Source organism: Melanostigma gelatinosum (genome assembly GCF_949748355.1).
Source record: "Melanostigma gelatinosum genome assembly, chromosome: 3".
NCBI lineage: Eukaryota > Metazoa > Chordata > Actinopteri > Perciformes > Zoarcidae > Melanostigma > Melanostigma gelatinosum.
Window position 1 is genome coordinate 5791418 of NC_136636.1, and position 70567 is coordinate 5861984.

At 46.7% G+C, this 70567-nt stretch overlaps 4 protein-coding genes across 6 annotated transcripts in view; 2 read left to right on the forward strand and 2 right to left on the reverse strand.

Annotated features, from left to right (window-relative positions):
* Positions 1 to 1773: 1773 nt before the first annotated feature.
* On the reverse strand, positions 1774 to 8134 carry ppp4r2b (protein phosphatase 4, regulatory subunit 2b). The gene is made up of 9 exons (XM_079297277.1): positions 8017 to 8134; positions 7244 to 7325; positions 6803 to 6973; positions 5299 to 5392; positions 5150 to 5187; positions 4955 to 5029; positions 4696 to 4836; positions 4312 to 4607; positions 1774 to 3366 (listed from the first exon to the last, which is right to left on the reverse strand). The coding sequence occupies exons 1-9, from the start codon at positions 8048 to 8050 to the stop codon at positions 2984 to 2986; spliced, it is 1314 nt and encodes a 437-aa protein (XP_079153403.1). The 5' UTR covers positions 8051 to 8134; the 3' UTR covers positions 1774 to 2983.
* Positions 8135 to 10737: 2603 nt separating this feature from the next.
* On the reverse strand, positions 10738 to 22661 carry gxylt2 (glucoside xylosyltransferase 2). 2 transcript variants are annotated; one of them, XR_013773141.1, is made up of 8 exons: positions 22176 to 22661; positions 16527 to 16725; positions 15376 to 15507; positions 13528 to 13779; positions 13085 to 13208; positions 12347 to 12519; positions 10919 to 11884; positions 10738 to 10797 (listed from the first exon to the last, which is right to left on the reverse strand). XR_013773141.1 is itself a non-coding variant. In XM_079297087.1 (7 exons), exons 1-7 carry the CDS (start codon positions 22466 to 22468, stop codon positions 11708 to 11710), a joined length of 1350 nt encoding a protein of 449 aa, XP_079153213.1. In that variant the 5' UTR covers positions 22469 to 22661; the 3' UTR covers positions 10767 to 11707. The 2 variants fall into 2 exon arrangements, 1 of the variants encoding a protein (XP_079153213.1); XM_079297087.1 differs by having other exon boundaries at positions 10767 to 11884.
* Positions 22662 to 24454: 1793 nt separating this feature from the next.
* On the forward strand, positions 24455 to 49643 carry shq1 (SHQ1, H/ACA ribonucleoprotein assembly factor). Its single transcript, XM_079266346.1, has 12 exons — positions 24455 to 24574; positions 25305 to 25472; positions 25586 to 25650; positions 27463 to 27591; positions 27675 to 27826; positions 27934 to 28046; positions 28128 to 28228; positions 31874 to 32031; positions 32536 to 32589; positions 35421 to 35544; positions 39541 to 39661; positions 48737 to 49643. Exons 2-12 carry the CDS (start codon positions 25330 to 25332, stop codon positions 49356 to 49358), a joined length of 1782 nt encoding a protein of 593 aa, XP_079122472.1. The 5' UTR covers positions 24455 to 24574; positions 25305 to 25329; the 3' UTR covers positions 49359 to 49643.
* Positions 49644 to 69058: 19415 nt separating this feature from the next.
* Positions 69059 to 70567, forward strand: part of rybpb (RING1 and YY1 binding protein b) — a 17610-nt gene continuing 16101 nt past the window's right edge. For both annotated transcript variants that reach the window (XR_013773142.1, XM_079297088.1), the window contains exons 1-2: positions 69059 to 69187; positions 69902 to 70027. Coding sequence is in view for 1 of the 2 variants with exons in the window: in XM_079297088.1 (XP_079153214.1) it covers positions 69162 to 69187; positions 69902 to 70027 (152 nt within the window). In the remaining variant the exon portion in view is untranslated. The remainder of the gene's footprint in view (positions 69188 to 69901; positions 70028 to 70567) is intronic.

The following is a 70567-nucleotide window of genomic DNA, read 5'->3' on the forward strand; positions in this document are numbered from 1 at the left end:
CTTTAGTAGTTTGATCAAAGGCTTCACTCTACTCACTGCAGCTATCACTGTATGAGTTAGATAAGCATAGATACTGACACACTATTTACTTGGGAAATAAACACGAATATCCATTTAAAAATATATATATATAATTCTGAATAACAATTGGAATGCAAAGAAAAGAAAATGCCCTGCAGGGTGTTTTCCTTCACTTTCAATTTAATTAGATTTATTTATTTTTTGCTCCTCGGGGAGGCCAGAGGCAGCTTGCTGATCTGACAACGGGCAGGCTGGAGGATTTGCCTTTCTAACATGTTACACCCTGCTGATAGGAGTCAAAGCAAAAAATCTGCAAGCGCAATGATGACATTGTAAAAGTGAGGAGTAACTACGGTACAGTGCGACGAGTCATAGCCGTTCTTTGGCAGGCCTGTGAGGTCTCTTTCAAAGCCTCCGTCCTCCTCCTGTCCACATCCTCTGCCGTTCATGAAGCTACGGTCAGATTAAACGTCGTTTGGTGTCGACCCGTTTTTAATATCCCTCCTGACCTGGTATTTGTTTCCCTGGAGACATCTATAAAGAGAGACTTCGCAATTATAATTTGGAACTTAGAAATGCAAGGCAGTCATTCTTCTCTGACATCATAACCAAAAACAAGAACAACACACGCGCCTTATTTGCTACCGTCGACAGGCTAACAAACCCTCCAGTGTCGGTAGCTGCTGAGCTCCAATCCACCTGGGCATGCAATCAATTTGCCTCCTTTTTTACTGACAAAATATGGATATGGATATGTGTTGTCCCGATCTCTGAATAACATCCATTCAAATATCATGACACAATTTCATTCAATTTCATTCAGGGCCAAAATACATCTCCGATCTGCTGCTACCTTATGAACCATCCCGACCCCTCAGGTCGTCTGGGACTGGTCTACTTTCTGTTCCCAGAGTCAGAACTAAACATGGAGAAGCAGCGTTCAGTTTTTCTGCTCCACATATCTGGAACAAAGTCCCAGAAAGCTGCAGGTCTGCTGAGACCCTCAGCTCATTTAAATCAAAATTGAAGACTTTTCTGTTTGCTGCTGCCTTTAATTGAACCACATTCAATTAATATATTCATAAATTTCCTGCATTTCTGCATTTTACTTCTTGCACTGTTTTTTAATGTTTTAATGAATGTTCTTGTTTTTTAAATCTCCTTTTCTTTTGCCGTATGTTTGTATGTATGCCTTGCCTTGGAGAGAAGTCTTCAAAGCCCACCGTTAAACCAGCGCGGCGTGGATTAATGCAGTTTATTTCCTCTGGGAAAATTTCAGCAGACAAAAGACAGCAGTGGAAGCAGATATTAGGACTTAATTTATTCATCCCTCTGTGTATTCTGATTATGACCAGATCCCCACGAACAGATGGTGGGCCTTTACGGGAGACGCTTGCCAAACACTTTTTGTTAAATTCTTTGATTTGTTAATTGGCAGTGATGCTCTGAAGCTGTATTTTGGAATCTGTTCACACCTACTGCATCACTACCTATTAATACATCACGATTAAGTAGTACTCTGGTACATACTGCAGACAATTACGTAGTACGCAGTGTGGAGTTTGGGCACAGCAGAGGTTTGTGTTGCTCGACTCAAAGGTTAACTTCCAAAATAGAAGTGGAGAAAAGAAGGCTAGTTCCAAGTGTCAAAGCAATGAAACTACTGTCAATTTGATTAGTCAGCAGAAGCACAAGCGTAGCTAATGTCGCTTCTGGTGACAAACTAAAAAGTAAGCAAGACCACCACGCATAAAAATGTTAACATTTATTGCCGTTTCTGAATACCGCACTGAAAGCAAAAGCATTCAGAGTATACACAGAAATTATACAATTATATATGGTTTCACAAAGGCAGTGAACACATACTGTATTACAATCTACAAAAATCTACTTTACAGAAATTTAAAATTCTAAATATCAAAAAGTACAGCTGCAGAAACAGGTGTAGAGCTGGAACCAGAGACTGCTCCATATTATCGGTCGGTGAAACAACATGGTGACATCACAGTACAAAGAAAGCAGAAGTCATCTTTTTACTTACAGCTGGTTTTGTAAACTACAACTGGCAGACGAAACAAAACAAATTTGAAAGAAAAACACTCCAAAATAACCAATTGAAATGATCATATAAATTATGGTGGTTTTATGCATCCAAAATATATCATTTTACAGAAGACGCCTCAACAAGGTAGCATGTCATTGTATTGTTAGTGGGATTGGTAGTGTATCATTGAAAATAAAATAAAATAAAAAAAACATGGTTAAAATATTATAAGGACACAGTGGAGAAAAGGAAAGTCTCATCTCATAAGGAGAGCGAAATCAATTTTAAAACAATGCATGTTCTCAACAGCCTGGTGGAACTTGGTGGAGTAATAATATAGTGGTGGGGGGGGGGGGGTGTACGTTCAGTCAGGAGTAGAATCGGTGGCGGTAGATCTTTAAAACATTTCACAAATAATCAGGGGCTGGTGTGGCTCTGCTCTGAACCTGGTAGCGTAGCACACCAGGCGTACAAAACAGCGACTACCAATCTGGTCACAAGGTCCGAATGGTTGGTGTGAGCGGTAGAAGAGAAAGAACCAGACCACCGCGGCATCCGAACAACCCCGTCCAACATCAAAAAAGAAGAAAGAATCCAGCCGAGAAACTCAAATCTGCTGAAACCAACCCCCTTTTAAGGGAAAACTTTAAAACAGTGGATAAGAAGATCAATAAAATATTCCAGTTTAAAAGAAAGAAAACTTCAAATGAAATTTATTTGTATGCCCACATCAATGCCAGGTAGCCGTTTTGGAGGAGTGTCCAAAAAGTGGGGACGAGGCGGCGTCCGTCCTGTGTACGAGGTATCGTTGTCCTCATTCCCAGTGACAGTCAAGCTGGATTGAAGGACAAGCTGGTTCATGGTCACACATGGCTGCAGGGAGGGGGGAAGGGAGGGAGGGAGGGGGGGGGCTTCAGTCTAGTCCTGCTCCATGGGCTCCTCAGTGGTCCCAGTGTTCAAGGTGGCACTTTCCATGGCGCCCTCTGTAGGAGCTTCAGGCGTACTGCTGGAGGGAGCGAGAGCTACGTCGTCTCTGGTCGCTTCTAAACTCTCCTCTGTGCTACAGCTGCTGCCGCCGCTGCTGCCGGTGCTGCTGCTGCTGCTGCTCACTGGGTCGCTGTTGCTTTCCTCGCTGTCCCTGTTGGTGTCAGGGTTCTCCAGGACGCCTGCGGGCGCCTGCTGCTCCGTCTGATCCATGTCACTGCCCTCCTCCTGGGAGCCGCACGGCACCTCCCTCTCGGCCCGCTCGGCCTCCGGTCCGGAGCTCGCACACGCCTCCGCCTGCGTGCTGCTCGTTGGTTCTGTGGTGCAAAAAAAAAAAGACGTTTTTTAGAGTTTCAGACTGAAACGACCCAAATATTTCCCCGACGGTTCGAGATAGGCGATTTGCACGTCGGCTGGTCAGGCAACCAGTTTCCTTTCATTATCGCGGGCGGGGCATCTTGGAAGAATAATCTATTGTTCCCAGTGATTTTTTAAATAGTATTTTTGCTTGAAATGCCCATTCCTACAAAGCACATAATGTGTGGGAGTGACATAGTTCATCTGGTGTTGGGTGTCCCTCGTCCTCATACGTGTGCTAAACCAAAACATGTGTGTGTTCATCACTGTAAACAAGGTAACCGTCCACCCCTACTACATGAGAGACATTACAAAGTTAGTTTGAAATAAGCTGCTCGTGTAAAATGATAATTATTCAAATCATAAAAAGAGAAACACAGGGAGGCTACATGTCCACAGTCAGCAATGAGTTGATATTAAAGGACATGAACAATCATTTAATTAAAATCAATAATTTACAGCTCAACTAGTAATGAACGGTCATTGCCCGTCACACTGTAGGTTTGATATTTTCAGCATTTAATACGGTACTAAAACTAATGCAGGCTAATCAAGCAGTCAATAGAAAGGTAACAATATTCAGTTTTAGAGATGTGTGGAGGCTACAGTGTATTGTGCTGTTGAACCAGTAACAGAGGTGTTTTTTGTTATTTAGACTACCCACATTGATAACAATGGAGGTGGACACAATTATAGAAACAATAACGCACCTGTAGCTGACAAACTGCCAACCGAGTTCAATGTGCAGCCAAATAAAGTGCAATTGCAGCATCGCTCACGTTTTCCATTACCTTCCACGGCTTTTTTAAGAAAGTGTTGGTGCATGAACAGTCCACACCATCATTTCCTCAGTAACGCATCACAAACCAATTAACACACGGCAGGTAAAATAAAATCAACAGTACCTTGGTCCTCGGCGGAGGCAGCACTGCTGGAGGCTTCATTCTCCTTGCCGTACGCAGCCTTCTCCTCCTCCTCGTCCTCCTGGACCATGGCTTCTGCCTCCTTTGAGAGGCAGGTGGCGTGTAAAGGCCTCAGCGTGTCCGCCTCCTGATCTTCCTCCTCATCCTCGTCCTCGTCGTCCTTGCTGAACTTAAGTCTCTTCACTTCCTGCTGCTCTGATTCCATGTCCTCTTCCTCGTCTTCTTGGTGTTTGTTCTTCACCGAGCTCCCCAGGGAGCCTCCTGACGCCGACACCTCGCTGGCGAACAAAAAAAGGAGACGCAGGAGATACAGAATGTGACTCCAGCGGGTATAGACTTCCTGGTGCGTTATAGCCTCCGACATACCTGGAGTCTTTGTCGTCGTCCTGCTCCGTGTTGAGGTCTTTGTCGTCGGTGCTGTCGGGCAGCCCGTTGGCTGCTAGTGAGTGGGCCAGAGACAGCTTCGGTCGGGTCAGCGGCCGGGGAGTTCCAGGACCGTTCACTTTCCTAATAAAACATCAAAACATGAGGAAAAGGACTGAAGAAAAAAACAACATTTTAACAATAATGACAAATATCTTATGTGTATTTTAGGATCAAGGACCACATCTGTCCCCAACACAACCTCTCTGTAAAAGCAGACGTGTTCCCAGGAAGCATCACTCCGTTCATTCTGTTCACCGCACTGCATCCATTTTTTCTGCACACGCAAGTTATGAAAAACAAAAACCCTTTAAAACACGATTCACCAAAACATGAAATCCACTTGTTATTTGGTTTAATCTGAAGGGAAAGCGTTTCATTTGAAGAAGACACTTACTCTGAGGTTGGGTGAACACAGCTCACCACCATTACGTTCTGGACAGAAACAAGAATTCATAAATGAGTGATAACAGGTGAGCGCAGGTTAGAAATTTAAGGAACAAAAAAAAAATTAAAAAAAATACAGCCACAATGATGAGGACGTACCTTCTCCACCCCCCGAAGAAACTTATCTGTTCCTGTGTAGTTCCTCTTGGGTTCTGTGAGCAGCTCGCACAAGCGCTGGATCGTAAATGGAATTCTAAAAAAGCAACAGAGTGAATATTCAGTGAACGGAAAATGTGTCATTCAGGTGGTCTTCTACACTAATTTGCACATTTTGTTTTATTCTTTAAATTTAGTAAATTTGGTGAAACTCAGGAATAGCTGGCGCTTTGGAGTTATTGTGCATCAACATCACGAGAGAATATAGAGTACACTACTGTAGCATGATTACGTGACAGTTGTCAAATAATTTCATTTGGGATCATTTATACTTATTAAACGAATCACTCAATTCATCACTTGGGTCTTTAAAATGTCGAAAACACATAAAATCTCAATCACAATTTCTACTTCAGATATTCAGTTTACTGTCGTATAGAATAATGAAAAGCTGCAAATCCTCATTTTGCAAAAGGTTGGACGCAGGGCATTAAAAAAAACTCAAGACAATCAATTGATTATTAAACTTCTTGTCGGGCAATTTCCTGTTGATTCAAGCCTATTTGACGCAGTTATCACTTTGGTTTCATTACTTTAACAGAGGACTGCGTCCCGAGATAAGAACCGTTACATCTTTTCTCTCTTCAGTAAATATCGGTCCACGGTAGAAGTTAACATTTTTAGTGCCGGGCTACCAAGAGCTTTAGAATCTGTCCCACGCACTGTTTCACCCTTTCCATCCAAAGACATCACAACATCTGTGTTGAAATGTCAGCCAAACAAACGGATAAATGGAGCAGTAAAGCCACCATACGGGAATTTACTGTGCTGGAAATCCATTTTATCTTTGTTTTGACTTTGTTTAATTTAGTCCGTGAGGTTTACTGTCATCATAGCAGCACCCGGGTTTTGGTTGGTTGGTAACGGCAGGGGCGACAGGAGTGCAACAGCCCAAGCACCTTGGATGAAAGCGGCACGGCTAGCGTTTTTAGAAGCCCCTTAGACTTCCTTTTACCGGTTAGCATCTGATGTAGAAGCTGTCACGAGCCCGCCTGGTTCCTCCAAACCCCTCGAGTTGGGCTGGGTCTAAGTTATAGTTAGTCTTACTGGGTCTGGATTAAGCTCCGTTCTACACCCGTGTGTCTCTGGTCTGCGTCTTGTATCAAAATGGATCCGAGCAACCTCACAATCAGGTCTTCTCTTGCGTTACATCGCCATCATTGCAGAGGACAAATGTGTCAGTAGATAGTCTACACAGCATGAGTAAACTGAGATTTGTGTCACCCATGAATCATTATTTTGCACCATCACTGACACATTGCATTGTGACAAAAATGGGCATACCGGGCAATTTTACAGTCGTCACACAGGATGAAAAACATAATAATTATCTTGTAGAACAGATATATCCAGAACCAGACAAGTTATATCCGGCTTCTCCATCCATACTGTCAGCCTGCCACCATTGCTGTGTGACAGATATGTGCTATTTTAGCTGGTCACCTACCCATTGTAACCCTTCACAATCTTCAGGATTCTCTCCTTCATGTCTTCAAATGGAATGGACTCCACGTTGGGATTTGCGGGACCTCTTTGCTCAGACGCTGAGGCGCTAAAGTCGTCCATCACCGTCTCCAATTTAAACAGGAAGTAGTCCTTAAATTGAGACCATTGAACCCTGGAAAATGGTAAGCAGAATAGGGATCAGCACATTAGTATACAGGAAATATTGGGTTGCATGTCACACAGGAAGAGGCAATGACACACAGATGCACTGAAATCAAAATTGCACGATAAACTAAGAAAATATAAATTTTGCAAATTCCGTATAAACCTTTTTGCTGGACCTGCTGCACGTTTTCAAATGGTTATGCAAACAGTTGTATGATAAATAATAGTATACGAGTGTTGTAGTAACGCTAGTCATTTATCTGCCATGTTCACTTACATGGTCTCTCCAGTCTTGGCAACGTGACATAGAAACTGTTCCAGAAGAGGAGACGACTCCGACTTTGGTTTCTTATCAAAATCTGAGGAGAAAAACAAACACACACCGACATTAACGTTACATTGTGTACTTTAGCCTGATCAGGAGGACAGGCTTTGATTTAACCTTCAGTTTTTAATAACTCGCCTGTACAGCTTTTGGGTGTTTTGGCTGCATTAAATCAGACTAAACGAAGCTTGTTTAGCGGGTCTCTGGAGACACTTTGGCTCATAACGGTGTCCATTTAGCTATTTACATAACGTAACGTTAGCAGGCTAGTGGGTGCTATCCATCTAAGCTAGGTCCCTATGCTAGCTATAACTAGCTCAAGTTTAACGCACTGTGGCTAGCATTTGAAGTTAGCCGGTAAAACAGCAGTCTACCGATTAGCCGGTGACACCGGCCAGCTATTTCCTCTCAGAACAATAACGTCCGTTAGCTAGATTGAATCTAATTATATTATTAAATACATATGCGTTCGGGAGTACGGCTAAAAAGAAGCATCACAGTTTGGTTAGCTTTCTTTCCCTGGCTAATGAATTGGACAGAGAGCTAACCATTTCCGTGAAAACCGCTTGTACAGTTAGCGTTAGCTAGCAGCTAGCAAGCGACATTAGCTTGTTAGCTAGAATTCGTGTGCATATTTTTTTTTTTATAATACAGCAAATTCGGAGGCACGAGTACAACGTGTGGTCTCGATAAACACGACATCTGTCGAAGTAAACAGAAGTGACCTCTGAGCGCCTCTTGAAGCGAGTCAATTTCCATCACGCCGTTGCTCTCTTGTCAGTCTAGTGGTTGTAAAGAAGCAGACTGGTCGTGTAGCTGCTGCTAGCTATGCTAAGACCTCACAGGCAAAGAGGAGGGAGCATTTTAACATGGCGCCGTGAGGTCACTGCCTGTGCAGCAACAGATGAGGCACGAGCGACATCATTATGGAAGAATAACCTATACAACAAGATACAACAAAATAAAATAAATATAAAATATCTAAAGTTATTATATATATATCTATATATATTACTTACACTGGGTTACTTTCCGATACAGAGTACCGATATGAGTTAATAACGTCACAGTGCTAATAATGACTTTGAAAACATGTTTTATTTTCATCAAATGTTCCTCACTTTCTGACTGTAACAAATTAAACATACAACATGATGCTGTTGCTGATATTGTAACATTCAACATTGTGTTTTCTTGAGCATAGTTAGCAGGAGGGATGTCAACAGTGAACTGTTAACCAACAATAAGAAGTCAGTTTAGTTAAAAGAAATGCAAGTTTCCAACTGCAGTGAAAAAACTGTTTACCTGCGCTCTTCGGCAGCGATGGAGTGGTCCAGATGTTTCCCTGCTTTTAAAAAGATGGTTTCAGGGTCTCATGGAGGCTTTTTCTTATGGTTTCTTTATTTTGGGCCCGGAATATTATGCCGAGAAGAAGACTGTACACACATTAGTGAACTTTTGACTGGTTCTGCCAAGTTGGCCCTTCTGGCTGACACACAGGAACTCAGCTCAGAGTGCCGGCAGTGTGGTATGCCGGGCTGCTGAGGGTGGAATACATTTATTATCAGATGATAGACAGTGTGCAGGCCTTTAGCCACATAGACGTTTCTGTGTTTGGACGGCAGGTTTTGTTGCATTTTAAGCTCAAGTGGTGATGTTTCAGTGATGTGGTATCTCCCTGAGTCAAGTTCAGCCTGTTTTAGTATTCCATTCTCCTGGCTCTTTAACGGTTGATTTTGTGGTGTGTTTACGTTGGTTTCTTTTGTCTCGATGCTTTTTTGATGTTTTGTGTGGAACACTTTGAATTACCTTGTTGCCGAAATATGCAACATGAATCTCATCTTGCCTTTGGGGAGATGCAATTGGAAAACTAGAGGAGCTTAAAAAGGAGAGTGAGCGGAGCGAGGGGATGCTGCACGGGAAGACCACGGGTCCCAGCCTGCAGGTAGGGAGCCAGTCTGGGAGGTTGGTGCTGGGATCCGAACAGAGGACTTCCTCACATCACATATTAAATCAATCACTTGAATCTTCGCCAATCCCTTGAATCTTCTCGCGTCGCTAATAAACTCCCTCAGGGCCGTGATGTTCAGGTTCTGTGGAGTCCTTGGCCTTCTTACCGTGTTTGTCAGAGGGCAGACTGCATCCTTCAAGCCGAGGCCGCAGGTGAGGAGACAGGCTGGGACGCACGATGAGCCGAGGGCTGCTGGACCAGCTCGGGTCTGCAATGAGGACACAGCTGAAGGTTAAAAAACAAAGACAGCCCTCAGATCACTGCTCCACATCGTGACTTTCTCAAGTCACAAAGTGAATTAGCAGTACAATACAAAACAATAATACTTGTACTACTGACAGTAAATGTCATGCAACACATAAGTACAACAGTAAAGTGCCAAATGTTTGCATTGCTTTCACAGTGTTACTGTTGCAGAAGGTCTTACATAAGTCAACATTCTCTTATCATTTCACACATCAAGCCCATTTAGTTGTACAGAATAACGTTTATGCTGTAACATGTCCGACTGCAGAGACTTCTGTCAGAATCTTGTGCAAACTAATTCAAAGTACAGCTGACCTGGACTGATATAAAATACGATCATAGTAAATAAATATGAAGGATTGGGCTGTCTGGAGATCAAAGATTAAACAGATTTCTCAGCCGTTTATTCAAAACATTAATATGTGCACGTGCATACTTATCCAGTTATAGTTAGTATCAGTTATAAATTAGTCTGGAAGCGTTGATAGTTTACTTACATTTCTACAAAGGTTACTTTTACAGAGCGAAATGTAGGCCGGACTTTATTCCACAATATGTCAATTTTAAGATCTCTTGCGAATTGACAAATGCGCTGGGCTTTTCCTAGAAAAAAAACTTTCTTTTGACAGAAGTTTCACATGCTGCTCACCGCGTGTTCGGGCCACGATGACAGAAAACTGACCCAGTTTTGAACAACGTTGTGTGAAACAGCCTCATTATTGCTAATTTGATGTTCCCAAATGAGCCCGACATGGATTCAGGAACTGAAACTGGGTTTAAAGGACTTAAAAGACTCGTGGGAATCCCAACCTGTTGTGTTTTGCCTCCAACATTAAAATATCTTAGACCACTGCTGTAAGCGAATGGTGAAACACACACAGTGCTAAGCTCAGTTAAAGTCCAGTATCAAAACAAATACAACACATCAAGTATCAGACCAAACTACATCTAAACGCAAGTTGTTGCGTCAAGACAAATCTTTTGTGTTGCGATCCAGCAACGTGGCTTACCTTTGTATCCCTTTGCAGACCTTCGGTACGTTTCCATTCCCATGAATTGCATATATTTACATATAAATGAGACTCGGCACATTGCATTGATTTATTTAGAAACACATGTTGACTGCACAGCCAAGTCCAGTTTCAAGTTCGAATGACACATTTAGATCATTACACCACGTTGAAAGTACTGCTGCTCAAACATGTGACCCATGTGTTCACAACAGACCATACAACATATTAAAAACCCCCTCACACACACACACACACACACACACACACACACACACACACACACACACACACACACACACACACACACACACACACACACACACACACACACACACACACACACACACACACACACACACACACACACACACACACACACACACACACACACACTTTCATGTAGTAAACATGAATATCTGCACGGCACATCATCTGTAGCTTGTAACTATGCATTTAAAAGCGAGCACTTTTGGTTTTGATTCCCTCGGACAGTGTAGCGTCGGACGTGGACATGCTGCGGACAAACATCCGGTCTCACTATCATTCTGAAAGTGCATTTTAACATTCGGCTCGGAACATGAAGTCCCACACCTCCTCGGTTGTGCCGCGTCCAATACCGACGGTGGCATTTGGCAACTCTTCTCATTCACACCCAAGCTCACGCTTCAAGTGATTTGCTGGCAACACATTCAGATGATTGTAGAAGAGCGGTTTATTCAGCGACGACTTCAAGCAGCAGAGCTCTCCAAAGTGACTTTGTTCGCCGTGTTCACGAGGGAAAATGAAAAACGGGAGATGCTCAGACTTGTGATTTAGAGCTCATACTTTCATACTTCTTGATAAAAAGAATGTCGCTTTTTTTCCTCCTCAATATTCTCATACATTTCAAAACTGGGATGTGAAAGTGTTAAGACGACAATAAGGCAAACCTATTCTCCGGCATCACTGACCAGCACTGTATGCTTCTCTGTATACGTAGGCTTATCACCCACACCAATGTCCACGAGACCAAATGCAGGAAGCGGTACACACAGCAAACACAGAGCCGCACTGGGAGACGCCGGTGTGACACGTAATCCACAGTGAGGCGGTCCTCTGCGGCGTCAGATTAAAAAAAAAAAACAGGGAGTCCATTTCGCCATCGCTTTATTTGTGCGGCCTGACGCGTCGCACCACTTTGTCCTCGAACACCTTCCTCATGGTCTTCTCTATCTGCTTGAGGAAGACCTGAGGGATCCGACCGCACAGGGTGTTGACCGTGTCCAGGAACTTGGTCTGGATGGGGTAGAACAGCGACTGGAACATGTTGTCCTCGAAGGGAAACTGCAGGAACAGAGTCATTGTCTTTGTGTCAGTTCGGATCCCAATGCTATTTCAGTTTGATGTTTTTTTTTGTTTGTTTGTTCTTTTAAATGGGACATATCAACGGGATAAATGGTGTTTACTAATTGCATCAGCAGGGGTGGGGTGAGGGTGTTCTGTATTCAACATAAATTACGGCCCAGCTCGTCTTTAAGAGGCTTATCTCCGCGGTGCAGGAAGGGGAACTGACTCTGTAGCCGGAGAAAACAAATTCTAAATAAAATAATTAAAAAATGACCCAGATTGTTTTATGCAAGAGAATTTGTATCACAGAGAAAATACTCAAAGCTGCTCTTTTTCTGAGCTGAAGGCATTAAAAGGAACAGTGCAACATTTCGGGAACTATGCTTCTCCGGTTCTATCCCAGGACTACGCATCAACACGTCTCAGTAAAACGTGAATGTATCCTACAGGGATACTTACGTCACGTATTGCATCATAGACTACTTTGAACGCCGGCTGCTTGTCGTCGTGATACACTCCCCGATTGCCATGGAGAATGGACACGCCCTCCTCTTCCGCCCCTTTGCAGTTACTCCCGTACATACAGTGATCTGGCCTGTAGTTCCACTGGCAGGGAAAGATGAAGAGACACTCTGGGGAAGAAGAAAAACAACAAGAACACATCATTGCTATGCATTACACCGAACACTAAGGACAGGAACTCATGAAGGTTTTTAAAAGGCAGGTTTGTGACGCATATAGACAGCTAGTTTTGAACTACGGTATAGAACATACATATCCAACCCTTCCTCAAACTTACAAGGGGATTATGCCAACAAAAAGACCAATTCACTAACACCGGCGACGCTAACTCAACCGTCGCTCTGAGAGCACTCAACGGCCGCATCGGAACAGAACTCAGTCTGCTGCCGACGTCTGCCCGTTGCCTGCAGCCACACGTTGCCCGTGTTGTTGACTACCGGTAATCCAGAGTCATGTTGTAGACCGGTTTATCAACAGTGAAATGAGACACAATTGATGTGAACATGTTGAAACTGCTGTGTTGAACGCAAAACGTTCACAGTTGCACAGTTTGGTATTGTGGTAATGCCTCTTGTGGGCCTTCAATGGACCTCTTTGAAGCATCTTTCTAGGGGTACACGCTGTGTTTTCAGTGTGATAATACTGTGCGCTGTGATCATTGTAGAAGAGCTCTACCTGGGTTGTAGTGGAAGATAATGTTGAGGAGGTCCTGGTCTCCCCAGGTGATGTGGTTCTTGTACTTCTGATAGAGTGGATGTAGAATATCCTCCCATGAGAGGCCACTGGGGATCATGCTGTTCTGAAATACCAACAACAACATTCACTCGCAAACAGCTCCAGAGAATTTAGTTTTTCTTCCAAAAACACATCATCAAAGGAAGAGCACATTTACATGCCCGCTGCCATTCGCTGGCAGTATTAACAGCTGGAGAGCTGCTAAATTGAGTTCTGAGGGCAGAAGTCTGTGCTTGGAGCGCGGTAATCAGACAGCTTCAACCGCGGCCCACTCAGAGCAGCGTGACTGGAGGAAACAACCTTCAGAATGCAAAAGGGGAAACCACAGCTCACTTTGGGCTTTTTTTTTATTTTTCCGCACACGACTACGTTTGGAAGCTCACTTTGAACATTGTGCTGCGGATCCTTGTGAGGTTCATCAGCATGACGCCGGAGTTGACCCCCGTGACTCCGTAGAAAGGGTGGCGCGCAAAGCGGCTGTACCAGCCAATCTTCGGGACCTCGTGCTCCGGCGCCATCGCTGCCAGCTGGGTGCCGTTGAAGGACTTCAGGAGGCTCCAGATGTCGTCCATGGGCCGCAGGAACAGCACGTCGGTGTCCACGTAGAGCAGCGAGTCCACGTCTTTCAGGATGACCTGGGGAGGACACGACGACGTTTATCATTGGGACGTTCACGGCCATGGTCGTTCATCTAATCGAGCTAGGATGGGCAATACACCGTGAAATAATCTAAAATGACAAACGGTGATATACTACACTGTTGGGTGCACCTTGCACAGCTTGCTCTCCCAGACAGCCACTTACATATGAATAAAACATAACTATAAAGTATGCAGAAAGCATCAAGAGGTTCAGTTCAGACCAGACCAACATAATGTCTGAGTGGGGGGGATTCGACATCAAACAAACCCTTCAATATTTTAATATAACTGCTGACTTGGTGACTTTCTTGGTCGAGTCTTTTGGAGCAGGTGCTGCTGGCTACTTCCGTTGGCAACACTGGGCTGGGTTTTTGTCGTTGGATGAAGTTGAGTTTGAGCCGTTTCAACGGCCTCGTTTTATGCGTGTATGTCCACAGCTTTACATATAGTTCAACATTATACATTTCCTCAGTTCAGAAAGGGTTGACCACCTCGGATTTCAGAAGTCAGAGTGAATAATAATGGTGTGACGTGATCTGTGGAAGAATTCACATCTCATCAAACATCGAAGTTGTGCGCTGCAGTGGGAGAAGAAAATGCGGACTTCCAGTGTCTGCTGAGAACAATAAGAAGAGTTAAAGATAAGACAATCTGATGGATTGTGCCGTCACTCTACGGCAGACAAATCACAGTCTCAGCCAGTTTGGCGGACGTAAGATTTCCCGCTTCAGAGCTGAGAAACTTTGAGAGTTGACACTATATTCATACAGCCGAAGTGACTCCCCAGTATAAGGACAGAGTACATTTAGTCTAAGTACAATTTCAACCTACTGGCACTTTACTTGGAGTATTTCCCTTTAATGCTACTTTATACTTACTATGTACATCTCAGAGGGGAAAGATTGAAGCTTTAGTTAGTTCTCTCCCATCGCAGGGGGAGAACAGTTGAATCAAGAGAAGAAACCATGACAATGGCTAGAACACCTGACGTTACGGTTGGTGAAGACATAGTGGAAGACAGGAGGCACACTGGGGGATCCACCACATATGTGCAGGTCTGACCCAACCCGCCTGAGAGCTTGGTGTAAAAGGAGTGTAACAGACCAATTTCAAGAACAGAATTGGATTTTTTGCAGCATTAACTGCCAAAACATCTGGGGAAGGACGCGACGGTACTGAATCAGGATGGACCGATCCGGCCTTTCCATAATCCAGAGGCAGAGAGACCACAGGGTTCTCAAAAGGTATTCCCCGTTCACTGATCGCCTTACAGCCAGAGAAATTACCTACGGTAAAGTGAGCTTTTTAAGTTGTTTCAATAAACACCAGCAGAAAAAGAAAACTCAATGGCCGTCACTGGATGAAATGGCCGGATTCAGCCTCTGGAGACCGCTTGTTAATGTGAACGCTGCAGAAAAAGTGTGAAATCATCAATAATCACAGTAATGAATGACCCGTAACCACGCACTGGGATGAAATTAAAGAGTGGGGAAACGCTGTTTAAGAAACAATTTAACATTTGTTCGTAACATGGGTTGAGGACATTATGCACGGGGAGGATACGAGAGGAGATAAGTGCTGCAGGCTTACGGGGAGGAAGAGTCTCTGAGCAGCACAGGGCTTGAAGAGCTTCTTCCACTCGTCGGCGTTCCCCACGGAGAAGGTGATGGGGTAGATCCTGTGCTGGAACTTGGCGGAGACGGCGCGGGGCCACTGGTTCAGCTGGAAGTAAGGAGACACATTTTAAAACGGAGGGAACTGTCTGACGGACTTCTTCAAAAAAAGGTAGCGGAAGTAAAAGTGCGTGCGAGAAACGGCCATTGTCAAAACTATCCTGAAAGCTAATCTCTCTCTTTTAACAGATTTATCGACATAAAATGTAAAAGACTGTCCGTGGGTCGTGGTGCCGTTTGATTAAAAAGCTGTAGCATAAACAAGGGACGGCACCTTCCTAAACACCGCAGTGTATCGCCGAAGCTCGAGTTATCCGAGCGGTTAGGCGGCGAGCTCCCTCCATAATCACCAGTTTGGCCCTGAAACGCACCGAGGGAGCGCTGCGAGGCCATTGGCGGCGAGGACAAGGAATCAGAGGAGATTATGGACAAACCCATCAACCCTCAACACGTGGACACCATGTCTCTTTACGCTGTGCGTAGACATAAGCTCCTAGCTGTGCATACCCAGCATATGTGGCCTATTATCGAGCACACCTCTGTCTCCCGCAAGGGAATTTGTTTTTTTAAACACATGGCAATGATTCCCCGCTACACACGACGGCAAGCACACAGGTTTAGGGTTTCGGATTTAAAAGCTGTTCAAGCAGGCTTAGGCGCTGTTTAAGGTCCATTAACGTGATGTTAATAGACTGCGAGTTACCATATCAGTGGAGCGAATCAAAATCCCGCCAGGCACCTCTGTAAAGGTGACTTTGAAGTGATGCATGGCGCTGGAGGGAAAAAAGAGCAGGGTGTCTTGGTGATATACGACTCCCCAGCCTTGAGATAAAAGGGTTATATGTCTGTACCAGAGGGAGTCAGAGTTAAAACGGCTCTGATCTTGATATCATCTATTACAAAGAGAGGGGGGTGGGGGGTGTTTAACGGACTCACTAAAGAAGTGTACATGGAATATAAAAAGAGCAAAAGTCTCCGCGGCTCCACATTTGATGTTATTGTAAAAACCCTGCACTGTATATATTTGGGCATCGGGGCCACTGGGGGGGGGGGGGGGGGGGTTCTTACCTTCTCTTCAAACTGCGGAGCCAAAGGGTCCTCTGCAAATATGTGAAACGTGATCCTCTTGAGGCTGAACAGGAGGGCTGATTTGACCATGGCGAGGGTCTCGTCCACACGATCCCCACAGGCCACCACAGCCAGGTGCATGACCTCCTCCGCCCGTTTGCGCTTGGTCACAGGTCGGGCCACGTTACCCCGACGTTTGCTAGAACAGGCACGCAAAAGACAGGGGTGAGAAAGTGCTCGGAGTCTGGTACAAGGAAAGGGAACAGAGAATGTACAATAGTTTAAACTGAACACAGCTCCACTGGAGTGTATTTTCAATGCAACAATAAGGACAAATGGACCCCATTCAGTGAACAAAGGATGTAGCCTACAACGATGTTTTCAGATCTAAATGGGCCAAGGCCATGTGTGGGGAAAGTGGAGCTTAAAAGTTTGACTGGACGATAACAACTACTCTCCAATATCTGCCCAGCCATTGTTCATTTGCATTCAACTGCCGTTATTGCTAGCAAACAAAAAAACAACACAATGCGACCCTTTTATCCAACTGTAGAGAAAGACTCTCCACTCTGATGCTCTTTTAGATCGAATCTACTCTTTTATCTTTTCACGCTTCAAATTGTGACAAAGTGTAAATACTACAAGAAGCATATGTATAAAACACGACAATTAACGTTAGCTACAGCTAACTAGCCGGTTGCTAGTCAACATAGCTGGCGGAGTAAATGCTTTCAAAATAAATCTTTCTCTAGGAGGCTCGTTAAGACATTGCTAATGTTAGTTATACGGTTCCTAAGAATGAGAAATGTAAGAGCCTCAAATGGTTTATAAAGTAAAATGAGACACTGGACATTTTTGCGACAGTTAAGCAAGTAACGTTTGCAGGTTAATGATGAATGCTGAAAGTAGAGAAGTGTTGTTCCGCGAAACGGTTGAATTACGCTTGCTAGCGCTTGCTAACGTTTGCCAACGTTTGCTAACGCTAGCTATCATAAGCTATTGGCCTCCAGACAAAGTAAGGCTGTAGCAGCACAAACCCCGAGCGTACTGAAGTGACGATGTTTTTCTATTTATCAATTCAATTTTTCATTGGTGAGAGTAAGAATATGTGGTCTGGGCTTTAGAGTGTGTTTCATGTGCAGAATCGGACCAGAAGTTTTGCAGCAGAATGAACTGCAGGTTGAGATCTTTCCATTGACACCCAGCAACTATATCTGTTGAAAACACTTCCACTTGTGGCCAAATCCATCCCGGCACATGGAAGCTCGAATCACCCGTCAACATGTCACTGATGAACAGCAATGGCATGCCACTTCATGAGAATCCAGACGGGTGAAACAAGCGATGCTTTCAACGAAATAGCGGATCATCACTTTCATCCTCCTTGTCAGACAGGCAAGGTGAAAAATCAGGGATTTTTCTCAAATACCCCCCCCCCCCCCACACACACACACACTACCACTTCTTTTCTTTTGTAGCTCTGTTAAGCTTTTGAGCTTCCGTGCTCAAAAGGCAAGGAGGTCCTTTATCTGATGTAGAAATGTGCTCCCTCTGCAGATCTGCTGTTGTGTTAAAATACACTCAGCAGTGCAGAGTGACTCCCACTACGATACGGAAACATTTGTACAATGGGGGGAGCCCGAAGCGGAGGCCGACATAGTCCACACGCTCCATGGGGCTGGTTGTGATAACAGCATGTTCAACATAAATGTTGTCATAGCCGCAGGGAGAGAAGACTGGCACATGAAACATTTATAAACAATAAAAGAACAGAGAACCCGTCTATTTTCAGCATGAAGCGTTATTTTGGGGAAAACAGTGGATGGTAAATGGTTTTCCAAAAGGCATGCGTCTCCCGGGAGCCTGGAGGAAGCGGCCATAAAAACGGCTGGGAGGAGTGAAGAGTGAAATTTGACAGGTGGGTTTGCAGGGCGGCCTCCGAGCGTGACACTTCGTTTTCTGCATGGCCGACGGACAATGATGAACCGCAGATTAGGACGAACGAGAAGGTGCTGGGAAATCTTGTCCGCTGCGCTTCAAAGGCCGGCGCTCCGTCAAGGTTGTCGAACACTCACAGTCCAATACTCCCGCTCAAAATGCAATCCATATCTCCTGCACGGCGGGGGGGGGGGGGGGGGGGGTGCAGTGACGTTATTATTCATGCAAAAATAAATGCCCTTGAAATGATTTCTGCGGAACATTGGACGGACAAAAGAAAAAATTCCCTTTGTTGCATTAAGCATTGGGGCTGCTGCACACGATGTTTTGTGTCATGGCACCGTTCGCCACATCTGGAAGCAGTCAAAAAATTTTAAAAAGCACAGTGGAGGTACAAAAGGATTGAATTCATTACTACAGCCAACCCTTTTAAATCATGTGGGAGGGGGAGAAAAAAAAAAGCAGTCCCTTTTAAAGATAAAGTCAAAGAAAAATGTAGAGAGTGAAGAGTACAAACTACACCAAAGAACACCTTGAAGACATTTAATTAATCAGCATATCACGGGGTCATTTGGTGGACTTGTATCCAGCATGAACCAGTGGGCTACAAGACCATTCATCTGAACATGTTCCCGTCGTGCCCTTCCTCTAGAGGAGGTGGACCAGACTTCTGCTTTTCTAAATGCAATGCCACATGTCCAGGAAACCTCCGGATGCTTCTTCAGGCCGACTCAGGGATCGGAGTATATTCAACACGTTGCCAAGACGTGGCAAAGCAGAGGAAATTCAGAAATTTCCGCAAAAGCTGTGGCGATTGGTCGAAAACCCCCCCAAAAAAAACGGGTATTGACGTATCACCATTCGCGAAGCCTTTTCGGATGATTTACAAACATCAGGATGTCCAGCTGACTGGCCTAAAACCAAAAATCCCTTTAACGTTTCTCAAGTCCAACTCTTTCCACGATCAAGATGTGCCCATTAAACTTAATGACATTTTACATACACGCTTTAAAAAGGGAATCACTGAAAGACCTAAGAGGGTCAAGCCCAGTAAATCATCCATGAGACCACGTGTTGAACATCAGGTACTGAATCAATGTAAGACGTGGACGAAGTCACCGTGACGTCACCCGTTGGTTTGTGGACGACCGTTTTGTTTGGGCGTCATCATGCTTCATTGAGGAAGACTTGAAACTAGTAATCGAGACCGTAAACTCATGTTTACGATGCTTATTGAGGGAATAAACAAGTGAGAAGTAGGGTAATTTTCTCATAGACTTCTATACAATCAGACTTATTTTTCCAACCAGAGGAGTCGCCCCCTGATGGCCATTTGAAAGAATGCAAGTTCGAAGACACATCAGCATTGGCTTCACTTTTTTTAGACCCGGAGGTTGACACCTGTACTGAATACACTTGAATTACATCTGCGTCGTAGCACAACCGTAGCACGCATTTTAAGAAGCGAGTTACACTGGGAAAGCGTCGGCAGCGAGACAGTTGTTGCCCGTTAGCTAAACCATGCTAGCTTGGGTTAGCCACAATGGATGTATAGCTCGTATAGAGAGCGTCTTCGGGATGGCAAATGGGGAAACCAGAGCTGGTCATTTCATTGAGCCTGCACACAGACAGTGGGGGGGGGGGATGTTAGAGTTGATGCATCAGCTGATCAATGAATCAATGAATTGTTTCAACATATGCTGGATCAGTAACTGTTAAGAAACGGCCATCTATCTTCTTAAAATCCAGCTTCTTGTGTGTGCAACTTACAGGTAAAATGCCCTGTTGTGACGATTATACGTCTATTAACAAGTCTATTAGGGCTGCAACCGACACAGTTTCAGTGTCAATTATTGATATTTTTTGATCAATCGATTAACTGTTCAGAGTATAAAATACTTGACAGTAGTGGAAAATTCACACTAGAATTTCCCAGAGGCTTCAGATTGATTGTTTTGTCCAACAAACAGTCCAAAAACCCCAAAGATATTCCATTTAAATGGTTTAAAACAGGGGGAAAATGCAGCAAAATCGCATATTTGTGAATCTGAGAACCAGCAAGTGTTTGGTGCTTTGCTGTCGACTAACCTTCTGTAATTTCACGATTTGATTAATAGCCTGTGGTTTATGTATGGTGTCTGTCTGGTGGGGGCCGATCACTATTTTAGGCCACAGGAAGTAGTGTGATGTGTCAAGAGGAAATGATATGATTGGGAAAAACAGGGATGTTTGTCTACGAAGCACGCCGCACAGGAAATCTGTCGGGCCGCTCAGATTCACAGATGAATAGAGCGTCGGAGGCAAAGACACGTGGGAGCACATATAGCACACCTATATGATCCGTTTGGTGCCAAAGTCAGGGGGAATTATAGAGGCCACTTAAATCAATCATTCAGCAGTATGTGCTGGACTTGTTCTCCCTATGATCCACTGTAACAGAGCAGCACTATTTTCTGCCAAGGCTTGTATGTGCGTTGCCAGAAAAACTACACCCATATTGTTCAGATTCCTCTGGCTTTTCTCATCCCAAACATCTGATTAGCGCATGCAATTAAATGGGAGAAAGTGTTTTCGGAGGCCCAGATGCTCAGTGCGTTTCCCTTAATCGCAGCTGTCAGTCTTGAGCTCTTTCCAAACCCGTTAGTGATTGCTGTTTTTTTATTCTTTCTTTTTTCGGCCACCGGTGACCCCTTCCACCCCATCTCCCTTATCAGTGCCGAGCACACATGGAGGAGCGTGGGTTTGTGGGGAGGACGCAAAAGGTCCTTTCTCAGTGTAACGCCTTGATGGCTTTTATCGCGCGAACGGCGTCCCGAAACCCTCCAGTCTGGCTTCTGGAGTAGAATACATATTACAGAGAGCGGGTATCTCCACCACCACGTTGTGGCTATTATGGCATTCCGCCCGGGGAGGGGAGGGAAACGTAAGGGATGTGGGAGGCTGGAATTAGAAAGCTGGAAGACATAATAAGAAATGGAAGAAGAAAAAAAAAAAAGGCTCCCATTCTTCACCAGAAATAGCAACTGACAAACTCTGCCTTTTGTCTCAAATTGAAAGGCCGCAAATCAGATCATCTGCCAGTGAGCAGCTTCTCTTTCAAATCACACCTGACAAGCTTTTTCACTCCCACATTAGATTGTTTTTTGGCAGACTTTGACGAGAGAACAGGATGGGTTTCCTGTCGTTTCCAGTAATATCTCACAATTATGTTAACAGGCCACCCAAATCATTCTGTGCTAATTTGTATTCTCATATATATATATATATATATATATATATAGCTAATTATTACTCATTCTGTTGTGCTCTCTGCAAACACTGCCAATATTTCCACCCAACCACATTAGTCATGCTCTCTGCTCACATTTCAGCCCCTGATTGCAACAGCGTGATTCACAGTCCAGTCAATAAAACAAAACAAAAAGCAGAATGGATATAAAATGCAGTCACGCGCAGCAGATATGTCCACATGCAAGTGTCCCTTGACAGATCAGGCTATTGTGAAGCCAGCGTCCTTGGAGCACAATGTGGGTCATCTGGTGCAGAGGGAGCAGGAATTAACAAGCTGACAGGAAAAACGGGATTCTGCAACGTTTAAGTAGTTCAACGGTGCTTTTTCGCGTGCGCACGAATGGGAAACAGGCGTGGAGGGGGAAAAAGGGGGCTCGTCAAGGCTGTAATGAAAGACACACCAACTACCCCCTCTCTCACCTCTTTGCATTCACACCGGCGGCCCCTCCGTTGATCGCTCTCCCCTCTTTTCGTCCCCCGAGAGGCTCCGCTTCCGCACGCGCAACGGATTTCTTCGCAAACTTCGCTGCAACATCGCGTCCGGGCTCCGGGGCCGACCGGGAAGTGTTGCCGTCCTCCTTCTTCTTCGCCGCCTCCTCCTCCACAACTTCTTGCAACAGCGGATCGTCCGCGGCGTTGCCCCCCAAAAAGTACAAAAGTAGAAAAACTCCGAAACACACGGCGATCACAACTACTTTGCAGTGGATCCGCATGGCGAGAGCGACTCGTTGTTGCGGCTGGAAGAGGCAGACGGGACGCCGCTCATGTCTGCGGCCGACGGAGAGCAGCCCGCGTTGACATTTTGTTGCCGCTCCCCGCTCGCATTCTTTTTTTTCTGCAGATGATGATGATGGAGAGCGGAGAGGAGCTGCTGCACGTCCATGGAGGATTACACGGCGGAGGCGTGGCTTCTCCAGCGTTACCGTAACCATGGTCGTACTACCGCACTATTATATTGAAATGTGTCTGTTGTCAGAATCAGAAGCGTTAATTTGATTTGCACATACAATACATTTGATATGGTGGATGGTGCATGACATTAAACAATCAATCAACACAATGCAAAAAATAGAAGCTAAAAAAATAAAAATTGACAATGAAATATAGTGCACAAACAAACAGATAACAGTACTTTAAACAAGTAATGTAATGTAAAGGAAATGGATATTCATATTTAAATGTGGTATCTATTTATAAGAAAAACGATTGAACTATTGGCACTGTAAGTTTTGGAGGAGACGTTCATATTCAAATGCATCAGTTTTAATTTGTAAAGCAATAAATGCAATGATTGCTATCATCAAGTGACCACAAAGTCGGTGTGTTGTATGATTTCTTTCTGTAGATCCCACGTAAAACTTGAGGGCGTCATTTTTATTTCTTGTCTTTTCAAAGAGGAGAAGTTTTTTGGCTTTATCGTCTCGTTTTCAAAAGAAAGTTTTGTCCTCGTATTTTGCAATTATACATCTTAGCAGTCACTGCACACATGCAGAGGCTTTGATTCCGGGCATTCAAAATCCAACTACAGCAGAATGTGATTAAGTATTGAGTGCTCAGTATGCAGTAGAATGGGCCATGTGACATTACTGGGTAAGCAGCTGAGCTGTAGTTCATTTCAACTACTTGTACTGTTGGGTACATGCTTCATATTGTATATGTTTCAAGTAGGTACAGAGTAATTAATAACTTAAGCTGTGAAATTAGAGTAAAAACTACAATGTTTGCCTCTGGAATGCCGTAAAGTCGGCATATAAAGTAGCATCAAATGGAAATAGTCCAGTGAAGTGCAAGTACTTCTAAATTGTATTCAAGTAGCTACAGTAATTGAGTAAATAAAAAGTTACATTCCACCATCACTGCACTCCTGACAATGGACTTTCATCGATGAAGGTTTAAGATGTTTTTTGTCTTTGTATTTTAAATCATGCATTCAATTGTGAAAGTAAGAAAACTAAACTATTTGACATTTTAGCTTTTTCCCCCCTGTTAGCTCTTCAAGGACCTTTACCATGGAACTCAACTTGGGGACAAATGGGTGCCACTTCTAGTAATTAACCACTCATAATGGTGATGTTGTGGCAAAAGCACCACCATTATGTTGTGGCTGAAAGAGAAGAGACGTAGTTCTTGGAGTAGCAACCAGCGGGACTGTTTAATGCACACAATGGCAATTCATAACAAATCCAAAGTGTTAGTTCTTACAGCTTACTCTTATAGTCTAAAGTCAGACCTTTATGTCACTTTCCACCAAGCGACTCCGTCGATTGAACCACAAACACAGCACATCTGGTCTCCTCATGATGTCATGCTCTCCTGTCCTCGTCTAAGTCAAGATAACATTTTGGCAGAACAAACGATAGATGTACGGGAAATGTTTTGTATATAATTCCAATTCGTGTGGAGCGCCTTTATTACTTTCTAGGAACTGTTAACCTCCCAGGCTTCGGAAGACATATTATGCTGTGTTCAACGTTATACCAAATTTGCTGAGTTCATCATAACACGTTATATAATTTTCTTGAACACAGCTCCTCATATATTTATTGTCCATAAAAGTATATATGTCTTGTAAAAAAAAAAAAAAAACTATAAATTTTCCCTGAACGTTTTTGCTGCCGGTTTACACTCGGTACTACGGTAAAAGATGGGCGCTGCATCCACGAGCTGCCAGAGAAGCATGTTGGGATAACTCAGTGTGTTGCTAGTGAGTGTGTGTGTGTGTTCTGTTTAACGGTGTCTTCAACGTGTACAGTGACAGCCAGTGGAGTGATTCAAACAGCCCGTTCCCACCGCAGGCATTGGAATAAAGGAAGTTAAAGGTAACGGTGGTACGGTAATCTGTCAGCTAGGCTAGCACTGCCACTGTTGCTACGTTAGCCTCGTGTTAGCTTAACAGGCTAGTAGCGAGCTAACCTTAAAACGAAAGCTCACCGGCAAATATGGTCACTTCATATGTCACCGCTTGATTTGCTTTGATTGTTTTGAGTGTACTGTTTAATTCGGCATGCATGACGACCAATATTAACTCAATTTAACTCTATTTTCCCTCACTGAAGTAACGCTAGCTCTATCAGATTTTAAGTAAATAACATTTAACGTTGGTAAATATCTTTTTTTAACGTGCTTGTAGTCAGAAGGTGTATGCCGAACGTAATAACGATCCCTTATATGTGGTGAAACGGATAAAGCAGTGTTTTGAATGATGCACACGTCTGTCAGCAAGGAAACACTTTTAAAATGTTTAGATTTTAGATATCAGTAATAATGTGTTTCTAAACGGACGGAAGTGGTTGCGAGCTCATGTTAAGCCAGATTAAAGACACTTAATGTAACTTGCTACGGTCAGAAACGAGTCGTTATATTTGTACACAAGCTATGTTTACACTGGCACACGTGGGCTGCTGCTGCTGTAGGAGACGTGACCAACAACAGCAGTTACTAGAAACAACCACAAGGTGGCACGCTAGAGTCAGGCAGACTGCTGTGGAATGCAATCCCATATACACTGTAACTGGAGCTTGATATTCTCCCTGTCACTGATGCTTACAGGTGTGTATCACAATCGGTAGTCACAATGATAACTCCTGCGTTCGACCTGAGCCAAGATCCAGAGTTCCTGATCCTCAGCATCCGCGTGCCGTACACCAGAACATCAGAGTTTGATCTTTACATCGAGGGAACAGATTTCAAGTTCTTTGCCAAGCCCTACTTTCTCAGGTGAGTTAAACAACCCACAATGGCAATAGAACATTGCCAGGATCAAACCAATCGGCCGTGTGTCGATGTCTTATGTGTGACAGTAACAGTCTGGGTCTGTGTGTTGTTTTCAGGTTGTCTCTTCCTGGTAGAATCGTGGAGGATGGGAGAGAAAAGGCCAAGTTTGACATTGATAAAGGTACGTTATTATATTATGGTATTTCAGCAAAGGCACAGACAGCTGTTTCATTAAACATTTGAAGCATGGATTCAGCATGCACGCAACCCAGAACACACTCCAAACTCACCTTTTTCTATTTTGATCAAATATGATTCAATTAATTTGCTGTGGTCAAAATGATGCGATTGGATTGTCTGTCACCCACCGCGATGTAGAATGTCAGCGCCGTGTGTTTTTTGTCGACACAGTGACTCAAGACACCAGTAAAAGGACTGCTGCTGTTTGTCAGAATGTGCTGACCTTTCTTTTAACGAAGGAAAAGCAGCTCTTTCTTCTTGTCTTCTAAGTTGAAGAAATGCTATCTCAACATGTATAGCTGCATCTCATTCCAGTCATCTGTATGCTGAAGGAAAATACAGTGCAACCTTTTATTGGATAGTTTCACAGTGACGATGGAGACGAGAAAGAGAGACGTGGGAGTCCCTGGCTGGGACTGAGCCGAGGACGTGTGTGTCTTTAACTAAACCATCCTAAGTCTGTCTTAAGTCCACCAGGAGGCCTCAAACTGGTAGCTCGACTGTGATTCTTGTCTTTCTTCAGTCACCTGTTATAATAAACAAATGTACGGTTCAGTAAACATCTTGCGTGAACTCGGAGGGATGTGAGTGACTGTGGTCTGCAACTGGGATGTGTCAGGTGGTGAGCTGCCGACGTGTACACACTTGGTGTGACTTGGTCCCTGTAAAACGTACATTTGCATGATATTGTTGACCAGTCATGCTCTCATAAGACACACTGGAAACATGGTTCTGGTTGCAGACAGTGATTGATCCCCGGGGGTCGTCTAGTTTCTTCTTCAGTCAATAAGCCGGAGTAAATTAACCGACTGATCGTTGTTATTTCATCCCATTTAAAGGGCCAGCGGAGCCATCTGTAATGTCACCATGATTACAGCTCGCAGGCCGCCTGCTGTGTCTCTTGTCACAGTGACAGGGGGGGGGGGGGGGGGGGGTTCACGTCAGGGTTTTTCTTTTATATACAACGATCACATGATCCGTCACCATGAGGCCGACGTTCACTCGTGTCTCCGCACTGCTGTGTGTCACCGCGCTCCCGCTTTCTGCTGCTCATAATCTCCTCTAATGAAGTCGTCTTTATGGGGACATCTGCCTTATTTGTGGACTCTGACACCTCGTCGGCAGTCTGTCAGCGTGGCCCCGGTTAACGCGCTGTTTAAATAAGCCTGTAACATCTGCTGTTAAAGCTGCACTAATGAGCGTCCTTGTTTAGACTTATAATGAGCAATGAGCGTTAAGATGCCTCTTTTCAGACTTCTGCAAGGCCAGCAACTCCAGCAATTAGTCAGCTCCCATCGTTAAGCACATCTAAGCGTTAACACTTTTTGAAGAGGTCTTCAGGCGGCCATCACTTTTTCTCTGCGGTCTGGCCAAATGGGTGTAATTCATCAATGATGTGTTTGTTTAGTTTTAATAATAGTTTGTAAAGAAACAACTTAATTCTGAAGCATTGCGCACACAGGTGGCCAATTTACCGGTAATGTGCTATCGTTTGTTATAAGGAGGTCGTTTGAATTTAAAATGTTTGACTGTACAGAAAGCGATCAATCTCAGTCTATTTTTCCTGTTGGATCTAAATGAGTTGTCTGTCGAGTGCGTTGTGTTTTTTGAGTCCTCTTCCGCCGACGTTGTGAGTCGTCATGTCGTATCTGACGTATCGCATGTCACTTTATGATCAACATTCAGTCATTTCTTCCTCCAGCAAGTATCATTGATGTATTAAAGGGAAACTTTCCCTTTCATCTCGCTGCAGGTCTCGTCACTCTTCGGGTCCCAAAGGAAACATCTGGAGAGCACTTTGAGGGGCTCCAGATGCTGACGAGTCTCCTCGCCCCAAAAGGCTCCCGTTCAGCCAAACCCCTGATAGAGGACCTGAGCGCAGGTAAGCCACGTCTACGCATCCGTTTCATTCGATTCACAGTTAAATTCATCGAGAACCAACCGCAGCTTCTTTACATTTCAAAGGAGGCGGCGAAGGCGCGGAAGATGAAGACGAGGAGGACTTTGACTGGCAGGTTGAGCAGGAGGTGTACAAAGAGAGCTCTGAGGAGGAGCTGGGAGCCCTGCAGAAATACGGCTTCGGCAACCAGAGGTGTGGAGTGTTTGCAAGATTACAGGTGAGGTCAGACGCACTTGTTGTTCTAAGTATCCGACACCGTTATGGAAAGAAGTTTCCCTTTAAAACGACATTGCAATGTTTTAAATGTTGGCACTGTCCCGACAGGAGGAACTGAGCGATGTGACCGATGTCAAGAACCCAGAGGGGACGACAGCAGCGGAGAGGAGGCAGGGACGGCTCCACGCAGAGGCATCTGCTTTCTCTCCTGACCATTACCTGTGAGTTTATCGGAGTTAAAAACCTCTGACACCCCTCGCCCTCGCCCTGTGCGGTCCGCTAACATGGATGTGTCATTTCAGGGCTGATTTGTTTGAGGATGATGAGATAAAGGGGCTGCTGAAGTTTAGGCCATGGTGGGAGAAGCCGAGTCCTTCGACGGAGCAGGAGGAAGAGGAAGCTGGTGAGTTCACGTCCTCCTTTTATAATCTTTTTTTTTTTTTGGTGCAGATCCTTCAATCTGAATTCTGGCGCTAGAGTCAGCAGAATGTGTGTAACATTAATTTGCACTTTTTTCCAGTGAACGGAGAAATTATAGAAGACAAACACATTATTTCCTAAAAGATAGAATTAAAGAAACATTGCACATGTTAATATAAATGTGAATCATTTGAGCTCTTCAAACGATTAAACCAGCAAAGTGGTGACCGAAGACGACCAGAAGGTGGCGCGAAGTTGCAGAAATTGAGAGGGCGACCATGCGTTGTTTTGTTGATGGTATTCCATCAAATAAAAAATACTCTCGTTTACCATTTTCACCATCCCCGGTAGCACCAATCCACAACGTTCACTCGTAGTATATCGTTTCTTGTAACGGTGCATACGCAGAGTTCCACTCGGGAGTCTACTGGCTGCCAGTTATGCCTGCGAGGCGGCGACATTGTTCTCTGACAATGTAGGAATCCCCAAAGGACACACAAGTCTTTCTCACCCCCCCCCCCCCCCCCCTTCTAGAGGGAGGTCGGCTGGAAAGCAACAGAGCCGCACTCCCCCCGCCAAACAGCCTCGGGGCTGCTGAACAGGAAAGACTCTTTCCATTATGAGGAATTGAACTTGGACCGCCTCTAATCACAGTCTCTCTTCTGCATTTTGACCAATTTAAACAGCTGCGGATTTAGAATGCGGCAACTCAAACTGAAGGCCAATCACTTTAACTTCTCACGTTTAAACGTGCAATCCGCTCCCCATCCATTTCATCATCAACGGCTCATCGCTTGTTGGCCGGAGCCTCCGCGGCTTCGCATCTCCGCTCGGCCTCCTGCGCGGCAGCGATAGCTCGCGAAAGCCTCGGCGCTGCGAGAGACTTGTCTGCTAATTCCAGCACTTCCACTGTTTAAGCAGGCGCGTGTGGCTCTCAGCCACGGCTAATGTGCGGTGCGCGGGGCTTGTTGTGCTCCTGCGAGAGGATTTAGATTACACAGATAGCATCATCGCAGGAGGGAGTGCGCTGCCGGTGGCGGTTTCTTTTTTTTTTTTTTTTTTTCACCAGCGCGAGGGGTCGCCCCGGTCGCTGATGAGCAGCCATCAGGCAGCGATGCAAAGGCCATTAGCCGCAGCCCAGAGTTGAGCCTCTGTAGAACATTCCGGCTCCCTGCAGCCCCCGCCGGCTCGTTCGGCATTTTGAGACTGAGTGCCTCAGTCGGGAGCCCGGGCGTAGATAAATGGGCCAAATTAAACTTAATGGCTTGATTGACAGCCCCAATAGCATTAGCCTCAGCTGAGTGTGAAGAATGGCATCAGTCAGGCTGTTTAGGCCGTCAACGCTGGAGAGCGCGCTCGTGATTTTTAACTGTTTGTCGTATATTTAAAAATGGCGACTACGACTCCTACGCGCGGGTCTGTGGACCCCGGCCGTCGCTCCTGCTACGTCTGATATATATGTCACCTGACAGATGGATGTGGATACAAGTGCTAATGAAGTAGAAGCCGCTCCACTGTGTGCTGTCCAGTGTCGGGGGGGTCAGGACCCTGACAGGCCACAGCTGTTTACTGGAGGCCTGTGTTCCCACACTGGTCCGGGCTAGCTGGTCTCTCCCTACCTGCTGCACTTTTTACACTCCACACAGTTGCACAAATGCCTCCTTTCTTCTTTATTTGATACTTAACATGATCACAGCGGGTCGGCGTTAACCGTACCTGCCGTCCAAGGCAACGTGTCGACCTCTCGCATTTGTGGGGGAAATTCTGGAAGCGCTTTCCAACCCTCAGCGGTGTATTTACTCCACGCCATCATGCGCTGTGTGCTAATACCCGACGGAACCGACGGGCTCCGCAGCGGAGACGAATGGAGGGGTGAAACTACCCGGTCTGCCAACCTCCCATCAGCAGTGTGAATGCGAGGTTAATGGAAAAATGCATCGTAGTCGTGAGTCCAACTCGCAACCGTTGCCGTTTTAAATGTTGCATTTGGTCATTTTTTTATATTTTGAACACTTGTTCTTCAGACCAGACGGCGCTTATATCCACTAACAATCTCCTGGATTATTTTTGTGTGACTGCTGAGCCATGCAAAACACTTCGCCGCGTTGTACAAACAAATGCTAGATTCATCTTTGCTCTTATATTTTGTACATCGTGGCTATTTGCTCACATATCCGTTCGCCCGTGGCACAGGCAGTGTGTTGAATCTCCTCTCAACGTGTGTGCTCGCCGCTGTGTTTGAAGAACAGGGTGTGCAGACGCCGGTTGCACGTGCAGGTGTGTGTGTGTTCTGCTCGTCCGCCGCTCTCCCGCTGCAGCTGCGCTGCCGAGGGACTCGGGTAGCGCCTGCAGGGAGCTGAAAACCTGACGTAATGCAGCAGGAATCTCCGTCCCAGCAGAGCCGAGCTCCCACTGCAACCAGAGGGATCGTTCTGAAGCGCCGTGTGCATGTGTGTGTGTATATATATATATATATCGTGTGTGTGTGTGTTTGTGCATGTGCTCTAGCCAATACACAGCATCTCAGCTTGCACATCTCAGAGCAGGGACTCTCCTCTCCTCATGCAGAGAGAGAGCGATTGCTTTCAGCTGTTTTATAAGCTGCTGGGAGAAAAGGGAAGAAAAGCAGTTGAGTTACAGCACGTTCCTGCTTGCATTCAGCGCGCCTCTCAATACTGAGCCACGCAGATAGCTTAAATGGGATTGAAGTCTGTTTGTGTCACCCCATTAGGCTCGCCACAGATCCCCCCCCCCCCCCCCCATTAGGCAGATGTCTCTTTCAAAAGGCAACGGTTAGTGAATTTTGCAGCGAGCAGGGGAAGCTGCGTTTTTTAGGGATTCTCATGCGATTGAACTTATACATGTTTAGGGCGATCGGCCGTCAAACGCGCCCAAATGGGATTGGCTTTACTAATGTTCTTAGTTTCATGTAATTAATGGCCTAATTTTCCTTCCGCTGCTCATCGACTCCGGTTATGTTGCGCCTCAACGAGGCACTTTGCCCCCAACTGCTCCAGCACAGCGGTTCCAAGTGGATGTGAATTTGTAAAACAGTGTGAACCTCCAGCAGAAGTTACTGGAAAACACTTTTTTAATAACATAGTTTACATCGGTCCACATCAGAGTCCTCAGCCTGACGGCTGCTGGGGAGGCACAGCAGGAACATGCGTTTCATGCAGCTGTTTTGGTTGCATTGACCCGGCGGTTAGAATTTGTTCCTGGACGTTTAGGAACGTCGACCTGTTGAAAGCCGCTCTGATGGAGCCTCCATCCCGCCAGTGGGATTAAACCGTCTGCCCTCCGCTTTGTTCACACCCATGTTTGTGCCGCACAGCTGGACCGTAAGCTGCCACATCAGAGTGAAAATCAGCAGCTGGACAGCTGATCCGGTTATATTACCATAACGATGGCATTTCAAGGTTGGACCGCGTCGATGACACGTACGCGGTGACGTTAATGAGATCCGGAGACGCCGTCTATTGCTGTTTTCTGTCACTGCGGCGCAATTCTGAACCAGGACTTTTTTTCTTCGCCCACGACATGATTCTTTTGCCGCTCTGCGTCTCAAATATAACAGACTCTTGGTGACATGAAATCAAACTTCGTATCTCCCTCACTCCCCGCGCAGCCGCGTCGTTCACCGACGATGAGAAGGAGCAGCTGAGGAAATTCACCAACCGCTCGTACCTGCTGGACAAGACGTCCCGGCGCCAAGTGTGGCTCGGCCTCGTGGACGTCCTGCTGGCTTACTGCTACGAAGCGCGCTCCACGGAGGGAGAGCACAACGTGAGTGTGTGTGTGTGTGTGTGTGTGAGAGAAGAAGCGATTCCTCCGGAGCAGCACTTAGCCTTGGGTGACAAAGCCCTCGATCCTCAAATCCTTTAGAACCCCTTCCATTTGAGTCAGAGCCTTAAGAGATTACCAGCCGATCCGAGGGCTCAGCCCAGGCCTCTTTGTGTCAGTCCTCTGAGGTAGCCGCTGCAAGGCAAGGTGAGCGGGGCTGATTTCATTGTCAGAGACGGTTCATGTAGTGCGTGTGATCAGGAAGTACCCGCGATGTTTGATACAGCAGAATGTCGAATTAATACATTTCATTTCCATTCGCAGTATTCTGATACAGAGATAGAGTCAAGAACAAGCCCCCCCCCCCCCCCCCCCCCAGTGTATTTGAAATAGCTTACAGCCTGCTCTTTACTGTGAACATGCTTTTGTCCGAGCAGAATTAATTGTACTGTGCGTCTCCGGTCTTTTATTGTTCTGGTGATAAGTGGTCCTCTTCGTCCCCCGCAGGTTGAATCTCCGTGGACTATCAGAAAACTCAGCGGGACTCTCTGCTGGCTGGAGGTGAGCGGGGGAAAAAAGGACCAAATAAAGTTCTGTTTCATTCCCATTGTTTCAACGAAGACACATGCTTATTTGTCAGGAAGGAGGAGGAGGGGGGGAGGGAGGGGAGGGGCAATATAGAGACAGTTCAGGGCATGATTTCCATTGAAGTGTATCCTAATCAGCACAAGGCAAAAGGTTTGTGGGCAGTTGAGACGTTTGCCCGGTATCTCAATGGTGGCATTCTCAATGAAGCAGTTCTTGAAGTCGGCTTCATGTTGGCAAGGAACTGGTTGTGAAACGAGGTAAGAAAAAATAACAAAATAAAACACTTCGACCTTATTTTGCCATTATTTCCAACAGTTATTTCAGCCGTCAGCTTTGTAACAACAATGAGCCTCATGCAGGAAGGGATCGAACACATTTCCTCTTGTTTTCCTTCCGATCCACAATCATGTCTTATTTTGTTGGTGCCCATTGGTTTCTGGGATTCTCTAGTTTTCTAGTTGTTGCTCTTCTCTTAGGGAAGAGAACATGTTAGGAGCAGTTGTTAATATCATAATCTAATTTAGATTATTACATTAGTTAATTGTAACTGTTGGATGATTCCAATACCTACGTTACCTACGCTACTGAGAAACAACCTGCCACACTGTGATTCTTTGAATTAGCAAGAATGTCGGACCTCTCTTTGTCTTTTTATCCTCTCGTTGTTCTCAGACGTGCGGTTGCCTCCTCGTGGCTCCGCAGCTTCATGTCCTGACTGGCTGTGTTATAAAACGATTCGAGAGACTCTGGAGGTGAACGTTGATGTTTTAATGCGTCTGTGTGACTTTCACACACGCACATATTTCACTCTGTGTAACTATGCTGACTGCTGCCTCAGTGCTTGTTGACACATGAGAGACTGCTATTTGCTCTGAAGTTAACGGTCCAGGTGGAGCACTTATCCGCGTCACCAACACGGACCTTCAGTGGGATCTTCAGGGAGTTTGTTTTAATGGTCGGATTGGTTCCTGTACAACGGCAGTAAGAGGTGTTCCCAATTCAAACCGCAAATGGCAGCGTGTGCGCTCACGACCTGCCACCAGACAGTCACTTGAGCGCGCGTGACTGACGTTAGAAATAGGAGTTTCGACATCTTAGCCCATGTGAACGAGAGCAGGACGACGTGATTTGTGTCCCACGAGATGGTTTCCTAGAGGTTCGCGTTCCACATTGACGTGCCAAAGCAGCAGGGAATATTTAAATCTCTGCCTCCTCCCGGGGCTGATGATGGCTGCATCTAGCGCCGGTGGTTGATGGGATGCGTTGTTTTGACAGACGAATGACTCTGTTTGTATTCGAGTGTTTTTCCTGCTCCCTGTTATCGCTTGTTTTAGTATTTCTGTTTCGTCAAACGCACAACTCGGGTGTTAATGTGTGTTCATTCTTCAGTGTGAACATGAGATGAGTTTGGGTTCTTGGTCATACTTTACTGGACTAGGAGACTTCTTCCTTTCATTTGCTGTGATACTGAGCAACGATTGTGATGAGATGGTTTTGCTAGATTCGTGTCACAGAAAAAGTGGAAACGGCCATTATCAACACTCCACGGGTGTCGGACACGCAGTTCTTGTTTTTTCCCGTTCCGCATTCCCATTTCTTCTTTAAACGATACCGTCAGCTGGACATGGACACCTCCAGATAATATACAGATCATACAGGTTTAATGTTATGGCCACCAGTTTGAATCATTTCATTTTCGTTTGTCATGTTTTGGCATGGTGGACATGTCTAAATACTACAATACCCATGAGCCTCGGTTACCGTTGCAATGGAAAAGATGTGATGAATCTTTCGATTTTTGAATCGACTGTCCTTCTACAAATGTTGCGCTTTGGAGCTCACGCTGCACTACAGATGTGTGATCAAATCATTGTAATTATAAACGAGCCACCGAGGCTGCCCGGAGGGACTTTGGTTGCCTGGACTTTGACCACAGTTTGAGTGTTTTGTAGTTCCCACCGCCGCGGTGCCAGTGCAGTTAAGAACTCTCCACCTGCCTGGCAGCCCTTTACTGCTCGTCAGTCAGCAGAGCTGTCGGCTCCCATTGACAGTCCCGACTCGCTCTCCTCCACCTCCTCCTCCTCCTCCCTTCAACTCGTGCTGCACAATAGATTCCTCTCCGCCTTTGCCTGCCTGTCTGTCTGCGTGTCACCTCTGAAATCTCTCTTTTTCTTTTTTTCTCTCACTGTCTATCTCTCTTCCCTTGTGCCTAACATTCGCCTCCCCGCTACACAACTCCGCCTCCCTCCTCCCTCCATCTGCTGCGGTGTTTACTTGTCCTCGGCCGACTGCGCTGGTGCGACTGTGAGCGGCTCCCCAGCAGCAGCCGCAGACCTTATTTACACTCGTGCCGAACAAGCCCGAGGGAGAGCATGATCCCGGGTGACACGCACTCGCGAGCTCGCAACACATCCCTAACAAGCCACGAAGACGAGAAAGAAAGAGAGAGAGAGGAGCACGAGATAACAATCTCTGGGAGTGAAGGCAGTGATTGGAGAGATGCAGCAATTAACGGGCCCGGCGCTGCAGAGGTGTTTAAGATCTGCGAGCCACTATTTCTCCAGGAGTTGTTCGGGAGCAATTAGCGCACCGGCGGCTGCAATGCACACCAAACGGGAGCCGGTCTTTAAAACAAACCCAAATAAAAAGGAGAGGAAGGAAAATATTCTTGGGCTCGAAATATATGGCCGAATCACAAACCTTTACTGTCGGCTGCATCTCCACTTCCTCCTCTTACTGAATAGAAACGTGGTCCGTGCTTGTGCTGGATGGCCGTCTTGAGTTTCATGTTCTCTGTTCTGCAGACGTACAGCTCCCTGCAGGACGTCCTGGTGTCTTTTGGTCGGAGGGTTTTGTGCTACCCACTCTACAGACACTTCGCAATGGCATCGGCGGCTGTTCGTGACACAACTAAGATTTTGCAGTCAGGTGAGTCGCCAAGAAGGACCCCCCCATACACACACATACACACAAGCCTTTTTTTTCTCCATTTTCATGTTTTTATGTGCATTTTGCAGTGTTGCATTAGAAAGGCGGAATGGAAACTGCTCAAGGTCTTTACGATCGCTTGAGGTGGTTTTTGCCTTTTCTGAGAAAGTTGATGTGCTAAATGGCTTATGGAAACTTCTTTGTGACGCTTGTGACGTAGCGAACATTTAACTCACACGACTGATCTGGTGTCTCTACTTCTCAGATCGTCCCACGACTATAAAATAGAAGCTGACAAGAATTAACAATTAAAACGTGCCCAATTGAAACAAATCCTCAAAGATATCTTTCCATTTTTCTTTCGTTGATGGTCAAACTGACTTGTTTTGTTTCCAGGCGGCGTCTTCCGTTTCTGCCAAGTAGAGCCGAAGTCTTAAAATGTGCATTCTCTCTACTCACCAGCAGGGGGCGACGCCAAAAGGAGTCTGATTGTATAGAAGTCTATGAGAAAATTACTCTACTTCTCACTTGATTTGTTACCTCCGTAAACATTGTAAACAAGAGTTTATGGTCTCAATCACTAGTTTCAAGTCTTCTTCAATACAGCAAGATGTTTATTTAGTAAATCATGGTCCATAATAATTGATAGCTACCGCTATCAGAGCCGTATCCGGCGTCTCCACATCACTTCTCTGCATTCCAAATATGGTAACTTCCGTTCATTGGTTGCGGGAAAAAAACTAAGATGACGACGGCGAAATCGCTAAACCCGAGGCTTCAAAGGTGACTGACCAAACTACACTGTAGCAGAGTTTATTCGCTCCAAACGAGTTGGTAAAAACGCGCCTTATTTTCATTCTTTGTTCTTAAAATCAGCGCTACTGTGCGGGTAAGCTGCTAGAAAGACTTCTTGACCCTTTCGCCGCATGCTTTCGGGGCACATTGTCAGAAGCAGCCTTCTCGACGGACAGAGTTTTGGAGAAAGTGGTTCCTGAGCCAATGTGTGTGCTTTTGAAAGTAATATTCCCCCAGCTAAACAGGAGAGCTGCCCCACTCCCACCACCTCGGGGAGCGGGATGTGGATTAGTGGAGAACTCAAATCCCAGAGTAATCTTTAAATCAAAAAGCCCCCACGGACAGATGAAACGCCGCGGTGTAAACACACTCGGGGTGTGCGAGGGCGAAGATTATCCCGCTTGTGATGATTTTAACGCTGGTAAATGACAGCAAATTAAAGGCCTTTTAATCTCCAGATTAGCATTTCCGCGCCTCATTAAGTCGGAAGATGAGTTGATCAAGAGAGCCGGGGAAACGGCAGCTGGAGTCACTCTTCCCCCTCACCTTCTCGCTCTTACCTCGGAAACACTTTTCCTGCCATGTCGTCGGCTTTGTTCATTTCTGTAAATTTATTAAGGCGGGGGAAAAAAACACATTATTTTACTGTTGTGTTTCGCTCGCGACTCATAACCTTCATTATTCGCGAGCATTAGGGGAGTCTGAGTAACGGGGCTTTTCCTTAATGAACTGTAGCACGACAGTAATTCGGCCCGGCGTGTGTCTGAGGCTGTGCTTCCTCCCGGCATTGCTTTACACACTTAATTAATTCGTCAGGATAAAGCAAATGGAAACGCACGCTCCAGTTTTCGAGACACTTCATTTAAGTGGCCGTGAAGGCAAACATTCATAGGTATTAGCAAAACAAACCCATTAACGGCAGCGCACGGGTTGAGGCCTTTCGAGGGAATCTTATCCGGTGGGGGTAAATATTTGAACAGCCCCTCAGGAAGCAGGTGGAGGAGCTCCTTGAGAATACTCTCCACGCTTCCGAAGTCGTTGACTAAAGAGCTACTGGTACAAAAGAGCGGGGGGGTGGGGGGGGGTCATGATAGCGCTGATAAGACCATCCACCATCCATCCACCACCACGCGTCTCTGCCTCCATTCATTGAGGCACCGTCTGCGCTGGTCACGGAATTCTGAGGGGGCGGGGGGATGTTTTGGGAATTTGATCAAATTGTAGGTAAAAAAAAAAGCACTGTGACCTGGTTATGGAAAGTGGAGGGAGAGTGATGAAATTCTACAAGCAGAGAAGGGTGTGAACACACTTTAGGGGTACAGGCGGGATGAGATGCATGGGATGTGTGTGCGCCGGAGGGGAAAAAAGGAAAAGACTTGACGAAAGGGAAGGTTTGACTGAAGGGAGCCGATATTAAATGCTACAATATGTGCATTGATTTTAAACTAGACTGTTGAACTCGATTGTGATGTCAGTGCAGTCGGCAGTTTTTGGAATCTGCATTTTTGTCCAGAAGACACAGCCGGCTTTGTTTTTGTTCCACTTCACACCCGCCTCTGCATCCATACAAGGCTGCTCGCTTGGCAGCCATGAAGGATTTACTGTTGTATACATTTGGATTTTCCCCCACTCGTCGGATAACCTGCTCGTACCTAATTAAGACACCGTGCCTTCTTCTTCTTTAGCATCTTCACCAAGAACATCAGTGTTGGACTGAGAGCGAACCTTTCCTCTGACTTCCTACAAACTACTCGTGAGTCTTCCCTCTGAGAAACGAGTCAAACGTTGGAAGCGAGTGTGTATGTTTTGCCCTCGCGTGAGCCAAGAGCTTGAGTTCCCCTGCATGCGATCCCATTCTTAAATGAGAGCCAAATGTTTGCTTAAGGCTTTCGTCGCCGGGAGTGCGCAGTTTATTTTGATACGTCTGGAATGTCTCTGGACAATGCCAACCGGCTCGGCGGAGGTGCAGGGGAGCGTTTTCTCCCTCGGTGGACCGCCGGCCACATCGCGAGGCTATTTATACGCCTGATTGGAGGGAGAAGTGCTGTGGCTGGTTTGTCTTGTCGTACGCTGCGGGGGAGGGGCAGCAATCTGCAAGAATAACAAATGGAGATTCCGTGTGCTGCCTTTGTGGTGTTGAAAGCTAAAACGGCCACATGACGGTGCAGGTGTCGAGTCGACCATGAGCCGCGTCGTGTGCGCTTAAACCTCTTTGGTTACGTCTTGCTCGACATAGACGATGCTGTAAAGTGAGGATCAGCTCAGGACTATGAAGTCCCCAAAAGCAAATGAATACCCAGAAGAAAACATGATTTCTGTGGTTTTAATTTGATGAGATTTATTTTAAAGGAGACGAAACTATAATCTGTACTGTTTATCTGAGCTGTTAAGGCATCGGTTCACCCACGTCGCCCATATTTACTCAACGGCATGTATGTGAGATCTACTATGCAGAGATTTTAGATTTTACGTGCCACGGTTTTGAGATATCTTAATTTCTGCTGCCTGTTGCATAAAAACCCCACGAATACATCTTCTTTAAACGCGGGACATTTGCATTCAGGCAGGGGGAACAAAGTAATCTCTTAAACTTTTGTTTTTTGTTTCAGCAGAAGCCCAGTCGTGTCTCATTCGTTCTTTATCTGTGTCCATATTTCCTACCGCACATCAATAACGAGAGAAGTGGCAGAGTTGAATTTACTCAAGTCGTTCAAACGCTTAAGCGGCGAGTCAGAGTGGGTGGCAGATCCATACTATAGACTCGTCAGGATATGTTGTACGCCCCCGAGGGCTTCAAGCTGTGTAGTTAAGTGGCCTTATATATTGATGCTGCATCGGCACACTTGAATGGCTGTCAAGTGGGGAAAAAACATCATCAAACGCATTCAGCGCTATTGCTGGCAGATCAAAGCAAACACATTTTTGACAGAAAGTCTGAGCAGAGCCACCAGTAAATTGACAGGTTTGAAACGCCCAAAATAGAGTTTGTCTTCTTCGGCTCCTTTGTCTCGAGACGAACCTCGTCTTGCTCTTCATAAACCGCACGGATCAAATTACTCCGCCGCTCGGCCGGGTTTCCCCTTCTGATCCTCTACCTCGGCTTCAGATGCACGCTGCCAGCAGCTGGAGTGCATTGTCACCCTTAATACCGAGCGCGAGTGACACTGTTTTTCCATTTGCCTGCCGTGTTCCTGTGCCCAGGGAGAGCCGGTGTCCTCAGATGCCTGCTGGATATTCACAGAGTGTTCCGAGAGAACGACCCGGCCTACATACTGAACGATCTGTACATCACAGACTACTGCGTCTGGATCCAGAGAGTCAAGTGAGTGCACCGACACACACACACACACCTCACAGACCTTCATCTTCAGAGAGTTACCTGCCCCCATGATGCATCAGTGCTTTAGACGAGAGGATTAGATGAGTCATTTGTCACAGCAGGGCGAATTGAATGCCAAGGCGGCGAGACATGCAGCGTCACTGTAGCAACACTCCAAAATCCGCACTTCTCCTCCGAATGACATCGGTTCGACGGCCCTTTCTCTCTCTCTCCTCCATATTTTACAATCGCTAACGCATTTCAAATGTGAGCCCGCGAGCACATCGCTCAGTAATGAGCCCTGTTTTACTCTTGGCCAGGGTTCAGCCAAGTGGTGCGCTCGCCTGGAAAAAGCCCAGTTGAAAAATGTGTGCCTGATGTTGTAGGCTCGGCGCCCAGATGCAGACACGATAAAAGGTCTGCAGGGATTTACTGCCCCCCCCCATCCTCCTCCCCCTCCCCATATATTCATTTCTACATTTTTCCAACTGATGTCTTGAATTGAAAAATGCTTCGGGTGCTGGAATCGTAAACGAGCAACATGTAACTTTCTGCCGCTCTCGATCAAAACGGTAAAACTAAAAGTACGCTGACGCCTTAAAGTAGCGTCGGATCGCAGGACGACTTGTCTCCACCGCCGTTGTTGTTGTTGTCATTGCAGTCGGCTTCTCCCGACAGGATTCCTCCTGTGTTCAACGTTCTCTTCAAACTCGTACTCTTATCGGTTATTTGTGATTATTTTGTGAGAAAAAAAAAGGCAATTAATTAAAGTATTATGTGTTAAACAACTCAATAAACACTGACGGACCTATTAGTCGTTACTGAAATATTTTGACTGTCTTACTTCTGAGGGTTTTATTGCATTTGACACAACGAGAGTTCTCTGCATCTGCTGGAGTAAATTGCAGCCAGACTTTGGATCATTTTGTTCTCTCTGCCATGATGCGTGTCTCACACGCTGTACTGAGCCGGAGTCGGTCTGTGTTTCTGAGTGAATCTCAGAGACACAGATGGGAGGTTTGAGACCGAGATCTCACTCTAAACTTCTAAAGTACCGATAGCGGAAGCGTTAACTCCGGACCTCATCGATACGCCGGGTTTTTACGACTCTACACTCGGTTCCCGTTTAGAACTGAGTTTGTCTACATATATCTAGTCTGTGGACAGTTGAATGTGGAAAAGTTGCTTGTCCTTTAATGGGTGGGGAAGATATCTTTCTGAGAAGACCCCCCGCTCCTCCTCTCTGTTCCTCGGCTGTACTTTGGAACTAAATGTCAGCTTGACCTAACGCCGGCTGCTGCTACGCCCGCCGTCGATCGTTAAATGGATTAGCCCGCGCTCCCGCGGCAGCGACCTGTGATTGAATTGTTACATTTTCTCTTTTCGTTCCTTCTCCTGTCAATAAAGGAAGGAAGGAAGGACGCTTCCCTGTCTTTACATCCTCACATGTAAGCCGGCATGTTGTGTAAAACACATTCGGACGTGGAGAAACCACTTCTGTCTCCAACCACTTGAAAAAGCAACACATTCGGTTCCATCGCGGGTTTTCATGCTCAGACTCGGCAGAAATCCCGCGCAGCCTTCACGAGTGGTTTTCTTCTTTTGTTTTTGGGAGTATTGGGAGTATGATGTTAACAGAGAGCCTGCGAGTCACAATGCAAAGCAGCACCAGAGAGCTGGGCCTGTTTTTCTCTGAGGTTTTGGAGCGATTGTGGGTTTTCTTTCCCCACATACCAACCCTCCGCTGTCGCACGCGCTTGTTTGTTGTGGCGGCCCCCTTTTGTGCCGTCTGACTGGTTTGATGACAGATCGCGTAGGCGTGTCGCCGTCTTCGGCGCGAGATATTCCCCCCCGCGCAGGATTTTGTCACCCTCCGCTAAGTGAGTCGCCTCTGGGAGCCGAGCGGTACGATGAGATGTAATCTATACCCCCCCCCCCCCCCCCCCCCGCCGGTGCAATCCCTGTATCTTATCACTCCGAACAAACGCAGAGGCACCTTCCGCCGTGATCAGCTGGGCATGATGGACGTGCCGATTAACGGATGTTTGTTGGCCGGGTGGATGGGGGGGGGGGGGGTTGATTTATTTGATATACCCTCAATGTCCCACGTGCATTTTCTACTCCTAAAGTTTCTCTGACTGCTGAGACATCGGTCTCAAATTTACAACCTCGTAAAGGCTTCAGTGTGATTTAAGCCTCGGAGCCCCTCCCCCGCTTTACTCTGACTCACGGAGTCAGAGCAGAACCCTGCACATTGAAATCAAGAGCGCGACTTCAAAGAAAAATTGCTCTTTACGTTGTCCTCTTTTTCCCTTTTTGCCGCAGTGGTCACTGTTCCAGAATTTAACACAGATTTTCCTGGTGGAAACTGTTCTAACTTCCCCGTCACTCGCCCATCCAATCCCATTTATTGCCGGCAGATCTTCCAAATGGAGCAGCAGTCGCCAGTCTATTAGTTTCAGCCTGTGCTTTCTGAGGTCCTCGGTGCCGAAGCCCCCCCCGAGCTGCTGGACTGCGAAGACAAAGCAAGTCGCCTCACTTTCTCTCTTCTTCGTCGTCCCTTTACCGGGAAAAAAAAAAAATCTTGGAGTGAGGCCAGCGTAGATTCAAGGCAGCAAGCACACACACACAAAGCTCATACGCCTGGTGTCAAGTTACCGTACCTCCAGTTAAAATCAGAAGGGCTTCGACTTCCGTTTCCAGCGCTGCTTCACTTGGAACCATCCGCCCACCTCTTCATTAATTGGGTCAATTAGATTCCAGCAGGAAAAAAAAAACACGAAAAAAACATGGCAGCATGTAAGCGTTGTGCTCCACGGTTTTGAGGAGGGAGGTGAGGTTCATGTTTCCATATGAAGTCATTGGTAGAAAGGAAAAAAACTGTAATTTTCTTTTTGTGGAGTGAACCTGTGACCTGTCTGTAAGATGTGGGGAATCGGACAATCGCACATCGCTTCGGAGTCCGGAAAATGAACAAGAAATGCTTGAGGCATAAACCGAGCCTCGCACCCGAACACATAGATGGACCGACTCAAATAGTCCCCCCCCCCCCCCTCCAAAAACAATACACAAAACAATGGCTGCTGTTTTCTCTGAAGAAAGGGAGCACGACGGAGAAGAGAATGTATGAATGAAAACAACAAAGGAAGCTGCCAAGGATGAAGTCGCACACCTTCTTCATCCTGAGACCATCCTTTTGATTTCTGGAGGGTGAAGCAGCCGCCCTCCTCCTCCTCCTCCTCCTCCTCCTCCTCCTCCCTCAGCACCGTGTGCATGACGGCCGCTCCCCCGCATCTGGAGCTCCAACAACTGGGAACGTTTCAGGGCAAAGGGTCAATTACGGGGTCAGCATGTAAGCGGTCAGGCGCTTTGAGAGAGCACGTGCCGTTAACCCCCCCCCCCCCTGCATGGCTGGTCAATTCACCTCAGCACACCTCTTTGTGATTGTATTACCCAGACTTTCCCACCGGCTACTTGGAGTAATAGGTGTTTTCACATCACTTGTGCTCGGGGGCTTTCCCCGGAGAATTCAAATTAGACGTTGCGGGCTACTTCTGAAAATGGGGAATTGTCTCCACCAGGCAGTGTCACGCAACTGTCAAACGGCCTTCCTGACGGCTTTGAAAGCGATAATGGAGCCGCTCTATCACATGTCAGCCTCGGCGCTGAAGGAGATCCGAGAGGCCCCCGCTGGGGAGAACAAAGATGCAAATGTCTCCCCGCTAACGGGGATAAGTAGTACAGATTTCCTCCCAGCATGAGGCCACTCCAGCTTTTTTTTGTCTTGAGTACACAGGCTCATCTTAAACACGGACTGCGTTTGCATAATTTCCCCCATCCACGTTGGGAGTGCCCTCTCTAGTTATTACGATCGATCGTGGTGAAGGGATTTCTTCCGTCTGAACGGATGCCGACGAAACAACTGCTGCACACTTCAGCTTTCCTTTCACTTTTAGAGGCTTAAACGAGACGTCAACTGTTGAATGTAAAGCAGACACGCTGAACATTTGTTCATACACTTTCAGGGCTTTAATGTTTGAGGGATTACATGAATCAAAAAGTGAGAGGAGACCGTAGAAGCAGATAATAACGAGCTGAATGCAGTAAAGGTCCAAACGGAGTGAAAGTTTTATCTTGCCAAGCTGCAATGTTAAAAAATACAAAAACACAAAGATAAACTCCAAAGGGCGTTGACTTTTTTTGCAATGCTGAAGATACTCCAGATACAATTTCCTGACTTTCATAACAAAGTTTCAGATTTTCATAACAAATTGACTCATGACTCATCTTACACAAAGGAAATCGAATCAAATGAGACTTTGGGCGACAAGCTAGCCACAGCGCTTATAGAAAACAGCATTTGTGGATCATAGTCGCGAACAGAGCACAACTTTCTTTAAGCGGTTCAATCAAGTGCGGTGCAGTGAGGTTTAAATCAAATGCGAAGGATTTATTTTAAAGCCCTCTTGTAACTGTGCACCACTCAAATATTCCATTTTCCTGGGAAATACGTCACAGTACAGAATCCAAAGACGCTCTAACTTCCATTTAGCTGGCAGTAAAACTGGATCATCAAAGTTATTACAATTCATCCTGAAGGGACCATGAATGTCCGTACAAAGTTTAATGTCCATCCCTCCAATAGATGTCGAGACATTTATTACAGCTGACAGGAATGACGTCCAAAGCATCAACAGATATTTATGACAAATCATTGCTTGTACAGTACAGTGAGTCTTCAACACCGGCGCGTTGAATAAATACATCTGCGTTTCTCATTTCCGCAATCGAAGTGGCATCCAGTTCCTCAGACCCTTCCAGCGTTCAGTCGCAGTGACGGATCACATCTCCCAGCGTCGGCTTTTATCCTTCCCCTCAGCGAGCGGAGGACGCAGAGCCGCGCCGAGGGAATGTGCTGCTCGCATTACACCGATTTATACATCTGAAGACGAGCTTTATCTGCGACGTTTATCTGCGACATCGAGCCCGATGAAAGCAATGTCGGATTGTAATTCAGCGCTGGCTCCTCACACACACACACACATCCCATTCTCATCGAAGGACTTTGGCAGATGGAGGCGTCTTTGTCTCGCCAGAAGTTTTCCAACCTTGAAAAAGCCAGCCCTCCTCAGTTTAATGAAGGCGAGCCACAACAGCGGTGCAGTAATGACTGGATTGTGTACAACATCATCCCCCCCCCCCCCCCCCCCCTCCTGGACAGAGCCTTTGTATCCGCCGCAGGCTGAGCTCCTCCAACCACAGAGCAAAGGAGGGGAGAGAAAACAAGCGCGCCTCCCCAATGCTCACTCAATAATGACTTCCCACGGGGGGAAAGAGAATACAGGGCGGTCTTTGAAGTGGCGGAGCTGCAGGAGGCTCTTCTGCCCCGGCCGCGCTACAGGAAGCTCTCAAGTGGCTTTTATCGAGCCCCGGACCCAAACGGGCTCCACGCAGCCTGCGCACACTCGTCATCATTAGTCGCGGCTGAATTTCTATGTCTCCAGATCCTGTAGTCGGCGTTGGGAAAGGGCCGTTTGTCATTGTTTTAAAGAAAAATGTAATTGTGCCTGTGTTTAGTGGCTTTCACACATGGAGACCACAGCATCCCGAAGAAGGAAAAGCAGCGTTTTTTTTGTTTGTTCACGTCTTCAGACAACTTAACAAGGTGTCCCTGATGTCCTCGTCTTTAATTTGTAATGCACAGATTTGATTTGGAAAGTCTGCCAGTGTGGTGCATTGATGTGCGACTGTATGAATTGGAAAATCGGCTTCCCCTACACAGACAGCATGGTCCAGGGATGGCAGCGTTGGTCGGTCGGTCCACCACTTGTGGTTTGGACTGACACATCTCAACGATTGGATGCATTGCCATGGAATTTGGTACAGATATCCACACTTTGGTGATTACGTAATCATTTCAGCTTGTCCAATGCTTTGGTTTATGACCAAATACCTGGAAAACGACATTCCCATCAGCCTCAGCGGCTCTTTGTGTTTAGCAATAATTAGCTAACGTTTCTATGCTAACACCCTAAAGATGACAGTCTACAGATGGTCGGCTGTACCGACTTGCTGACTGTAGTGTTAAACCCAAAGCAGTGCTGCGGGCTCAGACCCAAATCAGCCCAAATTACCAGTGAACATGACAAACAATCTGAGTCCAGTTTGAGAGCAGGGACTCTGAAGACTTTCTCACTATCACACTGCAGAACTCTTTGAAGTTATCACGGCGGAGGTTATTTTGTCTTTCATCTCAACGATTGCTTCCGTCCTCCGGCCGTGGCCCACTGGTTCCCACTGAAGATGTAAGTCATTAAAAAACAGGTCAAATGTGTATTTTTCTTTCATTGTTAAATAAGGCAAAAATAATGTCGTCCGACAGCTGGGCACTGCAGTGATGATGGAGCATGTCGCTCAGTGCACCAGTGGGGCTCGTTGATTTGATTTTAATAAGAGCCCTATGGCACAGAGGAGCTATTTTAGGCTTTAGCTACACACATAATACTTGTCAGTAGGATCAATAGAATGCATTAAAGGATTAATATGGTAATACAGAATATTACCATATTTAATGCCAGAGGCAATCAAATTCCTCTTCATAATGTACATGCATGTTTTTCTTGCTTTTTAGTGTCTTGTGGGTAATATCGTGCATTTTTTTTCAGCCGCACTCGCAGCTCCACAACTGAAACCACGGCGGGGGGGGGGGGGGGATTTTTTCAAGATTTTTCTTTCTACATTGTGAGCTGGCAGGTTGCCCGAGCATCTTAGCAGGGAAAAATCGACTTTGGCTACTGTTTTCAAAAATCTGCCACGTCGTGACCGAGAAAACTGGCAAAACATTTTTGGATTCAGCGCGCCATGTGAGAAAGGGCATCTCCCTCCTTTCCCACATCCCCCCCCCCCCCCATTATTCCTTTCTCTGTGTACAGAGAAGAGAAAGGTGCTCCACTCTAAGATCTGTTTACATAGTCCCTCCTGAGGTGCTTGGTGAAAACACAGCCCCTCCACGCTGCTTCCATAAACACTCTACCCACCAGAATGGGGAGCTCATTAGGACGGCACGCTAATGAGGAGCCATCCTGGCGCTCAGCAGCGGGTTAATTGGGCCAGAGAGGGCAGCGAAGCCCAGTGTGAAAATGTGAATGGCAAGCGGCGGAGTAGCCCCTCCACACACACACACACACACACACACACACACACACTTTATCCCACCCTGAATGGACATCGTCTGAATCGCAGTGACCCAAAGAGGTCATCTTGTAATCACCATGGCAGTAGGGGCGGTACACACGCCTTAACCGCGCCGGCCGGCGAATGGCAACCACTTTAAGTTTTGGCAGCGTGGCGGGCATTCCCAGCGTGAATAATGTGCAAGCGGGGGCCTCCCAACAATCTGATGGTTCCACACAAATGGGGGGGGCCGTGTAGGAGGGCATCCAACAGCAATAAAACACCTTCGCTCCCTTCAAGGAGCCCCTTGTGTCTTCTGTGGGCACACAGCTATAAAACTGAAGTGAGGGAACGGGGGGGGGGGGGGGGGGGACGTTGTTTAATGCACTGCTTTATGAGCGCATTCTCTCAATCTTAATCTGCGGAGACGTTCAGCGGCGGGGCTGCAGCTCGGAGACGTTCTCTGTCCAGACTTTCATTGACTGCAATCTGTCACCCTGCTTCCATTCTGCAGGATTTATTCTCAAAATGTGACCCGTGTTCATTCGACTGGACCGCGGGAACGTTCCCTGAGGATCGGGAACCTTTTGGGGAACTCGTCTCGCTTCGACCAGGGTCGAAATTAAGTTCCGGGGATGTTTGACCCCCTAAAAAAAGGCCCTGGTCGTGGGGCAGTACTTTCTGAACTTTCAGGGTGGGGTTTGCGAGGATGACCGTGGCTGATCGGTGAAACACACACAGAGCCGCTGCTTCAACACGTGTACCGGTTCATACCAGTTCATGAAGCCAGGAAGATTTGGGGTTCGTTTTAGGACGATGGGAGCGCGTTTCTTTCTGCGATAACACTGAAGGTGATGTCGGGCCTTTGCTGCCGGTCGAGCGGTAGAAGAGAGAGAGAGACAGCTCGGCGCTGCTGTGAGTGACTCAGAATGAAAGAGTTATTCTCTTGAGTGTTTTATGGCGGAATGCGTTCTAAAGCACAAATAAAATACAACCATCAAACACTCAACAGATGGTTTACTTTGGAGACAGACGCTCTTAGTTGAATGTTTCCTCCTCTGCCCTTTCGTTCATTACAACGTGCGTCAGTAAATACTGTACGGCAGTAAATGTCATCGCAAATAATGTATTCATAAATGCAAACGGACCGCGACACCTTCAGCAGCCCTCTTCAGGCTCCAGGTCTGTCGGACCGCCAAGGAAACGTGGACACCGATGGGCTGAAGGAACCTTTTGGAAGTAGTTCCGGGACAAAAATGATCAGGAACGGTTTTAGATCCGTCTACAGCCCGATTGTTGGATAAAATATCCGGTTAAAAAAATCTCCCTCCCGCACCGTTTGCAGCCTCCAACTGTTTGCGTCGCCTCTCAGAACGTGGAGGTGGAAGTGAGAGGGCGGTTGCATGCGCACGACCGGGTGGAGGAGTCTGCCTCTCTCTCTCTCTCTCTCTCGCTCTCTGTAATCCCTCTCTTATCACCTCTCGCAGGGAGAGGAGCAGCAGCAGCAGCGGCGGTGGTGGTGGTGGTGGTGGGGGAGGGGAGGAGAGCACGAGCCCCGCGTATCGCTGCAGCTCATCTCCCTACATTATTAAACATCCATATTTCCATATTTCATTGAGCCCCCCGTGCCTCGGCAAATCGCGGTCTACTTAGCATTCGGATGAGAATGGGATGTGGTTAATGGGTATTAGATTCGTAGATGGTTATCCTGTGGCTATGTCTTTAGTACGCAGAGCCGGTCGATCAGTCAGTCTCTCTCTCTCCTCTCTCTCTGTCTCGGGTACCACTGATGAAGTTGTAGTTTGATGTCTCTTTTATTTTCCCTCTTTGCGCCGTCCTGCGCCAGATTTATTGAGCAAAGCGACGCTATGTTTTCCTCTCCTAACTTTTCTTTTATCCACTCAGGTCTAAGAAGATGTCAGCCTTGGCCGTGACGTTACAAAAAGCCTCCCTGCGGAAAAAAGACCTGGAGCTGGAACTCGAGGAGCTGGAGGAGGCAGCGACAATGGTGGCCGAGGAGGAGGAGGAGGAGGAGGAGGAGGAGGAAGAAGAAGAGGGAGCAGCCTCCGACTGCGCTCCGATATCCCACAGTGACAGCGGCGGAGCTTCCAGTGACAGCAGCAGCAGCAGTGACTCGTCCGACGAGAGCGAGGAATCTGAGGCTGAAGAGCAAAGCTGCACCGAATCAAATGAGGGAGGAGGAGAAGGGAGGGCGTCTAAGGACAACCCTCCACAGCCCCAACCCGTCTCGGCTGCCTCTCCCATCCCCCAGGAGCCCACGAGCACACCCTCCTCAGCCTCACAGGGCTCCAGCCTGCTGATCCAGGAGCTGGGGGAACGGGTGGCGGAGGAGCTGAGGATCTCTCAGGACTCGGGGGCGAACAGCGGCGCGGCGGACGCAACGTCGCGGAGCCGGAGCACCGGCGGGACTTTGTTAGAGCCGAGCCCTCGCAGAAACCCCCTGCTCATCGTCGGAGCGCTGGAGGATCGAGATGAGAGCGATGTTGTGGGAACGGATGGATTTTGAACTGTTGCCTCTGTGTAAGAACATGAGACTGTTTAAACGACTTCATTTCTAACCGGTTTTTAGTGCTTCAACCCTCTGAATGACCTTAATTGTCTGTCAGGAATTGTATTCTCTTACTTTATGAACTTGCTAAGCCTCATTAAAATCCTTGCTTGATATTGATATTGTTTTTTTAATGAGCAAGTGTACGCTTGTCATTTCATTTTAGGATAGAAGAGAGGCAGACTTCTTCTTCTGCCTCATGTGTTTTATCGCTGCTGCAAGCGCCGCGCTCTACAAATAAATGTTCACGCTCTGAACATGCTCGTGTTTGATTGTTTGATCTGATATGAATTATTTTGTCTCCCTTTTTAATGATTGAAAGTAATTCAACAGAGTTCGTGAACTAGACCTCCGCTGCTGGTGTAGGACTTCTCGTGTGTGTGTGTGTGTGTGTGTGTGCGTGTGTGTGTGCGTGTGCGTGTGGTGTAACACATTCAGTCTGTAAATGCATGTTGGCCTCGAATAAACGGGAATGTCATTCCAGGGAGTTGACGAACACGGACGAGGTGGTTTCAGAGCTACTTTTAGGGAGCTTTTCTTTTCCCAATAAATGGAAGGAACAAAAGCTCTACCCGCCCTCCCAAAGCACTGATGGAAGTGGAAAAGACTCTTGTCGGCACGAAACAGGGTCCGCGTGGGGGGTGATCGATGAATCTGGCACGAACGTCTGGAGCGCCGTCAACACGGCTCAATATCCCCCGCGTGGGAGAAAAACAAACAGGGAAGCATATGTCGGGGCAGATAGATGAGGGCCGCCAGCGCAGGAGCCCGTTTGTTTTTGAGAGATAAGAGCCCCCCCGGGGCCCCCCCGAGGGCAGCGAGGACTATCTGACACTGGGCCACCTCGTGCGTGGAGATGTCCTCGTACATTTCGGCTGCAGCGATATTCACCTACCCCTGCGATGAAATAGATTTTGATTTGTGTCCCCAGAGTGCGCTCGGGGTTCATTACTGTAATTGAGGGAGAGTTACAGAAATGGTTTTGTAATCCTAAAGGGTCATAACTGGCTGAGGGAGTGATTGGTCAAGCACAGCCAAGTATGTTGCCTCTGGCTTTTTTGTCTAATTAAAAATGTTTCTTCCTGCATGAATGGAGGCCGCTCAGGAGGAGCCACCGGCGACGATGGCTCCTCGGGTAGGCGGCGTCCGCGGCGTTGTGTTACCGAGATGGATGGTGTTGTTGGAACACCTCCCAAGAAGAGACGACCTCCTTGCAGCTGCCCCTTTGGGAGCGAGCGCCATCATTGCTGTGACTGAGATGAGTTACATCGCGAGAGCTGGCACATATAAACTCCCCCCGCCCCCCTCTCTCTCTCTCGTTCCTAGGGACATGAGTCTGGGGACCGCCCCCCCCCCCACCCCCGCAGGCGGCGCTTTCCTCTCCCCGCTGGGGTTTCACATTGATTAAGTGACACTGAGCTCTCTTGTCGTTTTTCATTTTAAAGTGGCCTCCCCCCTCCCCTCCCACACCCACCCCATTAGCGCAGACGTCTCGGAGTCTGACCGGGGGATCCGCGGCCAAGCCCGGCACTTCACTCGGTTCTTCTGCAATTAATGCTCCTCGCCGACGGGACATTTTTCAAGAGACGAGGGCCGCGGCTTTAATGAATGTAGCTGATAAATTATACGAGGGCAGTAGTAAATGTGATGTCTGTGCTCTATTTTGACTTGGATTTGATAAATCAGCCCCCTTATTCGTGTCGTGAGAGTGCCCTCTGACCCTCAAGGGTTTAAGAAAGTGGAGTAATGTGTTCAGGACTCCTGTGGGCCACGGTGATAATTTGCCCATTAGCAACAGCGCATGTCAAATAAGGGAAGGCCACGGCGGCTGGTGATGTATTTGCTTTTCACCCAACGCATAACGGCTGCGTTGTCCACATACGTACTTGCGTACTTTATCTGTCGCCTACCTGGAGAATATGAAAGTAAGATGCAAGGCCATCATCTCCGGGCGCCACCGGAATATCTTTCTTGAGAGTTCTTGAAGCTTTTTTGAGAATACAAAGGAGTAGCCACAGCATGCGGGAGCTCGCTCTCAACCTTGGAAATAGCTTTTTTTCCACTTTCTTTGCTGAGGGTTAGATGAGAAGATCAACTCCAGGCTCATATCTCTAAAGCTCACTGCTCAGGTGAAACTCCAGGAAGTCACTGCACCCGGCCAAGAAATAGTCTGGCACATAAAGCCTCCCGTAAAACCAGATTGTGTTGTTTTTTACTGGTTGACAGAGTTAGATTAGCTCTCTCCGTTTCCAGTCTTTATGCTAAGCTAACCGTCTCCTGACTTTATATTCAGTGTTGCCAACTTGGCGACTTTCTCGCTAAATCTGGCGACTTACCAAACCGTCGTGGCGACTTTTTTTTGTCAAAAGCTACGAGCTAATCGAGCTACTTTTTCTGGTGTTGTTGGAGACTTTTCTGGTGTCTCGACTCTGACGTGGAAGCGCGTACCGTTCGGCACGCGGGAGCTGCCGTGAGCCCCTCCGCCGCCGCTGAGTCCCAGCTGCAGAAAGAGGAGACCCACACTCTCCGTGTCCAGACTGCAAATGAATCGCGCATGCGCCAACCTGCCGCTGTTCCCGCCTCTCTCCTACAGCGCTCATTGCAATTATGCAAATTAGGCGATTACGTCATTTTAGGACAGCTAATAGCTACTTTCCTTCCTGAGGAGTTGGCAACACTGTTCATATTTAACGGGCAGATATGAGAGCGGTATTAATCTTAACATCTAACTCTTAGCAAGAAGGAAAGCAAAGTATGCCTTTAACCCAAGGATCGAATTACTGGTTTTCAACCTCGCCTCCGAGGTTGCATCTTGCAAAAAAACAAACAAAAAGAAAACGACAATGTGGGTAGCCATTCTGCGCAGGAATGCATCGCTATCATCAGCTTATACATGAGCGGCTTAAGACATATTTGCTTATGCAAATACCGTGTTGTATGTGTGGAGGAGAAGGATTTGACGGCATGAACTAACACACACACTCATTTGAGATCATTCAAGGTTCCGTGTCCGTGCAGATTAACCTTTGACCTTGCTCGCCACCGCTATCCATAGCAATTCAAACGTAATCTTGCTAACGCGATAATGTTGGCTGTTTTTTTTTGTTGTGAATGGGGAAGAGGCGGCATCAAGGACGACGTGGCCGCTGCCCCCCACCCCCCCAACCCCCCCCCCCCCCCCCCCCGTTGATTGTAATAGAAAACTCAATCTCTGCCTGTTCCTGAGAGCCAAAGTGATTCTGGTGCTTGAAAAGATTAATAGCCCTCAAGAAGAAATGAATCAGGTGCTCTCCAGGGCCTGTCTCCCCCCCACCATCATCTCCTCCAATGGGCGTGCAAATAGAAATCCTTTTGTGCTACCCTCTCTCTCCCAACGTGGCCGTGTCGCCCCGGTGCCGCTCGGCTCTCCCTTTTGTGGCCTCCGTACTGTGTCATGTCGCTCCCAGGCTTGGCCGGCGAAGAGACGAGGAGCGGGGCTCCGACGCTCGCGGAGAGAAGAGAAAAAGGGAAGCAGGTGGCCGGTCATGCTTCCGGCTTTTGTCGTGGGCCCTCTCGTGAGTGACTGTATGGGAACGAGGTAATGAGGGCATGGGATGTTTCAGTGTGTCTTCAGGCTGACGGCGCTGACGGTGGACGGATTGTGTGTGTGTGTTGACAGTGCCGGCATCCACTTGCCGTCGGTAGCTTCCCCTGGCTGATTAACTGTAATTGGTGCGAGCAATGTCCGTTAAATCACTCCCTAACACGGTGGACATGTGCTATCAGCCGGCTTAATGCTGCAAATTGCCTCTGCCGTGCTCGAGCTGCGTGTGTGTAGGTGTGAGAGTGAGTGCGCGAGGAAGAAATCCTGTCATCATTCTACCGCCTCGTTAAGTGCGTTGGGGTCGATCGCAGGGATGTAGGTAGGTGTTAAGGTAGAGGAGAGCCACGCACTGAGGCTTCGTCAACGCTTTGACCTGCTGATATCTGAATGTCTGTTTTGAACTACATATATTCCACTCAGTCGGCTTGATTCCAGAGCAACCTTCCCTTCCCCCAGGACGTGTCGGTACAGCTCGGCAACGTTTCACACTGGTAAACAACAGCCCATTGCTAATGAGGCTGCTTCCACAGACTGCGCTGCCATCTCGAGCCCGTTCTCCCTGTTTTCCCCCACGACAGTTGTTCCTTATCTGAGCCAGGCCACGCTCGAGCGCACGTCTCTGCGCTTTCCAAAAAAAAGAAGCGCCGGTCTTGTGTTTGTTTTCTCAGCTAAAACAGCTGTCAAACACGATTAATATTTCAGCGAGAGAATGGCGCTGGAGGGAACCTCTAAGTGCTCGGGGAGTTGGCAAAAAAAGAAAACGACGCTGTTGCTTTTTAAAAAACAATGTTGCCGCTCTCCCTCCTCGGCTGCCGCGTCGCATATTTTGCCTGCATCCTGCTCCGCTTTTCGTGGAACTGAGCGTCTCTTTTGTGACTCCTGAAAACAAAAGTGACGCATGTGTGGAAATCAAAACAACACCGGGGGAAAGCTCTCCCGGTTTGGTGTCAGCAAGCTGTTGGCGTATCACTTCATTCCAAGCCGGGGTAAGTTTGAACGGCTCTTTGGCGTTTTCCTTTTCAGCAGAGGAAGAGCAGATCAGAGCTTCGTCGGAAGAGAAGGGGGAATCCTCTGAGCTGAACCTCCGAGGCGGTGCCGGTGTTTGCTCTGCCTTGGGTTCCACGGGACGGTGGCCTTTGGCCTCCGTGTTAAGCTCAGGTTTCGAGGCTGAGCCTCAGACTAACGACGCCTCACGGATGTTGGTGTGTTGCAACCAGACGGTGAACAAAGGTTTCTCGTGCTCGCCATCCCCGAGCGCCCTGCACACGAGCTCCCCCGACACCGCCGACACGGACAAAAGCTCCCGCTGCCGAGTCGACACGGAAACGCGCTTCCCTCCTTTTTTTCTAGATTCGCTCGGCTCCAGTTGTTTCTGTTGACATGCCCGAAAGCAAACAAACGTGTGGACCTTGATCATCCTGCCACCGCGGCTCTCTTCCCACAAAGTCAGCTGCGCTTTCTTTAACCTGCTCTTTGTATTTCATGCTCTGTCTCTCACACTCCCTCCCTCGCCCTCTCACTTGTGGCCTTCTTTCTTATCTCCACCCAGCTCCTCTCTCACAGATCTCTCACACGCGGTGTCAGCCAACCCAGTCGTGCGGCGTTGTTTTATTGCGTTACATGACAGCAGATACCCACACATGTGTCACCATGCCGATCCTGTCGGCATGTCATGGGTCTGGCCGCCCGCCGCGTTTCAATCTCTGTTCTCTGGCACGGAGAGGTGTAGATTACATCTGCATGGTTCAGCGGCGTGCCTTCCTGCTGACACGCGGCATCAACGGAGAGGGTAATACATGGGGGGCTTAGGGGGGGAGGAGAGCGGAAAATCACTCTCGGTGTGGCAATATTTTCAAAAAAAAAAAAAAAGTCTGTCTGAACTTCCTGCTCACACGGCCTTTCTAGTTTGAAAGACTTGATTCTCATCAAAGAACCAGACGTGGGTCTGATGAAAGCGTTGGTGTTTGGTCGTTAAAATAAGGAGAAATATGTCCTCGTGCATTTTCTCGGCGTGTGAATGAAGCTTATGCTGCTGATCGTTTATCACTGTTTTGCACTGCAGAGGTGTCAGGATGAGTCAAACTAATTGCTAAGAATCGAGCAGCTGCGTCCGACATGATTTGTAATTTTGCTAAAGTGACAATCTGATTAGCGTGCATACTCAGGGATTGATAGATGTGCTCCCTACTCTTGACTACTGAGTAGCGGCCGTCTGCAAGTTTCTGCCGATACCCTAATTTCTGTGGTTTCTGGTTCTGTGGTTCTGTGGGCAGGGGAGATTTGCAGTCGGGGCTAAAAGTGTATGTTCCTCTTTAATATGTCCCAGTCCTAACACGCACTAATCTCTCCAACACAAAAATCAACGAGGCGCCCGCCCACCCGCACAACATTCATCACTGCGGTTGAGTCAGCAGACGCCAGCCCTCACACATCTGTGGGATGCCAGCGTTACTCGTGGATCCACTCGTGTAGACCCACCATGCACGCCTCCCCTCGGCCCGCGGGTAACGTCAGGACGGGCACGTCCCCTTTTATGACCTTCTCCAAGTGTAGAAAAACGTGACATAATACGTCACTTTGCCTCAAGGGTTCAAGTGGATTTTGCTGTACAAAGGCTTACTATTCAGAACAAACGACTTCTCTAATGTATTAAAGCCTGTGGTGCAATGGGATAATCGTTTCTGTTGTTGACAAGAAGTAAAACACAGCAATGAAGTCATGCAAATGAAGTCATTCGTGTATTGACAGGCACATATTTCTATGCCCTCAAATGGTGAGGAGCATTAAAAGAATGCCCCAACTTTAGGGAAATACACATTTTCTTTTGATTTAAATGAGAAAGTTGACACCCCTCTCATGCTTGTACGCTACATTTAAAGCAAGAAGAGCAAATAGGCAGTTCGCTAGCTAAGTTATCGATGGCTGAGCTAAAGCTTGGCAAAAGGACTGAAAGCGACGGAAAAAAGTTATTGTTTCTAAATTTTACTTTTTGTACAAATTAAGCAAACAAGATATAGCGTGCTAACTAGTGAGGAGTTGGTAGGCAGATCTTCCTTTGAGTTTCAAATAGAGCATGGGGTAACGGTTACTCTCTGCTTCCATTCTTTATGCTAAGCTAACCCACCTGCTGGCGCTAGCTTCATATATTAAGCTTAAAGACACAAGAGTTGTGTCGATCTACTCATTTAACCTCTGCAAGAAAGCATATTTCACAATATTGAATATTGTGTCTTTAAGCACCGGCAGCAACTTCAAGAAAAGATTGGTTCCTACGTAAAAAAGGAAGGAAAAAGGTGCTCGAAATATCTAATGAGGTTACCTATTCTGTAGCTATGGTGTATGTGCGTTGTCGTGTCCACATGGCACCATAGCAAGGGAAGACTAAATACATTTTAAAAGCATGTTTCTTCAAAAGGAAGTAAAGTCAATGACAAACATATCTGTTTTTCCTGTTTAATATGTGCAAAGTGCAACACCGGTCTCGATCAAAATCTTTGGAAAAGCTGACCTCGCTTATTTCACTCTTGCACTGTGTAACATGGCAAGGTGCTCAACGAGTGCTCACCATTCACACGGACTCCTCTCAAAAGCAGAAAAAGCAGCAGTGAATGAATCACAACAGAGGATGCTCAGTGTTCACGTCAGCGGGAGAGAGAGTGGGAGAGATGGAGTGCAACATATAGCAGAGAGTCTTCTTGGAGATGTACATCTTGGCAGTCTCACAAACCGTCCAGCCTGTTGGAGGATGCCAGCGCGTGACAGAAGGCATCGTGACGGCCTCGAATCGAAAACAGACCTTGATTCTGGACACCAGCTTCGAGAGAAAACGAGCATCTTGTCATCCTCCGAGCTGTGAGATAACGTCTATTTAGAACCTGATAGCGAAAGGATGCTGCGCTGCTGTCACATTGTTTTGTCATTTTTACACATTATCTCCATGTTTGTTATCTACGTATTTTGTGACCTAAAATGAAGAACTTTTTACTCGCCCTATGTTGTGACACATGCACGTTTCATTCATTCTCAACAGGTTGAGTCACGATGAGTGGGAGCTTTGTAAAATACTGTAACTGGGCTTCTTGGCCGGTTCTTACAAGTAATCTTTGTCTGCCTCGACAGGATTTTTAATGAAAGTGACCTGACACATCATTCGGTCACCATGTTGGAGGTCAAGTGCCCTTTGCAACAATACCAAGAGAAGCTTACCTTCATGACTTGTGCCATTTGAAAGTGATGACTCAGCAGTAGGCTTTGCAGTAAAACACGTCACATTTGGATTACCACGTTCACCACGCTAACTGTTGCTAATTAGCATTAAACACAAAGTATAGTTTAAAGCAGATGGGAATGTTATTAGTTTTGCAGTTATTTGGTCATAAATCAAAGTATTGGACAAAAGGAATTGGCTGAACTGATGACCTGATGAATCACAAATGTGATTATTGTGGAGTTGCAGTCAGAGGAAACACCAAAATCAGAAGGACTCATCCTTTGGGAAACAGTTGGATAGGTTGTTATTTTGTCTGGGCGCCAGGAATGTCTGTAAAGCTATGTCGCTATCGCTAAAAAAAGCAATCACTTGACATTGTTGCATGACCACATGACCACTTACAGGCAACATTGTGTTGAGAGCTATGGACAGTTTTTTTTTAACTGTTTGAGGTAAAGCTCCATGGTGAGAGCCACAGAAGCCCAGAATATAATTCTGATCCCGATCAGATCATTCAGTTTTAGAAAAGTGGATGCATACCGCTCTTTTTTGGGTGTCACACATGGATCCGTCTTATCGGGCGGTCTTAAACTGGATCAGTGTCCAGCCGTCCTGTCCTCCAGGAAAGCCGAGTAGACAGATCATAATCCTGACCCCAATGAACCCTAACCTGACCTGACCCTCCCGATGAACTCCTTAACTAAATGCCTTAAGCATTACTTAAGATATCTGAGCCGCCTCTAAACCCCATCAGTAAAAGTGCTTTCAAATGCTTTCAAATAATACCCCATCAACAAATCAATCAATCAGTTATGTGTCAGGTGTAATTATACAAGTGAAATGTAACTCAGACTCTGTAGTAATAAACAGATGTTTGTATTATTGGGTAGGGGGAAGGGAAAGTCTTGAACCGTGACCTCATTTAGCATTGTCTTCTAATCATGCCGTTGTCTCTCCCTTGTGACAACGTGTCGCCTGCAGGACGAGTCACATTTCACGAGCTCACAACAAGCGCAGTCGTCGAGAGAGACGGTTCCACCGCGTCGCCGTGCGACACTTTGCTCACAGGGCAGAGAAGCAGAAGCCTCCCTGTGGTATTTTATACGTTACAGTTACACGGATGAGCGCGGCACCCGCAACCTGCCCTGGGCCCGTTTTCCACTGTGCAAACACTCGCGCCAGTGGACAAGGACAAGCTGCAACCTTTCTCCGACATGACAAAGCAGCGGGCTGTGTAAAAGTCTGATCTGACACAGCTGCTGGACTCTTAATGGTTTCTCCTCACATGACAGCCCTTCTCACAATGTTATGACCGCAAATTGCTCGTGCTATGTGGGATCATTAGCGAGATGCACATGGAGGATTTATCTGGGAGTGCTTTGACCTGGTGATAGGCGGTGTTGGCCGATATGTGGAGACATGTGTGGGTAGCTTGTTGGTGTATTAAACCCGGTCGGAGCAGAATGCTGGATCCTGTTCCTTTAACGTGGGTAACAGAGTTAGGTTGGTTTGATTGTGGATAATTCGACAGAAATCTGATGTTTTTGATGGAGCTCAGTCAGTCCACCGCTTGGGTTCAGAAGATAACATCTCAGTGTCTTTTGGTTGGATTGCCATGATGTTTTGTCGAGACACAGTCCCTTAGAACAGGGATTCCCAAAGTGGGGTGCGCGCACCCCTGGGGGTGCGCGAGCTGCCTCTAGGGGGTGCGCGAGAGGAAAAGTGTAATGGCGGTCTGATGGTGTAACAATATTAAATATTAAAAAAAAATGTAATTTTAATTTAAAAGCTGTCAGGTGGGACATCTGAAGCTATCAGTCGTAAAAGAGGAGAGGGACAGAGAGAGAGAGAGGAATCGGAGGCGAGGGGAACGGAGAGGTGCAGCACAGACAAATCGGGAGCACATCGGCCCATCGCGGAGTCAAGGTGAAAAAGAGGAAACGAGAGTGAGCATCAGACTGGGAAAAAAAGAGGAAATATGATGAAAAGTATCTGTGTCTGGGCTTCACTTGGATTGGCAACGCAGATTGCCCAAAGCCACAGTGCGTGGTGTGCAGTGAGGTTCTGGCTAACAGTCTGAAGCTCTTATTTACGTCGCCACCTGAACACCAAGCATGCCAGTGCAAGTCAAAAGCCCCTTACATTCTTTATATCGAAATTGGAGGAGTTACAAACAGCCAAAAACAACTGGAGTCTCATTCATGTGTTGGGTCTATAAATGACGCACTACGGGCTTCATATCTGGTCACAGAATAGCGAGAAAGGGGCTACCGCACACAATCGCCGAAGACGTGGGCTCGCCAGCTGCCAGAGAGATGGTGGAATGTATGATTGGGGAGAAAGAAGCAAAAAAGTTGGACATGATCCCGGTGTCCAACAACACTGTGTCGCGCCGCATCGATGCTTTGTCCGAAGACATCCTGGCTACATTAGTCGCTCATTAATTGTAAATTAAATGTGATAATCTGCCTCTGAGCCTGTGCGTGTGTCCTCACATCCGTATTGCTCTTTAAAAGTGACGCCTTGTGTCACTGAAAGATATTGAAACTTTGTTGCAGTGTTTCAGGGCGTTTTCACACCTTCAGTTCATTTGCTTTGTTCCGATTCAGGGATTAATATGATACAATGTTGCAGTTGCTCCTTTGTTCGGTTTGTGTTCACACTGCAACATTTAACAGCGGACTAAATCTTGTAAACAAATGCCACGCGCGAGCAAACTGTTCTCTCATTGGTCCGATTCTTATGCGGCTATGAAGGCTTAAAAGGCTCTGTTGCTTCTTTTTTTAAAATTATTATTAAGGGGGGGGGGGGGTGCGCGAACCCAGTCGGGATGTAGAAGGAGGTGCGCGGCCTAAAAAGTTTGGGAACCGCTGCCTTAGAACATGAGTCTAACGACTTTGGCGACCTCCTGACTTTTCCTCCAGCGCCACCGTGAAGTTGACGGAAGAATTCATGTTGCTCAGAGGATGAATCTGAAGTGGCATGACCTTCCCTCTGGTGCCGCTATTAGGTTGACATCTGTGCTTTTGAGTGGAATGGGTAGATTGTCATAAAATTTGGTACAAACACATATGCCCCCCCACCCCCCTTAGGATGAATTTTTCATCCGGCCCCATCAACAGGTCAAAATGAAAGAGCTGGCCAATACTTTGATTTATGACCAAATGGCTGCAAAATGTAATGACATTCCCATCAGCCACAGCTGTTGTTTGCATTCAGAGCTTCGGGTCGGCGGTTCAATCCCCGACTGTCTGCGCATGTCGAAATGAGCGAGACACTGAACCCCAAGTTGGATGTTTCACAGCTCCCCACTGCTTCTTTACACAGCGACATCTGGCTCTTTGAACGCTGTGACCGTCTTCCAGGAGAAACCCATCATCTCTGTATTTATACGATTTCCGTATCCCTCTCTCTTTGACAGCTGGCTATTCAAACCTCCACTTTTCATTTCTGCCGTGGACCGACGACACACTAACCAGCTCTTTTCTAGGGTTCGGTCCTCTGAGGCCGGGTTTTTAGTTTGTCTGGACCTGTTGTCACAGCAACAGACCTGGCAAAGCTGGCCAATATCATGTAGCATGGGTTGTTTTAATGGCTATCCACATGTATAAAGAAAAAGTATTTGCATCCCATGACCTTTTCGCTTGGAACCAAAAATAACAATAGAATTGTTCTGTTCAATGTAAAGTTTATGACAGAATGATAACTCCAAAGCACAGCTGAGGACATGCAGCCTCAGACAGCCAATCAACGTGCCACAATCCTCTGTACTCTCTGAATATCCCGAGGGCTTGTTTTGCCGCTTGGTTCGTCGATGATGTTAATCTTATTTAAATGCTTGTTTGACTCAAGCGTTTCTATCAGCAGCCTCTTAATTAAATCAAAAATGCGCGGCGCCCACGTGGCGCACTCTTGTCAAACCCCCTCCCCCGTCTACCACGTGATAGACGGCAAAGGGCAAGCTGTCACCCCGGGCGAGGAAGTCAGGTGTATTAACAAGTCAATGAGAAATTCATGTGTGTACAGTTTCACAGTGAGCACAGCTGACCTTTGTTAATGATGCCACTCAAAGCTGCAGGTGGCGTTCCTCAAACGGGGTCCCGCGGGAGAGCGTCTCGTTCCTCCCTGACAGGTAGGACTTGAAGGGATCAGTCGGAGTGGAGATGAAAAGGAAACCATTGTCCGGATCACTTTACATCAAAAAACAAACATCAAAAAACCCACTTTCTCACTGCAGATCTGATGTCTTGTACAACATTCCTGTGTGTGTTTTCTTTTGTTTTTTTTATCCTCCCACCTGGCTTGCTTTCTTCTCCAGCAGCGAGTGGAAAAGAGGCAGAGTACCAGGGCTTTCATATTCACAGATGCTTAAATTCAATCATGCTGCAGCCGGGATGGATCGCTCCTGAGATTTTGTCTGAAAACGACCCTTATATTGTGCTCTACCTGGAGTACTGTTGTTTTTTTGAGGCAGCGCTCTGTTTCAGGAAGTCCTTGAAGAACGATCCATCCTACTCCATCCGCGTGCTCACTCTTCCAGCTACTTCCAACCATCTCCTCCTCTCATCTCCCGGAGCCTTCTTACTCCATCTTAATTTTCATGCCGTTGCTTTCATCACCTGCTGACTCACCCTCCTCCTCCTCGTTGCTCCTCCCGAATTACTCCCTTCCCTTTGCGCCGCATCGCACACTCATCACATTGAGTGTCGCAGGAATCAAATGTGAAGGCCGGCCGCGCTCTCGCTGCTTAAATCCCCTCATAATGGAGCCCAAGGGTATCTGAAATTGAGTGTGAAGACTACATCAAGGTCATTTACTCCACCCCACAGGATGGTGATGGATGTCTTGTCTGATTGCTCGTTTTGGCCGCCCTGCTCGAGGAGAGGGGAGCGTGTCCCATTGCCACTTTCTGGGTGAGGGGAGAGTGTTGCTTTTGGCCAGAAAAGTCATTCCTGCAGCGGGAGAGAAGAGCCGGAGGGGGGGGGGGGGGGGGGGGGGGGGGGGTGTAATAGGGGAGGATGGGTGATGCTGTATAACAGCCACTGGAGCCCGGGGAGAGAGGCGTCTCTGCCTCCACATTCTTGAGCAAACATTTGAAGGGATTAAAATAACGCATATTGATTGCTGGATGGATGGCACCCCATCTGTCAATACGCAAATCTGCCAAATTGACTACGCCTCTCGGGGCATTGTGCGGCTCCAAACAGCTGGATCCAGTCATAGAAAACCATAAACATCAGCCGTAGTCAGCTGAAACCTTTCCCCAAGTGCCTGTGATTTATAATCCCCGGATTGTGTGTGTGTGTGTGTGTGCACTTGAGGGAATTACTGTAGACTGTGGTTGGACATGTGAGGCTCAGCACATGCAATTTTATTATGGGGGGGGGGGGTAAAAAAAAAAACACACAGGCTCATACACTCGCAGAAGCATGATCCAAAAGTGGACTAAATTGTGCATGTTTGACATTTTATTTGGTTCATCCGCTCTCTGAGAAGCGGCGTCCCAAAGTAGAAAGCGGTGACCCGCGGCGACCTTTCTATCCAATCTCATTTGTCACGTCTCTTTATGCGTGACTGTTGTGAAGACCAGGTTCATTATCTCTTTTGATTCACCATGATGAACTGTGTGATAAAGTACAACGTCATCGTGAGTCACGAAGCTCATCATATTTGGGTCTGAAATCTGAGCACGGGATGGGACATTTTGAGAATATTGTTTTTATCCCAAGCATCATTATCAGGCATAGAAGTATTAAAATTGAGCAAACTTGCTCCCGAACTGGCACAGAATAAGTAGAAATATGTCCCCACTGTAGATAATCCTCCTACATATTTTTGTAGGCCAACACAAAAATAGCCAATGGGATTTTTCCATTGGACTTTTGATTATTCCAGAAAATAAGCTCTGTTGAAGCATGAATATGATCAACAGAAGTAAAAAGCTAGCATTAGGCTACAAACAAAGTCCACCATGGTCACATGACTTCACGTCACCTCTCAGTTGAAGGTGGACTTGTGTTTTGGCCTGAGGACGTTTCGTCTCATTTAGCCACTTGTTAGCAACCGCCACTTTTAAGACACGTGAAAGCTTTAAGATTCACTCGTGGAATATTTGACTCTCACTGTATTTAAAGGCATCGAACCAAAACCCACTCAAAAAAACCCATTGACTTTTGGACGAGGAAAGCGCAAACATGCTCACTCATGTCATGGTTTTGGGACTCATTCCTGCAGCGGATTGGAGACTAAATAATATTAAATGTATTGAGCCTTTAATTTGTTTGTTTGTTTGCGCTGAATCATTCATTCTTTGCTCGCCACAAATCTCTCTACTAAACATGATTTCTGCACTTGAAACAAACAGATCTTTTGTTCTCCCCGGTGTGCTCCGAATTGCGACACAGATATAATTCCATCGGACTCGATGTAAAAAATAAAAATAAAAAAAAAAGCGTGAGGTAGCGGCGGGACTCGCGATTGAATCCAGCAGTCGGAGGCGTCGAGCGGTCAGCTTTGTAATCAACAGGCAGGTAATTGACAAGCGAGGCGTGATTGTCTCAGTCTTTATTCGCTGTTACGTTTGAGAGTTAACAAAGCGTGAGATCGGGCCGTGCCTCCACGCTGCACATTCTCAGCTTGCAGGCCTTTTGTTCTGCAGCCCCTTTTGTGGAGCCTGCCCCGGATTCATTGAAACTCAGGAGCTGCATTTTGGTTTTTTTCTTCATTCTCTACTCAACAGTCACACACACACACACACACACACACATGCATGTACACACACACACACATGCATGTACACACACAGGCATGCACAAAGGCTGAAGCTCTGCCAGCATTTCGTGGGATAATCTACCTTCCTGAAGGTTTACTAAAGCCCCCCCTCCCCCCTTACCCTCCCTCCCTTTACACCACCACAACCCCACTTCTTCTCCTCTCCTCTCGCCTCCTCCTCTTCCTCCTTATCGGCCCCACTGTAAGCAGCATGTGGTTTCCTGCCAACTTCTGGGAGCCGTGAGCAGCCTCTCCAAACAGGAACACGCATGAAGACATTCCACCGCTGAAGGAAACAGTGTCCTCAACCACCCTCCCCCTCTCCCTCTCCCTCCCTACCCTCCCCTCTTCTCCCAATCCCCCCGTGGACGCTTCCACACATCCCACACAGCTCCGCCGGGGCTTGACCGCTGGACAATCAGCACACATTAAACTCACACAAAACGCACACAAGATGCGGGCACAGACTGCAGCCGTGCATCAGCACACACGGACGTGGAACTGGAGATGGCTGTGAGAAAGAGGGAGATGGTGGGGGAGAGCGTGAGCGTGGGTGTGTACATGGTAAAGGGACTATACACTGTAGCTTAGTCTTCCGATCACTCGATGCACTTTGAAATTACATGTCATCATTCACCCATTCACACCCATTCAGACGGTGATGAATGGCATGCAAGGTGCCCAAGGACACATCGACATGGACTAGCCCGGGATCGAACCGCCGATCCTCTGATTGAAGGATGCTCTACCACTGAGCCACCTGTATGAGACGGTCCACCCACAAAAAAAGGATTCATTTATCATCAAAATTGAGCTTTTCGAGCAGCAGTCTGACTTTCTTCAGAGTGCTTATTCACCACGTTTGTCCACGAGTTGTGAGATAGTTTCTTCTCCTTTACATTTTGTTTTTTGGGGGGGGGGGGGGGATCCATGAAAGCTTCAGCTGAAAAGCAAACATCGTTGTGAAGAGTATACTGAGAGAGCGGCCGGAGGGCTGTTATGTGCCCTGCAGAAGAGTAAATGTGTTTAGCATTGCAGGAGGGCTCTTTATAACCAGACAATAAAACAATGAAAATAAATGGTGAGATGCAGACGGGCAGAACAACACAGAGACTCACATGGGCATCACCCGCAGGTGAAAGGTCGAGTGGGTGTAATCGTGGTCCCCTCGATGACAAAGGAAGCGTCACTGTGAGGAGGAAATAAATTGCGTAATTAGTGGGCACGGGACGTAGAAACCATAGGGGGACTCATTCTGAACAACAGTCAAACAAGAATTGAGGATTCAGACGTGCAGAAGAAGGCTTTAAATCATTTAAAATCCTATTCATAAGCGGCGCGTTTTTCTCTCCTGGCGTGCGAGGCGTATCGATTGGGGAATGTTATTGTGGGAGGGGGGCGGGGAGGAGGGGGGATTCTGCGAGAGATGATTCATCAAAAGTCACTTCTCTCCCCTGTGTGTATGGATCAGTGCCAGAGAGAGAGAGAGAGTGTGTCCTCAATCTACTGTCCCGCTGCCTTTTTAGCAGCCATTTCTCCCACTTCTGCCCCGGCTCGCTCCATCTTCTCCAACAAGTAAACAGAGCGAAGTGGCCAGAGAGACAGAGATCCTGAGGAAGTGATTTTTCCTGGTCTTCCCACTCCTTTTCCTCATGGGTGGTTGTGCTCACTGGGCAGACGTTTTGTTGGTGTGTGTGTGTGTGACGGGCATGAATGATTCATCGGCGTTTTGATATTGCACAGTGGGCTGTACTCGGGAGAAGTTGCAGATGGGTTTTTAAGATTCAGGTCAAACGCTGGATGCTCGAGACAAACTGAAGCACTTGAGACAACGGGACTCGCGTTTAAGGTGCTGAACAGATTTATTCTACACCAAGTTCAATTGCCACACACTCCAGTTTCAATTGGATCCTGCTGGTGAACAATCCCTCGCGAACCATCATCACTGAGAGAGTATTAGGATTTCATGAAGTTCTCTTCATTTCTGGTGTGTTTTCCAGGTCAAGAAAAGACCTTGGCTGGTGTTCATTTCTGTCTTTTTGTTAAATTATTTTATTGGCACGATAGTAGATTCTTCAATCTAAATTTAATCTTAATTTGTGATCTGCATGTAGTGCCCCACCTCGCAACCATTACATCGTGGACCACATTTACCTTGAACCTAACCCTACATGCAGGGGCGTTTCTAGGATTCAAAGAAAGGGGGGCGGCAATTTTTTTTGGGGCCCATTTGAGGCCGTGGATATGCATTGTTTCAGACAGTTCATAGATTGGTTCAATCAGAGAGAGTGTGATTTTGCGTTGTAGTTTTGCTTGCATTCAGTGTATGATAACACAAGAGACAGGATTTCAGGGTCATAGTGAAATTTGACAACACAAATATGAACTTTTCTCAAATAAAGAGAGAGAGATAATTTTCCTGCTTGCAAAGGAAAGACTGAAAATAGCTTATAAATAACTTGTCCATGTGAGAAAAAATTGTTTAATTTAATGATATCACCAAAAAAAAACAATTTTTGTTAAAGCCAATAATGCCAAATTATTTGGGGGGGGGGGGCTGAAGAACATTTTAGGGGGGCTTCAGCCTAACGACGCCCCTGCCTACATGTTACATACACATTCTGCACAGCCCTGGATTACCAACAGGAATCCAGTGTCCAAAATTCTGTCTTTTTGCAATATCTGCACATGGCAACTTTTTGCTTCGTCGCACATTATTCAAAGTCAGATCAGTGACGTCTGTGCCCAACAGTTTGAATGGTCTCCCAGGGTTTGAACTTCTTCTCTCAAGCTTTCTCTTCTCTCACTTTTACTGTGAACAACCAAAGTGAACACTATCGATCGTCTTTTGGGAGAGAAGGTCTGAAAATGTGCTCGGTTACGGATGATTTTTAAAAGAAATTCTGTCAGACATTCCGCCTCTCTACGCAAAGGGCACACCGCTTCCTGCATTGGCACTCGTGACGTTGGCACTGGACCTGAAATGGGAGGTTCCAATATGGACACGATGGTGATATCTGATGGACAGATTGTCTGCCCGCCGAGATTAAACCTCCAAACAGACATTACTCAGTTTTAACACATTCGTGCCCGGAAGCAATACAACCTCAGTCTTCTACTGTCAGACACCGAGCAGCCTTCTGGGGTTATTGGTATTCGAGGCTGCTGCGTGCTTCAAACAGAGTGATGTTTGACACAATGGATGCCGTCACATTCAGTCTGAACAGTTTTGTGTTGTTGGAAAACCAACAATCTGACAGTGACTCCCACTTTCTGTGAGTCTTTCTGGAATAAAATATATATTTATATTGCGGTTCTGCACAAACACGCTCATCATGACGTGTCATCCTCCTTTGGATCATGTAAAATGATTCAAAGAGCTTTCGGTGCATCTCACCTCCTCCACATTTGTTTATGTCCTGCTGTTCAAACTTACCTCTCGTAAATCATAAATGAGGGCTAACTCGTCCTGTGAAATCGTTCGAGAGTAACGTAAGGTTCAAGGGTGTAGTTGATCAGGGAGAGAAGAATCTACTCCACGAGTGCAATTCTCTCTCCCTTCAGCCCAGCTGTTCTCAGTAAACTTGCCTCCTTTCATAAGTTCTTCATACCTGCTGCATCAGAACTCATCCTACCTATGAATACAAATGAACTCCACTCGCTACACTCTATGCAAGTGAGTGACTGTGTAACTTGCAAGTTAGAAACTAAAAAATAAAAGCACAGTTTTCCCAGGAACTCATTACAGAACCTGCAAGGCAGGGCTTAATGTTGTTTTGACTGAATAGTTATCAGTATAGCCCACCGCGATGAAGCTCAATTAGAGCAGCGTGCTATGAGGTAATCACCGGGCGAAGGGCAGACTTATGTGGACGCGCGGATATTCACACCGAACAGAGAAGGCCAGGGATTCACAATGGGACCCGGAGCCGTGGAGGGCGGCTAATGAGCCGACATGATTCACTCTTGGTCTCCCCCGCCGAGAGAGCCTTGTCCTGCATGGGGCAGAGCGGAGGCTCCTCCAACACATTCCATGACGCAGCCTGTCGGAGCCCGGACGGCAAAGGGGCCATTCAAAAGTTTCTCCTGCAATGAGGGTCTTCCGTGTGTTATTAAGGTCTTGAATCAATCAAGAGACGGTGGACAACAATGTGTCCAAAGCTCTTGAAATGCTTCAGGTCCAATGGGTCATTTTTCTGAATATGACTATTCACAATGCAAGACAACAGATATTTATACAAAAAAAAAGGTTTTTATAGAGCCTATAAGTGTGAGAGTAAGTGCAACATTACTTCACAATAAAGATGTATCTAAATCACAGCATTCATGTGTTGCGTGTGAGTCTCCATGTCCAGTTTCCTCCCACGGTCCTTTAAATTGCCCATACGTGTGAAATTGTGTTGCAAATGTGTATGTTCAGCCATGTTTAAACTCTGTAATAGACTGGAGAACTGTCACCTAATGCATGCTGGGAGCAGCTCAACAAGTCCTTGTATGTGGTGCATCTTGGGATGCTGGTGTACAAATCTTGCAGTCTAGAAGAGTTAATCGATCATCAATCCATCTGTAACACTATTGTTACTTATAATAATATTGTTATGAACCATAAATTTGCATGACTGCTGCCTGTTGGTAAGAACTCCACCTGTTGAAAGAGCTTGTGCTGGCTGCACTTCAAACATGATTTAGTTTTTGACAAACCTATAGTGTGTTTCTTTTACTTTTTTGTCCTAATTGCTTTTGCTATTTGTGTATTGTTTCCTTTTACTCTTTTTTTTCTCTTCCTCTGTCTTGTAAAGCAATTTGACTGTGTTATAAACGTTCTCCATACATTTGTTTTTATTAAAAAGACGTTTATATTTCAACAATGTAATCTCTATGTATGTATGTATGTATGTATGTGTGTGTGCGGGTTGAGGTGAGGTGAGCTCCATCAAAAATGTTCTCGACTAGTTTATTAAAAATAGCTACTAAAACATCCACCCAGACTTTTAAACCGACTCGCTCTCTGATTGGCCGGCTGGCGGTCACGTGTCGCAGTGCAGTCAGTCGCCGTGCCGTGCCTCGAGCCAGCGCTGAGTGGAGCCTGTCTGCCAACAGCTTCAGCAGCGGCTCTATCTGGAACCTACTACACTAACTGACAATTAAAAAGGAGGCACCCGTTTTCTTCTTATTTCCGAGGACTGTTCTTCCCACCATGGGCGACAAGAAGAGCCCTACCAGGTAACGCGACCGCCCGCGTTTTTAATGTTGTTTCGTGCGTTATTTTGTGGAGCTCGATATTCGGATGCGTCTCCCTCTCAACACCACACACACACTCGCTCTCTCACACACACACACACACACACACACACACGGAGGGATTGTTTCTCCCTTCTTTTTTCAGTCGGGTATGCACACAGCTAGCTAGAATAGTGCAGTCACTATGGCGGCTTCTCGCTCCCCTTTACAACCAACACAGTCACTTAAACAAGACAAAGGGATTTTTTTCGGACGAGACGCCTGGCATTCTCCGAAACGCTCTTCCGTCTCCACACAGCCTTTCGGAGGGTCAATGTCGAAATTGACATTGTTTGATATTGCTTTTGTTAGCCGACAATGCTAAGCCCCGATGTCGAGGAAGGATTTTTTATTTATTTAGCCCTGCTAGCCTAGCTGGCGACATAAAAACGGACGGTTGGCGGGGAGCTTCTTTATTAACCGAAGAGCTTCTACTTTACCGGGTCTCGAACCCAAAAATATTAAAATGACAACCCCCCCTCCCCCCCACCAAATGATTTAACGTTAGCGCTGCACACTCACTAGCTCGTGCATTTAAATACACAACGTGTTCCAACGTCTGTCACACAATCTCTCCTTTTGATTCGTTGAAATGTGTTAAAAAATAAATTAAAAAATAAATTAAAAAAGACTAACTTGGCCTTAACATTTTGTCAGGCCAAAAAGACAAGCCAAACAGACCGCCGACGACGGGTACTGGGACTGTAGCGTCTGCACCTTCAGGAACACCGCCGAGGCTTTCAAATGCAGCATCTGCGATGTGAGGAAGGGCACATCCACCAGGTAACGTAGCTCTCTCTCTCTCTCTCTCTCTCTCTTATTTATATATATATATCTCGTCTGAGGGTCTCGTTTACCCCCCCCCCCCCCCCCCTTGCTCGGCTGGCTGTAGCATCGCAATTTAAGCTGGATGTCCACTTTGATCGACAGCCTCATTTGTCTGCGACTTGTTGATGGACAATCTCAGCAAAAACACCTCTGGATTATCCGTAGTTTCTCTCGTTTTATGCGACTATCATTGCATTTTCTTTGACATGTATTCGTGTAGGTAGGCTGGTTGCCTCACTAGCCAGGGGGGGGGGGGGAGAGGAGGAGGAGGAGAGGGACCATACTTCATGATGGCTACACTGCATCAACAGCGAAAGAGCTGCTTTATTTTTTTTTGGAGTGAAACAAGGTGAATGCACTTCACCTACCTGTAGGATTGCAGAGGTTATGTTCGTGCTCTTGACATAAAGTCAGCATTATTGTGCATGTGGGAAACTGAGATGAAATCGCTGTATGACTTGATGTCATGACGGGATTCCCTTTTTTTCGGTTTTG

Coding starts and splice junctions, on each gene's coding strand:
- ppp4r2b (XM_079297277.1), bottom strand. CDS start 8,050: ATGGAAATTGACTCGCTTCAAGAGGCGCTCAGAG. Junction 5,030..5,149: donor TGTGTTCACCCAACCTCAGA/GTAAGTGTCTTC, acceptor TTGCGTGTGCAG/AAAAAATGGATGCAGTGCGG. Junction 4,608..4,695: donor GACGACGACAAAGACTCCAG/GTATGTCGGAGG, acceptor TTTGTTCGCCAG/CGAGGTGTCGGCGTCAGGAG.
- gxylt2 (XM_079297087.1), bottom strand. CDS start 22,468: ATGCGGATCCACTGCAAAGTAGTTGTGATCGCCGTGTGTTTCGGAGTT. Junction 15,508..16,526: donor CTCCGCAGTTTGAAGAGAAG/GTAAGAACCCCC, acceptor CCTTACTTCCAG/CTGAACCAGTGGCCCCGCGC. Junction 12,520..13,084: donor TATCTTCCACTACAACCCAG/GTAGAGCTCTTC, acceptor CTTCTTCCCCAG/AGTGTCTCTTCATCTTTCCC.
- shq1 (XM_079266346.1), top strand. CDS start 25,330: ATGATAACTCCTGCGTTCGACCTGAGCCAAGATCCAGAGTTCCTGATC. Junction 27,827..27,933: donor GAGTGTTTGCAAGATTACAG/GTGAGGTCAGAC, acceptor CTGTCCCGACAG/GAGGAACTGAGCGATGTGAC. Junction 28,229..31,873: donor GCAGGAGGAAGAGGAAGCTG/GTGAGTTCACGT, acceptor CTCCCCGCGCAG/CCGCGTCGTTCACCGACGAT.